Source organism: Triticum aestivum, chromosome 2B (genome assembly GCF_018294505.1).
Source record: "Triticum aestivum cultivar Chinese Spring chromosome 2B, IWGSC CS RefSeq v2.1, whole genome shotgun sequence".
Taxonomy (NCBI): domain Eukaryota; kingdom Viridiplantae; phylum Streptophyta; class Magnoliopsida; order Poales; family Poaceae; genus Triticum; species Triticum aestivum.
The window spans coordinates 122,347,948-122,420,036 of NC_057798.1; the positions used below are offsets into that span (position 1 = coordinate 122,347,948).

The 72,089-nt window shown below is 47.9% G+C and overlaps 1 protein-coding gene across 1 annotated transcript; it reads right to left on the minus strand.

Annotated features, from left to right (window-relative positions):
• Positions 1-40,114: 40,114 nt before the first annotated feature.
• LOC123040769 (cysteine proteinase inhibitor 8) lies at positions 40,115-40,809 on the minus strand. The gene has a single exon (XM_044463529.1). The coding sequence runs from the start codon at positions 40,710-40,712 to the stop codon at positions 40,347-40,349; it is 366 nt and encodes a 121-aa protein (XP_044319464.1). The 5' UTR covers positions 40,713-40,809; the 3' UTR covers positions 40,115-40,346.
• Positions 40,810-72,089: the final 31,280 nt, after the last annotated feature.

Here is a 72,089-nt window from a genome sequence, read left to right on the forward strand (position 1 = left end):
CCGCCCCTCAGGCTGTTGGTCTTCGACTGTCGCAACCTGCCGACTGCTGGAAGTCGGGTGCGGGGCCTTGCGCTTGTGATCATTCTGCTGCTGTCACCGACTGGTATCTCCAGCCGGAGTTCTGGGAGATTGAGGGGCCACTTTGCTAGTCGCACTAACTTGGATCTCTGTCTTCATGGAGGAGTCGGCTGTAGCATACTTGTCTGCTATGACCAGCAACTCGTCGAGGGTCTCTGGCTCGTCGCAGAGGAGCCTGTGCTTGAAGAGGGTGCCTTCTCTGCACCCGGCGGTGAAGTACTCGATAGCCTGCACCTCGTGCACGCCCTCGCAGGAGTTCCGAAGCTCGCCCCATCGCGTGAGGTAGTCGCGAGTCGACTCGTCTTGGCCTTGCATGCACAAGGAGAGCTGGCGCGGCTTGGGGGGTCGCTTGTACGTGCTTGTGGAGTTGTGGATGAAAGCTTCGGTGAAGTCGACCCAACTGTTGATGCTGCGAGGCTTCAAACTATTCAACCATGTCCGGGCCGTGCCCTGGAGCATGAGCAGAACGTACTTCACGGTGACGCTCTTGTTGCCGTTCGCTATGTTGACGGCCGTGGAGTAGTCAACTAGCCAATCTTCCGGCTTCACGGAGCCGGTGTATTTGGGCGTGTCTTGGGGGAGTGTGAACCCTTTGGGAAAGGGCTCGTCTTGAATGCGGGGCCCGAAGCAGGGCGGGCCCAGCTCATCTTCTTCTTCCAGTGCCAGAGATCGGTGGAGTCGGTCGATCCGGAGGCGGGCGTCGTTCTCTCCGACTCCCTCTCGATGGCCGAGGCGGTCGCCGAGAGTTGGATGCTCAACAGGCGGCGGGGAGACTCGTTTTTCTCTTCGTGGTGGGGGAGGCAGGTAGTCACCCTGTCGTTCCACTGCTCTTGGGCAGCCGTCTTGGTCGCGCTCGATGGTGATGTGAGTCCGACTGTGGCTGACAGCCGGATCCTTCTCTCTTCTTCCGCGGACTCCGCCAGTCGGCATCCGAGACGTCGCGCCTTGATCTCGGCGGGGAGGTAGGTCGTCATTTTGTCGTTGCGGCGCCTCCGTGCGGCAGCCGGCTTCGTTCTGTGCGGCGGCCGCTTTGAGGAGTCGCTGGACTCGCTCGGTCATCAAGCGGTGCTCTTCGCCTTCGAAGTTGTCTAGTTCGTCTGCGGCCACCTGGGTGGCGCGGATGTTCTCCGCGGGCGTGGCATATACGGGGCGATCGGCCCCGAATAGGTTGGCGATGGCCGCGCCGCGTTGTCGGACCGCGCCTAGGCGGCTAGGCCCAGTCGGCGCTGGCGAGCCACCCACAGTGCGATCCATCTCACGTTGGTAGGCCTCCGACAAGCGTCTCATGCTTGCCTGCTTCTTCGCGCCTTCGACGAGCTGAAGGCGGCGTGCCTCTAGCGTCTCAGCGTCGGCGTCCTCCAGAATGGGCGCCGTCAGGTCTCGCAGAGCCGCGTCGAGTGGGTCATGAGCTCCTTCACCGGAGTGCTCGCCATGGCTAATGACGAGCACTTCCGTGATGGCGCTTCCGCCGCTCTCCTCGCGAGGGAGCGGCTCGTCATAGATCACCACATTGGAGGGGAACGTGTCGAGCGACACGCTGTCGGAGTCGACCAGCATCGGGTCGGTGGAGCCTACGGACTCCAAGTCCACGGCAGGCTCGCCGACGACGTGGAGATGGTCGAGGAGGCCCGCGAGGAGGCTTTTGGGGCCGCCCGTGCCCGCATCGGATGCAGGCTCGTCGGAGATGCTAACCTCGCCGAGAAGGTCAGCGAGGCAGCTCGCTGCGCAGGCGTCGTTGGCGCTTTGCAGCGCGTCGGGGCAAGCGCCATCGGGCGTGCCGGGCTGGCTACGTTCACGGGGAAGGTAAAGGGTTCCCATCCAAAGCAGGTCTCCGGACGACGGTGCACCTCGCCCCATGGTGGGCGCCAAATGTCGGGGGTTGGGTGCGACATATGCCAAAGGATGGCTTATCATGGTGGGAGCGAGTAGAACATCGCCGGTGCCAGGAAGCGGGATTAGGCAAAGGCATGCACGCCGGCGAATCTTACCCAGCTTCGGGGCTTTCCGGGGAGATAACACCCCTACTGCTGCTCTGCGGGGTCTCCGCATGATCACTAAGGCGTAGTGACTACAAGGTTGCTCCTAGAGCTGTATTCAGGAGGTAGAAGGGGGCAAGGCTAGCTTTCTTCCTCCTATGTGATCTGGTCTAAGGCTAATGGATGCGAACCCTTTGCATGGGTGCCCCGGAGGGTTTATATAGGCCTACCCCCCGGGGGTACAATGGTAATCCGGCTGGGCGCGGGTCCCAGCCGTCTGTCTCACAGGTCGCCGTCTTCTCCGCCGACTGCTGGGGCCCGCCGACTTGCGGGCCCCGCCGGCGAGTCCGGCACTGTAGCCGTGCTTCTGATGACGCAGGCTTGGTCATTGGGTCGTGGCAACAGTGCCGCCGTCTATCGGGCGATCACTGTCGTTACTCCCCGTCTTGTCTGGTTAATGGCGCGTGGGACCCGTGGGAGAGGCTGGCCGACTCTGGGGAGCCGACTCCCACGGGGCCGCCTTCGGGGCGTATCCGCCGTCTTCTATGCTCTCACTGACTGGCGGGTCCGCCGTCTCTGAGCCGTACAGGTAGGCCATCATGGCCACAGTGCGCCGCGCACTGTGGCTGAGGTCAGGGCTGGCATGGCAACAGTGCCGGGCCACGCCGGAGATCTCCGGCGGTACGGCTCACTGTAGCCATGCTGGCCCTTCGCAAGTAGGAGGTGACGGCCACGCCGTGGTCGTACCCGCCTCGCCTATCGCAACGAGTGCGGAGTCGTGGGCCGACTCTCCATAGCCGGCTCCTCTGGGAGTCATCATCTGAGACTCGGCTCATCTGGGAGTCGTCATCTAAGACTCGGCTCATCTGGGAGTCGTCATCTGAGACTCGGCTCATCTGAGAGTTGCCATCTGAGACTCGGCTCATCTGAGAGTCACTATCTGAGTCACGGCTCATCTGGGAGTCGCCATCTGAGACTCGGCTTGTCTGGGAGTCGCTATCTGAGACTCGGCTTTGAGGGGCGCGGCCTGCCCCGATGTTTTGAAAGGTTCTGGGGCTCGGGTTAGCCTACCTGTGGCCCATTACTTCGACATGGAGCCAGTGCGCCCGCGGACCAGAGGTAGAAGTGAGGCTAGGCCTTTCAACACACCCAAAAAACCCTGAGCTCAAATCATCAGCAGGAAAAAACCCATAGCGAGAATGTTCTCTGTATCCGCCGAAACTGACACTTGCATTTCATCAGTAGTCAATTGAGTTGAAGCAGAATGTTTGTGGACGTAAATATTCAGGAACCTCCACATCAGCAGCAATTTAACTTAAGCACTTAGAAACTTCCTGGCATCATTAAACTGATGAAGTTGTTTCTCCAGCATGTACATCCTTCCGTTTCTTAAAATATCAGATTTCATTGTGGAAAAGAGCATCTTTTGGCCCTTCGGCTTGTTGCAGTTTATCTTCAGTTTGCCGCAATAGAAAAGGTGACTCGCAGGCGCAGACGACTCCGCAAGGGCAGGGGTACTCAGGAAGAGTCCCAACACGGACGGACGTGGAAGAGGCCGGCGAGGTCTGATGGCAACCCGGACGGGAGGCGACTCCAGGCCGGTTGGCGCGGCGGCTTGCAATAGCGGCTCTAGGCTGGTCGGCGCTGGTCGGCTCTCCGCAAGGGTGAGACGGCGGCGGAGGCGCGAAGCGCCGTGCAGCTCGACAAAGTGGCTCGGGGCAGCGGCGGGGTTGGCCTGGCGCAGTCGAGGGCTCAATGCCGTGGACTAGAACCACGGGCGCGAGCTCGCGCATGGCCGAGAAAACCCGCAGTGATATGACTCAAGACCAGAACAAAATGCAAAAATGGCGGCTTATAGTGGACGGCTCAACGGCAACGGTGACTCGCCGGTGGTTCCGCAGAAGTGGAGCGAAGCAGCGGCGTCCACTTGGCGCGCCGGTGGAGGTTTAGAATAGAGGTGACCCAGCGCTCTGGAAGAGATGCGTTGGCGACTTGGAGCGTGGCAGCTCGACGCAGAGACGATGGTCACCTGGAGTCGGCGGGGAGGTACCTCGGCGAGGCAAGGCCGAGGCCAGAACGGCTCACGGCGCGGGTCTGCAGCGCCGCGGGCGCACGGCTTTGGGCGCGCGAGGGCGGCGACTCGATGTGGCACGGCAAGGGCCGCGGTGATAGCGGTGGCGGCTCAGGCAGGTTGCCCGGCGGAGGCGACTCGACGGCTGGCGCGTCGAGGTCGCCCCGAAGATGAAGCGCCGGGTCACCAGCGGTAGAGGCTGAAGCGGAGGGACGAGCCAGCAGCGGCCTTCGGTCAACGGCGGCTGATGGAGCGAGGCGGACGACGACAGCGGAGCGGGTCTGGTCACCGCGAGATTGGAAACGGCTTGGAGTTGTCGTGCGTCCATGATCAAATCTTCCTCCGAATCTGATGGATCAATGGATGGATCACCTTTGCCTTCACGTCTGGAACCAGCAGTACTAGTTTTCCTTCATGTGGGTACTAAATCAGCCATTAATATGAAGTACGCTGATCTAATTTGATGTTTTGGCGCAGTGCGTAGCCGCAATACCAAGGTAGCATGCAATCTCGAGACTAGAAGCTAATCTGCGACGATGCAATTTTTCTTCACACGCGCCGGCTCTCTAGTATAAAGCGGCAATAGAACAGCCAAGAACTCTGAGTCGGTCTCGGTTTCGCCGGATCACATGGCCACTGTTCCAGCGGAAATCAACTTCAATCGGACCGACGAATCAATAGTCACATGCGGTGGCGCGCACGGAACCCTAGCTTCTTTCGATCTAAAAACTCCTACTGGCTGCTCCAAAATTAATCACGGTCATAAAACAATGAATTTGGCGGCTCTTTCCTCATCTAATGAAGTCGCGAGCTTCTTGATTCCTGTGAGAGATCCCTTCAAGAACTCAACACCACCGTGCGCAGGCTCCACGGTGGGCGCCAACTCTCGTGGAATTGTCACGGCAGATGTCCTTAGTGTGAGGACTTAGTCGCGAGGCCAACGCATTTATGAGGTAGCTTGAGAAGGGTTGGGCGGAATCGAGAGACGCAACACAAGACAAGGATTTAGATAGCTTCGGGCCCCGGGAAATATCATCCGGTAATAACCCTACATGCTGTTTGTGGCTAGGTCTCATTATGATCACAAGGGAGTCGCCGGTAAGCCGGATCTCTTTAGTTAGGTCTAGCCCTAGAGATTGTTTCTTGCCTCCCCCCTCTTGGGGAGCCCTGCCCCTCCTTATATAAGTTAGAGGGGCGGGTTACATGTGGAGTCCTAGTAGGACTAGGACTAGTCTATCTTTTCTTACAAGTTGAATACAAGTTCGGGTCTTGCTTCCTTGTAAAGGAAATATTCATCATCCCTTTCCTCTTAAGACGGGCCAACATAACATGAGCCGGCCTTCTAGGCCTTGGGCCTAGTCTTCTATCTGACTCGCCGTTAGGGCCATCCGTGAGTCGCCAGCTCGTGAGTCGTCTGATCGATGAGCCGCCAGACCCGTGAGTCGCCAGTCTTCCAGCGGGTCATCGGTGAAGCGCCAAGTCTGGCCGGGTCATACTTCCGGCCGGGTCATACCGCGGGGTATATCCCCGACAAAGAAGATGAAAGATATTCTACGTGTGCAAGCTTGTTCCCGGGTAGAGTGGTGTTATTTGCTGGGTGCTAGGGTGGAATGCTAGTTGGGGATGGATTTGGATTCAGGAGCTGTGATTCGACAAAGACAGATATATGGCTCCCTCTCAGAACCGGAACCAGCGTGCAAGCCTCCTGGCTGGTGGTATATATGTAGGACGCGACCTGGCCATCGAGTCAAGCCCTCCCAAAATACACGACGGTGGCGCGCCAGTCGGAACTCAGAATATGGTACGCTACTCGGCGGGAAAGCGAGATGGCTGAGCCGGAGGCGTACAGGACGGAGACAGAGTCTCTGACGGACACCGACACAACGACGGCAGAGATGGAGTCTCACACGACGACGACGGACACAGACACCTCGGAGGCAGGGACGGAGTCAGACACGACGGACACGGACAGCAGCGTGCCGGAGCTGACACGGGAGGAGATGCTGCGGCTGTGTCACGCCCAATATGCGACCCTATCCAAAAGGAACTCAAAGGTCCCACCAAGGATAGACCCGCATATTGAAACGCTTTTTCAAGGTGGATATCATTACATCAACATTACATAATAGATAGGGATACATACAAAAGGCATACAATGCCACATGGATACAATATCACAATACATAAGAGCATCATCCGACTACGGATGGAACATAAACAGAAACTCAAACGACATCCACCCTGCTATCCCAGGCTGCCGACCTGGAACCTATCCCCTGATCGAAGAAGCAGGAGAAGAACTCCAATACAAGCAAACATCGCTCTCACGTCAAGATCATCGTGAAACCTGTACCTGCAACTGTTGTTGTAGTAATCTGTGAGCTACGAGGACTCAGCAATCCCATTACCATGGGTATCAAGACTAGCAAAGCTTAAAGGGAAAGGAAGGGGTAAAGTGGTGAGGCTGCAGCAGCGACTAAGCATATATGGTGGCTAACATACACAAATAAGAGCGAGAAGAGAGCAAAATGAACGGTCGTGAAGCTAGCAATGATCAAGAAGTGATCCTGAACTCCTACTTACGTCAAACATAACCCAGAAACCGTGTTCACTTCCCGGACTCCGCCAAAAAGAGACCATCACGGCTACACACACGGTTGATGCGTTTTAATTCAGATCTGGTGTCAAGTTATCTACAACCGGACATTAACCGCAGGTACGGCTTTCGAAAGATTATACCCTGCATGGGTGTCCCAACTTAGCCCATGATAAGCTCTCGCGATCAATGAAGGATATACCTTCTCCCAGGAAGACCCGATCAGACTCGGAATCCCGGTTTACAAGACATTTCGATAATGGTAAAACAAGACCAGCAAAGCCGCCCGATGCGCCGACAATCCTGATAGGAGCTGCACATATCTCGTTCTCAGGGCAACACCGGATGAGACAGGCTACGAGTAAAACCAGACCTCGAGTTGCCTCGAGGGGGCCCCGCAGGCGGCTCGGTTCGGACCAACACTTAGACTAGCACTGGCCCGGGGGGGCTAAAATAAAGATGACCCTCGGGTTGGCCGACCCAAGGGAAGGGTATAGGTGGTGGTGAGGCAAATGGTAAAACCAAGGTTGGGCCTTGCTGGAGGAGTTTTGTTCAAAGCGAACTATCAAGGGGGTCCCATAAATCACCCGACCGCGTAAGGAACGCAAAATCCGGGAACATAATACCGGTATGATGGAAACTAGGGCGGCAAGAGTGGAACAAAACACCAGGCAAAAGGCCGAGTCTTCCACCCTTTACCAAGTATATATATAGATGCATTAATGATATAAGAGATATTGTGATATCCCAACCAAAATCCTATCCGCCATGGAGCAATCTTCAACTTCACCTGCAACTAGGAACGCTATAAGAGGGCTGAGCAAAAGCGGTAACATAGCCAAACAACAGTTTGCATAGGAAAGGTATCAAAGGTTAGAGGTTCATGGCAATTTGGGATGGCTTGAAGAGTAAATGATAGGTAACGCAACATAGCGATAGAACGAAGCAACTAGCATAGCAATGATAGTAGTGAGATCCAGGGTAGCGGTCATCTTGCCTGAAATCCCGCAAGGAAGAAGAACGAGTCCATGAAGAAGACGAACGGATGAAGCCGAACCAAGCGTAGACGAACTAGTCCTCACGATCGCAACGAAACGGGAACTATCGAGAAGAAGCACACAACATAGTAAACACACCACACATGAACAAGACATGATGCACAAACAAGCATGATGCAAGACAAGACTACATGAAGCTACTCATGGCAAGAGATGACGCAAACAAGAGCAACACATCAAGGCAAGTTTAAATGAGGCCGGGAACAACATATAACAATTCCGGTAAGTCCTCGTATGCAAATTTCGAAGATGGTCCAGATCTGAATAAACCTTATGTTCAAGTTGTTAAACAGCAAGTTAAGATGCACAAAGATGATCTACACGAGATTCTAGTCAAGTTACATATAAAGTTCATTAGATTTGGAGCTACGGCCTAGAAGATATGAGCAAAACAAGGTAAACATGGCATTGATGCAAAATGCATACAAACATCAAGCAAACACCTTAAAACAAGGATGCAACATGATAATATGAAACTATATGCAAAAACAAGCAAGTTTCATATAGAGCACACTCAAAACGGAGCAACGGTTCAACACACACACATGAAACAAGTTTAAAGGACAAGCTGTCCGAAACAGCAACTAGGCATATTGCAAGCACCAAAACAACATGCTACAGGACCTCAACATGAAAACAAAAGGCATGGGCATGATGTACAGGTAAAGCATAACAAAACATGAACACTGAGCTATCTCCAGAAATCACTAGAACATGCTCAAACACACATGGCAAGATTGCATATAATAACAGTTTCAGCCTTTGCAGAAATTAACATCAGGTTGCAATGTTTAGAGCTATCAAACAACATGTTACGGGAACATATTATGGCAAACAAAGGCATGGCATGAACCTACTAAATGCATAGAACAAGAGTCCCTTACTTACCATGAGCCGAAAAGGATCAGAAGATATGATGGCACCCATGTAAACATGACAAATTATATTACAGATTCGAACATGGCAGAAACAGAATTATGAAGGCATGTTGGTGAGCTTGTACCACTCACCACAGAGCAATACATGGCATGGCAAGGAAACCAACAGTAAGAAGGAATGTTTATGAAGCTAAGCATGGCAAGAGAAAGTTCATAGCATGTAAGGATCAACTACAACAACCTTGGCAAAGTTGAATAACATGTAAACAATCTGCGAGGATACATTTTGAAGCAAAAGTAGAATACGAAAATGACATGCTAGACTACTCCATAATTGCAACCAGGGGCACGGATGGATAGAGAACAACCATATGTTCAAAACACCCTTACTGAAGTATCTCAAATTATGCATGGATAACTCTGTAGCATCAAGTTTACATGGCATCAAAATAACAGCAGAACAGGGACTAAAATCAGCAACATCACGATGCCTAGTTTGCATGCTTCTGCTAGTCACCACATTGATCACAAAAATACATGGGAAGAACCTCTGTAAATAAGACATGGCATAGTTGAAATCACATGTAGACATCAACCTCATAGGATGCACACATCAATCATGGAAAAAATGACAAATGAGCTCGTTCTGTTAAGAAACAGCAGAAAACATTATGAAGCACTCTTGCAATGATGATTCCGGCATCAAGATGAGCTCAAATGAACATGATGCAATGGAATGAAATGAAGTACTCGTTGAGGCGAACAATTTGACATATTACACGCACAAAACGTGACTACAGATGCAGAGATACGATGCGATGAACATGGCATGAAAATTACACAGATCTGGGACATGGGCAAATTTCGGGGAGGGGAAAGTCAACCTCATCTTTTCAGATCTGGATCAATGGCGCGGATGACGAGGACGGCCGGGGTTCGCCGGAGCAGAGGACGAGGAGGCGGCCGGCGGGGCGGAGAGGAGCTGGCCCGGCCGGATCCGGCACGGCGCGGCGGAGGGCGGCCGGGCGGCACGACGAGGCGCTGCGGGGCGGTGCAGCTCCGGCGGAGCTCGCCTGAGTCGCAGGGCGGACGGGACCGCGCCGGAGGTTGAGGGCGCGGAGGCGGGGCGACAGGGGCGCGAGGCCGCGGAGCTCCTGGCGGAGGAGGCGACGACGGCTGGGGGCGGCGGCCGGCCGGGGCGGTGACCGACGGCGGCGGAGATCCGCGGTGGCGGTCGGGTCCGGCCACCGGCGATGGACGGCGGCGCAGGGAGCGGGAGGCGGAGGCCGCGGGCGAGCGGGCGCGGTACGGGCCGGGCGGCGGTGGCGCACGAGCCCTGCGGGCCTGCAGCGGGCCGCGCGGGCCGGCGACGGGGTCAGGCGCGGGAGTTGACGTGGCGCGCACGGGTTGGCTGCGGGCGGCGGTGGCGGACATGTCGGTGGGGCGCGGACATGTCCGGCGGACGAGAGGAGCGGGGCTAGGGTTTCGGGGGGATTTGATCCGCGAATTTCGGGGGGAGGGCATATTTATAGTTTCTGGGAGTTAGGAGAGTCCAAATGAGGAGCGGTTTTCGGCCACGCGATCGTGATCGAACGACCGAGACATGGAGGGGAATTTGCTGGGTTTTGGGCCACTTTGGAAGGGGTGTTGGGCTGCACACAAAAGAGGCCTTTGCGGTTACCCGGTTAACCGTTGGAGTATCAAACGACCTCCAAATGGCACGAAACTTGACATGCGGTCTACCGGTGCTATACCAAGGCCGCTTGGCAAGACTCGGTCCATTCCGAGAAAGTTTAACACCCGCTCACAACGAGAGACTAAAGGGGGACGCCGGAGGACATAGGAGTGCCGGATTGCAAAACGGACAACGGGGAAAATGCTCGGATGCATGAGACGAACACGTATGCAAAAAGAAATGCACATGATGACATGATAAAATGCAACACGCAAGCAAATGACATGGCAACTACGGCGAATAACTGGCAGACACCTGGCGCATCGAATCCGGGGCGTTACAACACTCCTCCACTAACAAGAGATCTTAGGACCGAGACGGGAGAGAAAACGGAAGAGGTGAAACAAGAACTCAAGAGAAGAAGCAAAGAATCGAGAGCACTCGAGAAGAAGAGAGGAACAACGAGAATGACGAGAATCGAAAGCTCACGAAATCAGATAGACTATGAAAGCACTCCGGTTAGAACGAGATAAGAAACGAATAAGACTGAAAGGATTTAGGCAGCACTCCGGCTGAACAAGGAAATAATAGAACAGGAGCTTCACAAGATGGGATGACACTTGATGAGTTTAACAACGCAATGCCTCCGGAAGAATTGAAAGAGATGAACGAAAAGAACGGAGAAGAAAACGGAGAATTAATTACACTTCGAGGCTCGAGAAGAAAGATACTTGAACTCCACCAACAAAATCTTGATGAACTCTTGACGAATGAATTAACTCATGACGAACCACCATGAAGAACTCCGGTGACAAAAGATGATGAGATAGAATGAAGGATATAAGAATAAGATGAGCCTTGCGATGATTCCGATGGGGGTTCCGACGAGATGGCCAAGGAAACTTTGAACTCCGGGAAAGAAAACATGAAAACACTTGGAACTAGAATTTATTCATTAAGAACAAACTCTGAAGGAAGGGATTACTCGCTTGGATGAAATAAGAATAAGATTTATTGTATGCTTCTCCTTCATCAAATTAAATTGATGACAAGCAATGGATTTTGCATACTACTTATTCTCGTTGAAAAAGGATTAAGGGGAAACATAGCACAAAACTTGAGAAAGTCTTCATGAACCACCGGTAGGATTGAAAGAACGAATGGATTGAAATGATAACCAAAGGAAAGAAATCTGAATGAACCGCCGTAAGAATTCGAAAATGACTGACGAACGAGAATGAATCACCGGGAAGAATTAGAAGGAACAAATATGTTAGAGGGGATTTAGATGCAAAAGAACAAAGAGATAACAAGATGATTAAAGAACATTTGAGCGAAGCACTGGGATATTTCGATAACGGTAGCTGAAATGATGGCCTTCGGTGAAAAGAAATGGGAAAAAAACTTCTGACATACTCCGGATGGGTAAGAAAAGAAATATCTGACAAATGGAATAATTTGAGAGGATAATATGAAGCTAGAACCACGAAACTTCGGGAGAATGGACAAGATTTAGAGGAAAAACTCTTCTTCGGTCTTCGAATGACAACGAGAAACACCACCAAAATTACCGAGATACTCCGGTAGAATGAAAAGCGAAGAGGTTGAGCCAACAATGAAAAGAAATAGAAAGCGAACTTGGGGAAGGCATGTGAGTGATGGGATCCATTCTTACGTCACACTTAAAAGGAATTTGAGAATAACTCCGGGGGAATTAGAAGAGTCAGGTAAGATCCTGGAAAAAGACCTGTGGGTTAGGGCCCACTGAAGAGATAACACCGTTGGAAACGATTGTTGAACAGATAAATGATGCACCGGAACAGTTGAAATATTTGGATGAGGTGACAACCTCGAATTAATTGGAACACAGACGAATATAATGAGATGTCTTGAACACTCCGGAAGGATAAATTGGCGAGAGGCGAACAAGCAGGGACGTCACTTGAGCTGAGGGAAAGAATATAATCACTATCTAAAATGGAATTGAATCCACTGGAGAAGAAAAAGAGATGAAGAATGACGAATGAGACGAGAATTCACCAGTTGAAATGATTGAGGGAAGACTGAAGAGGCTCCACACGAATGAAAATTGATGGACGAGAGAGAGTCAGACTCCGGGAAGAAAAGGGTGGGAGGGCGGGAAAACAAAATCAACTTGGAAGGAGAAACAACGAATATCTTGAAGAGAAAACACCAGTTGAAATCATTGAGGAAAGAAAGCAGAGACTTCGCACGAGTAGGATGGATACTCGATTACGGGCTCCGGTTCCGAGAAGAATAAGGGTGGGCGGGTGGGAAAGAAAACAACTGAGGATTGAACTCAAGGATGAAGAGGCTCGAGTCGACTTGACGAGAAATGCACCGTATGAAAAGAGATGAGAACCAACGATCGGAAAACCAACTGCGTGATCCTAAAGAAAAATTTGAACGGGAAGAGGAGTAATTCAAAACACCTACGTCAAGATTCCTTACCAGAGCGACGAAGGGGTTGAGGAGTAAAAAGAATTCCTACTCTCCGATATAACTAGCCTCCGAAAACAGTTTTCTTCTAGACTCAACAATGGCCAAACTACACGATCAATCAAGGGGGCTCCTAGGGTCGGTCAAGGCTCTGATACCAACTTGTCACGCCCAATATGCGACCCTATCCAAAAGGAACTCGAAGGTCCCACCAAGGATAGACCCGCATATTGAAACGCTTTTTCAAGGTGGATATCATTACATCAACATTACATAATAGATAGGGATACATACAAAAGGCATACAATGCCACACGAATACAATATCACAATACATAAGAGCATCATCCGACTACGAATGGAACATAAACAGAAACTCAAACGACATCCACCCTGCTATCCCAGGCTGCCGACCTGCAACCTATCCCCTGATCGAAGAAGCAGGAGAAGAACTCCAATACAAGCAAACATCGCTCTCGCGTCAAGATCATCGTCAAACCTGTACCTGCAACTGTTGTTGTAGTAATCTGTGAGCCACGAGGACTCAGCAATCCCATTACCATGGGTATCAAGACTAGCAAAGCTTAAAGGGAAAGGAAGGGGAAAAGTGGTGAGGCTGCAACAGCGACTAAGCATATATGGTGGCTAACATACGCAAATAAGAGCGAGAAGAGAGCAAAAGGAACGGTCGTGAAGCTAGCAATGATCAAGAAGTGATCCTGAACTCCTACTTACGTCAAACATAACCCAGAAACCGTGTTCACTTCCCGGACTCCGCCGAAAAGAGACCATCACGGCTACACACACGGTTGATGCGTTTTAATTCGGATCTGGTGTCAAGTTATCTACAACCGGACATTAACAAATTCCCATCTGCCTATAACCGCAGGCACGGCTTTCGAAAGATTATACCCTGCAGGGGTGTCCCAACTTAGCCCATGATAAGCTCTTGCGATCAATGAAGGATATACCTTCTCCCAGGAAGACCCGATCAGACTCGGAATCCTGGTTTACAAGACATTTCGACAATGGTAAAACAAGACCAGCAAAGCCGCTCGATGCGCCGACAATCCCGATAGGAGCTGCACATATCTCGTTCTCAGGGCAACACCGGATGAGACAGGCTACGAGTAAAATCAGACCTCGAGTTGCCCCGAGGGGGCCCCGCAGGCGGCTCGGTTCGGACCAACACTTAGACAAGCACTGGCCCGGGGGGGCTAAAATAAAGATGACCCTCGGGTTGGCCGACCCAAGGGAAGGGCATAGGTGGTGGTGAGGCAAATGGTAAAACCAAGATTGGGCCTTGCTGGAGGAGTTTTATTCAAAGCAAACTGTCAAGGGGGTCCCATAAATCACCCGACCGCGTAAGGAACGCAAAATCCAGGAACATAACACTGGTATGACGGAAACTAGGGCGGCAAGAGTGGAGCAAAACACCAGGCAAAAGGCCGAGTCTTCCACCCTCTACCAAGTATATATATAGATGCATTAATGATATAAGAGATATTGTGATATCCCAACCAAAATCCTGTCCGACATGGAGCAATCTTCAACTTCACCTGCAACTAGCAACGCTATAAGAGGGCTGAGCAAAAGCGGTAACATAGCCAAACAACGGTTTGCATAGGAAAGGTATCAAAGGTTAGAGGTTCATGGCAATTTAGGATGGCTTGAAGAGTAAATGATAGGTAACGCAGCATAGCGATAGAACGAAGCAACTAGCATAGCAATGATAGTAGTGAGATCCAGGGTAGCGGTCATCTTGCCTGAAATCCCGCAAGGAAGAAGAACGAGTCCATGAAGAAGACGAACGGATGAAGCCGAACCAAGCGTAGACGAACTAGTCCTCACGATCGCAACGAAACGGGAACTATCGAGAAGAAGCACACAACATAGTAAACACACCACACATGAACAAGACATGATGCACAAATAAGCATGATGCAAGACAAGACTACATGAAGCTACTCATGGCAAGAGATGACGCAAACAAGAGCAATACATCAAGGCAAGTTTAAATGAGGCCGGGAACAACATATAACAATTCCGGTAAGTCCTCGTATGCAAATTTCGAAGATGGTCCAGATCTGAATAAATCTTATGTTCAAGTTGTTAAACAGCAACTTAAGATGCACAAAGATGATCTACACGAGATTCTAGTCAAGTTACATATAAAGTTCATTAGATTTGGAGCTACGACCTAGAAGATATGAGCAAAACAAGTTAAACATGGCATTCATGCAAAATGCATACAAACATCAAGCAAACACCTTAAAACAAGGATGCAACATGATAATATGAAACTATATGCAAAAACAAGCAAGTTTCATATAGAGCACACTCAAAACGGAGCAACGGTTCAACACACACACATGAAACAAGTTTAAAGGACAAGCTGTCCAAAACAGCAACTAGGCATATTGCAAGCACCAAAACAATATGCTACAGGACCTCAATATGAAAACAAAAGGCATGGGCATGATGTACAGGTAAAGCATAACAAAACATGAACACTAAGCTATCTCCAGAAATCACTAGAACATGCTCAAACACACATGGCAAGATTGCATATAATAACAGTTTCAGCCTTTGCAGAAATTAACATCAGGTTGCAATGTTTAGAGCTATCAAACAACATGTTACAGGAACATATTATGGAAAAAAAAGGCATGGCATGAACCTACTAAATGCATAGAACAAGAGTCCCTTACTGACCATGAGCCAAAAAGGATCAGAAGATATGATGGCACCCATGTAAACATGGCAAGTTATATTACAGATTCGAACATGGCAGAAACAGAATTATGAAGGCATGTTGGTGAGCTTGTACCACTCACCACAGAGCAATGCATGGCATGGAAAGGCAACCAACAGTAAGAAGGAATATTTATGAAGCTAAGCATGGCAAGAGCAAGTTCATAGCATGCAAGGATCAACTACAACAACCTTGGCAAAATTGAATAACATGTAAACAATCTGCCAGGATACATTTTGAAGCAAAAGTAGAGCACGAAAATGACATGCTAGACTAGTCCATAATTGCAACTAGGGGCATGGATGGATAGAGAACAACCATATGTCCAAAACACCCTTACTGAAGTATCTCAAATTATGCATGCATAACTCTGTAGCATCAAGTTTACATGGCATCAAAATAACAGCAGAACAGGGACTAAAATCAGCAATATCACGATGCCTAGTTTGCATGCTTGTGCTAGTCACCACATTGCTCACAAAAATACATGGGAAGCACCTCTGTAAAGAAGACATGGCATAGTTCAAAACACATGTAGACATCAACCTCATAGGATGCACACATCAATCATGGCAAAATTGACAAATGAGCACGTTCTGTTAAGAAACAGCAGAAAACATTATGAAGCACTCGTGCAACAATGATTCAGGCATCAAGATGAGCTCAAATGAACATGACGCAATAGAGTGAAATGAAGTACTCGTTGAGGCGAACAATTTGACATATTACACGCACAAAACGTGACTACAGATGCAGAGATACGATGCGATGAACATGGCATGAAAATTACACAATCTGGAACATGGGCAAATTTCAGGGAGGGGAAAGTCAACCTCAATTCTTTCAGATCTGGATCGATGGCTGCGGATGACGAGGACGGCCGGGGTTCGCCAGAGCAGGGACGGGGATGCGGCCGCGCGGGCGGGGACGGGGAGGCGGTGTGATGAGGCGCTGCGAGGCGGCGCAGCGCCGGCAGAGCTCGCCTGAGTTCGCAGGGGGACGGGGACCGGCGCCGGAGGTAGAGGGCGCGGGGAGGCGGTGGCGACAGGGGCAGCGAGGCCGCGGAGCTCTGGCGGAGAGGCGACGGCGGGGAGATCCGCGGCGGCGGTCGGGTTCGGCCACCGGCGGCGGACGGCGCGCAGGAGCGGAGCAGAGGCCGCGGGGGCTGGCGGGCGTCGGTGGGGCCGGGCGGCGGCGGCGCACGAGCCCGCGGGCTGCCAGCGGGGCGCGGGCCGGAGGCAGAGGGGGGGGAAAGGTCGGGCGCGGAGGTGATGTGGCGCGCACGGGTTGGCTACGGGGCGGCGGTGGCGGACATGTCCGGCGGACGAGAGGAGCGGGGCTAGGGTTTCGGGGGGATTTGATCCGCGAATTTCGGGGGAAGGGCATATTTATAGTTTCTGGAAGCTAGGAGAGTCCAAATGAGGAGCGGTTTTCGGCCACGCGATCGTGATCGAACGACCGAGAGCATGGAGGGGAGTTTGCTGGGTTTTGGGCCACTTTGGAAGGGGTGTTGGGCTGCACACAAAAGAGGCCTTTGCGGTTACCCGGTTAACCGTTGGAGTATCAAACGACCTCCAAATGGCACGAAACTTGACAGGCGGTCTACCGGTGCTATACCAAGGCCGCTTGGCAAGACTCGGTCCATTCCGAGAAAGTTTAACACCCGCTCACAACGAGAGACTAAAGGGGGACGCCGGAGGACATAGGAGTGCCGGATTGCAAAACGGACAACGGGGAAAAGGCTCGGATGCATGAGACGAACACGTATGCAAAAAGAAATGCACATGATGATATGATAAAATGCAACACGCAAGTAAATGACATGGCAACTACGGCGAATAACTGGCAGACACCTGGTGCATCGAATCCGGGGCGTTACAGGCTGCTGGAGCCGGACCCGGAGCTCACGGACGAGGAGAAGGCGCTGCGGGCGCTCCACCTCGTCTGCTGCTGAGAGCTCACCGAGCACGACCCCAAGTCCAACGCCGACGTCTGCACCCGCTTCTCCAGCTTCAATATAGCCTTCTTCGACCTCGACCAAGAGTGTCAGTACACCACCGTTCTCGTACTAACTAACTTTTTTACGAAAAGGGGTGTTACCCCAGCCTCTGCATCAGAAAGATGCATACGGCTCATATTATTAAAAAAACGAAACCAGTCTCAAAGTCTCCAGTATCTGAAAGTACGAAAGGAAAACATGATGCTCAAGCGAGCCTAATCAAGAAGCCACAACCGGCTGGCAAATAAAATAGGAGCACTACATGCCTATCCTATTACATGACCGCCATCCAAACCGGTTGAAAATAACCCGAGCTACCATCTCCCATCGGGTAGACGCAGTAGCCAAACGCCCCCTGGCCTCCGTCGCACTAACTAACTAACAATCTCGTTTAGCTGATTGGCTGACATGAACGAATCCTTTTACAGCCGAGGCTATCCATGGGTCGTGGCTTCAAGACCTCGCCTCTTCTCAGCAGAGCTCAGCCGTGCAATCATCGGTCAATGTCATTTCCCTGAAGGTAGCCGACTCCGACGTGGACTACCCGATCAGTGTGTTTGGCACCGTGCTCGCGAGGGACGATGCCGACTACAGATGTGTCTACTTGTTCCGCCGCGACAGGGATAATCCCCAGTGCATTGAGTCGCCGGTATCTATCTGCTCCTCCATAAACCCTACTAAAGATATCCACGTTAACCTTGCGTATCGGAAATTTTGAACTAAAACCACGACAAGTATTTTAGAACGGAGGGAGTACTTTTAATTAAGGGTCCCGATAACTGCCACACGTGTGGTGTATCGGGTGGTTGTGTCGCACGTCCTGTGTGGCACGGAGACAACCCCGCCCACACGACCGCGTCCGGGCGCGCGCAGCCACAGCCCGCACGTCTGGTGCAGCGCGATCGCCCCGCACAAGCACGTCCGAGCGAGCGAGCACGCGGCCCGCATGACCCGTCTCGGCCGTCGCCCCTCCCCGCTTGCGAGCGACACGCCCCGCGTGTCAGTAACCATGCGTCCCGCCGCGATTGCCATGGTCCGGACCCTCTTCAGTTGCCATGTTGCTGAACTGCAGTTGCCATGTTGCTGAACTACAGTTGCCATGTTGGACAACTACAATTGCCATGGTTGCTCAACTGCAGTTGCCATCTTAGGTCAAGTGCCGGATGCCATTTTTGGGCAACTACAGCTTTTGCCATGTCAGACAACTACAGTTATCATGATTTGGAAAACTTTAAGAGTTGCCACCTACTAACACTGGACAGTTGCCATGTAGCACTAAAACACATGGCAAAAACATGTTGCGGGTAAAAACAGAGTTGCCATGTATCCTGCAAAAACACATGGTAACTGATGGCTTTTGGTGTGTGGAAGAGGAGACGGGCATGTGGGTGACGGTGGTATCTTTAGGAGTTGCCACCTACTAACACTAGACAGTTACCATGTAACGCTACAAAATAGACGTGGCAACAATAACATGTTCAGGTAAAAAGAGAGTTGCCATATGCTTACAATCACAAATAGGGCAGTTGCCATGTACCCTTCAAAAACATGGCAAATGACAGTTTGGGTGTGGGAGAGTGGGAGAATGGCAGTCGTGGAAGATGGGGAACAGGAGTGGTGCGTGGCGTGCGAGCGCGACAGCAGTTCCATCGCACGCCCCGACTGGCGAACGTTGGCCGCGGAGAGAAAACAGGCATGTGGACGAACCCCCCCACATGCCACACACACGATTTGTTCTATGTGGCATATAAAATCAGCCTTTTTATGCCAAGATTCGTGCAAAAGGCGCTGGACGGTGATGGAGACGTGTGGGCGAGTTGGCTAACGCCCACATGTGTGGGCGTTAACATTTCCGTTAATTAACTATTTGAAGACATTTTGACGTTGGTTACCTTTCCTAAACCCTTGTGCAGGACATGCTAACTTTGACAGGCCCAAACCGAGGGCTCGTCGTGCCACACACCATCTTCTTCGAGATCAACCTGAAGATCAATGGCGACGGAGCCACCGGCGACAGGGATTTCAGCAAAGGTGTGATAGAACACTACCCTGTTCCCTTGGAGAAGGGCCCCAAGGCTGAGCTGCTATCTAGCTGGCTGAGCACCGTAGAACTGGTAGCAGCGCCCGTTCCATATTCCGTGGCAGCCACCGTCAAGATCGGTATTCTGAATGGACCCTGCGACGCCCCTTTCAGTGGCAAGATAACCGCCTGGACCGCCGGAGACACCGAGAGCCACATCATTCTATACGAACACGAAAACAGAGCGATGGGCGACCGTAGATTGATCGGAGATGGCGGTTCGATCGCGTTGAGCCGTAGTTTGGTGGCCGTCCATGTCCCCAATCCCTTGTTTGATGAGTATGAAGAAATCGCACTCAGTGTTTGTTTTACATCCGGTGATGGTGAGGGTGAGTGCACCTGTGTCACTCTGAAGTACCCTTAAGAGGAGAAGGTTTGCATTCATGGTGCCTATGAGCTTCAGGTGGAGGTTACCTGGACAGCCATTCTGGAAGGGCCGTTTGGCACAGATGTTGACAAAAGATGGAGCTCTGTTCCTCTGAAACCATTGATTTTCTGATGATCTATGCCTCAAAACAGGTGAAGGATGCTTGGTAGGATACTGACAGCCGGAGCGAAGGCACCGTGACTCCCCTCCCCGTCACCGGCCATCGGGACAGCAAGCAGCGAGGAGGCGAATCCACGGGCTCGCTAGCGAAGCGGGGAAGGGAGAGGAGAAAACGCTTGGAGAAAAAGTTACATCACCAAGAAAGTCCAAATCAAATTTTCTCTTGAACTGAACAATCAAATTACAAACCGTTTTCATTGTTGTATTTTTCGTGTCGAGGTGTTCAAAACTAGATCTCATGATGATAAATTTGTATTTTTTGTGCCAACGCCCATGACATCCAAGGCCGCAGTTGCCAAGATCCGATGTCAGTTTGATCGCCATCGATGCGCCCCAACGTCCCGCAACCGCTAACCAGATCTAGCCACAGGAGCGCCACACCGCGCGGCTTCGCCGGCCGACCCTCCGGCGGTGGCGACGCGGGGTTGAGCGGGAGGGGGGATTCTCGCGGCGGCGGCGGTTAGGGTTCCCCCGTGTCGCCAGCAGCGGCGACTATTGTTGTTTCTTTTCAGTGCCAGCAAGTGTTGAGAATCTGAAACGATTTGGGAATCCTATACTGCTGAAGGCCGGAGGAGGGAGTACGTTTTCCTGTGGAAAACAAAGACCGCCCACCGGTTCGTCGATAGAGACCTGCCCTCACGTGAGCCAGCGACCAAAGTCCAGACATTCTCACAAACTCAGATTTTATCCGCGCGACCACGTACGAGCAGAGTTGCAGAAAAAGAAGCGAGCGAATCCCACCTTTTATCCCTCCAACAATTGTGACTGTATTTTTACCCTACGACGCAGAGACATATTGTCCGCTCAAAACAACTACGTAGCGCTCAAAACTAATCTTTGCGGCTGCAACTAGCATTGCCGACATGCATTGCATTTGCATGATGACTTTACACAAGCCTCCAAAAGCAGATCCCCACGGGGTTTTGGCGCAGCATTTGCTTCCAGATACTTCACAGATAAGATGGACGCAGCGAGACTTAAGCGAAGCAGGGCACGTGAGCGTGCAGTGATACCGCCCATCTTCCTTCGGAATCAAGCAATGGACGCAGATGAGACACGAATGAACCACCCACCACACCAATGTTAGAGAAGTCACAATTTTATTTGCCAAATATACTAGTACTGCTCAGGATGATGAACTGCAGGCGTGACGACCAAACCACACGACCCATAGACGATAGTGATTGAAATTCAGACATTCTCTCCCCTCGAGAAAATTTTTTCAGACGTTCTTTCTTTTTTACACTCATCACAACTTTATTTAACCCTCCCACTCAGGGATCTCGTCTGAGACAATATGCAAAATGAAATCTGGGGGCACATGCAGCCACACCTTACATAACTTATTAGACACTGCTTCTTTAGCTAAGCAATGAGCCGCATTATTGGCCTCGCGGCGCGCCCAAGAGATTTTCCAACTTACCCTCGAGGCCAATATTTGCTTGACGTCCTCTACGATCGGCCTCATCTCTGAGAGATCCTTCTCTGTATTTTGAAGTTTGTCTACAATCGCTTTGCAATCCATCTTGATGTGGATCCTAGCAATGTTCAGTTCATTCGCAAACTGGGCTGCTCTTCTGCATGCGAGGAGCTCAACCCTCGCTGGGTCATTCCCCAGTGGGATGACATGGCAAGCTCCACCCAAGTAAGCACCTTCATGGTTTCTACAAATCATCCCAGCTCCCCCGTCGTTGCCCCCCTTCGCCGTAGCGCCGTCGACATTAATTTTCACTCAGCCTTCCTCCGAGGGCTTCCACCTTGCCTTCACCACCGGCTGGGTCTGCTTGCTTGTACGACCATGTATGCCCTGCCACTCGCCCATGAGATGAAACACCCTTCGCGCGATCTCTTCCGCTTCTTCAATTCGCTTGCCGTCCCGTGCATTATTTCTCGCCAGCCAAAGCGCATACCTCCCTTGTACCATGACCGCTCTCTCATCATCTGACGCCTTCTCGAACCATGTGAGTAACCACCGCGACAACGCACTCTGAGGGCAGACTGACTCCGGCGGGATCGCCACCGGTACCCCCAACTCCGAATGCATTATCTTCCAGAACTTAGCCGAGTGATAGCAGCCCCAGAACCGATGGTAGATCGTTTCCTCCCTACCACACGTGACGCAGAAGACGCCCTGCTTAATCTTCCTTCTCAACAGTTCAGCTCCCACTGCCAACCCGTTTCTAATCAGCCGCCACATATGGATCTTGACTTTGCCCGGCGCCACCGTGTCCCAAAGATTCATCCACGCCCTATGATCCGCCACCGAGGACGAAGACTCCGGCCGTCCGGAGCTCACCCTCTTCTGGCTCATCCGTAGGTGGTACGCCGAGCGGACAGAGAAAACGCCGTTTTTTTTTGTGTAGTTCCAAGCCAAGTAGTCATGTACACCTTGCCCTCCCACCGGGATTTGTAATATCTCATACGCATCATCCGGAGCAAACATCTCCAACAGTTTGTTTCTGTCCCATGATATACCATCATCCTCGAGTAGGTCCCCCACCCGGGTGATGCTGTTGATGTACACTTGACCCAGTGGCCTCAGGCTGCCTTTCCTCGAAATCCAGTTGTCATGGTGAATAGATATTTTAGAGCCATCACCGATCCGGCATATCAACCCGTCATTGAGCAGATCTCGGCCATGTAAAATGCTTCGAAAGGTGTACGAACCCCCAGTGGGGCACGTAGCATTCAGAATTGATCCGTCCGGGTAATACCGTGCCTTCAGTACCCTTCCACACAACGAGTCCGGCGTCCGTAGCAGGCACCAGGCTGTCTTGGCCAGCATTGCTTGGTTGAAAGCCTCCGGATCCCGGAAGCCTAGGCCCCCTCATGCTTGCGGGTACACATTTTTTCCCATCCAATCCAATGTACCTTCTTACGACCACCCGCTTCACCCCACCAGAAGTTTGAAGAGATAGATGACAGATTCCCGCACATTTTCTTCGTGAGTTGAAAGCAGCTCATGGTGAAAGTCGGTGTGGATTGGAGTCCAGATTTTACCAACACTTCCCTAGCCTTTTTAGATAAGCATTGTCCCTTCCATCCGGAAACTTTTCCTTTGGCACTATCCTTGACATATTTGAAAGACCCATCTTTTGATCTCCCCACCACTGTAGGGAGTCCCAAATAATGCTCACTTAGTGCTTCCTCCGTTATGCCAATCACTTGCTTGAGCTCGTCCTTCACATCATCCTGAGTGTCCTTTCCGAAAAAATTGCTGATTTCTGTAAGTTCACCTTTTGGCCCGATGCAACTTCGTATTCCTGCAAAATTGAGCGAAGTGTCTCAAAGCTGTCTCTTGAGCCCTCCAGGAAGACCACGCTGTCATCGGCAAAGAGAAGGTGGGTAACCGTAGGGCCTCCCCCTCCAAAAGACACCCCCTTGATATTGTTTTCCTCCTGAGCATGCTTTAGCAAGGCAGAGAAACCCTCCACACAGAATAAAAATAGATATGGGGAGAGAGGATCCCCCTGTCGCAGTCCTCGTGAGGGAAAAAACCGTTCAGACAGGTCTCCATTAAGCTTAACCGAAAACGTTACAGATTTCACACATCTCATAACCATCTTCGTCCAGTGATCAGAGAAGCCAAATTTGTGCAACATTTGTTCAAGGAATTCCCACTCAACTCTGTCGTATGCCTTCATCATATCCAACTTAACCGCACAGATGGGCTTCCTTCGCTTTCTCTTCCTTATAGCATGCACACACTCATACGCCACCAGAACATTATCAGTGATGAGCCTTCCCGGTACAAACGAGCTTTGCTCCTCAGAGATCATAAGCGGAAGAACCACTTTGAGACGATTGGCCAGTGCCTTTGCCACAATCTTATATAGTACGTTACATAAACTGATGGGTCTGAACTGTGACATTAGCTCTGGTGACTTCACTTTCGGGATCATAACTAACACCGTATCATTAAAACCATTAGGGGTGGCTGTCCCTGACAGGAATTCCCGCACCGCACCACAAACCTCGTCCTTAACCAGCGCCCAGTGGCGTTGGTAGAACATGGCAGGGAGCCCATCCGGACCTGGCGCCTTTGACGGCCCCATTTGGAACAGGGCCACCTCGATCTCTTTGTCTGTGAATGGCGCGCATAGTTTTGCATTCATCTCCTCGGTCACCATTGCATCAATGTGTTGTAGCACCCTTTCCACACTCCGTGATCCCTCCGAAGCAAATAAATTTGCATAAAACTGGGCTGCCATCGCTCTCATCCCCACGTCATCTGTACACTTCATCCCATCTTCTCGTCGTAGCGACTTGACGGTGTTCTTCCTCTTCCGGTGCGAGGCCCGGTTTTGGAAGTATTTAGTATTCTGATCTCCATCCTGAAGCCAATCCACACGAGAGCGCTGTTTGTAGTACAACTCCTCCCTCTCGTAGAGCTCGTGAAGCTGGTCCTCTATATCCTTGATCTCCTATCGATAACCCGTCCTAGCAGACCGCTCCTTTGCTTCCACCAGCTAAGCTTTAAGATGCGAAATTTGCCTTTTGATCGATCCAAAAGCTCTTCGGCTCCATTCCTGCATTGCCGACGTTGTAGCTTTTAGGGTGCTACATGCTGTCGCGAGTCGGCCCCCTCTCTGATTGGCTGCATGCGCCTTCCCCCATGCATTGGTGACCATGGCCTTGTAGCCATCATGTCGCGTCCACGCTGCCTCGTAAATAAATCGGCGCTAGCCTCTCGCTCGGGCGCCCCCCAGTCATTAGTGCTTTGATAATTAACGCTTGGTGATCTGACTCTTCTGTCATCACATGTAGCACTTCCGTTTCTGGGAAAGTTTGGGCAAAGTCTGCATTGCATGTTGCCCTGTCTAGCCGCACTTGTATATTATCATCCGCATCCCACTTGTTATCCCATGTGAACGGATACCCCGAGAAACCAAGATCTGCCAGACCGCAGTCGGTGAGGCATTATTCAAACATTTCCATTTGCGCCCTACTCCTCGGGTTACCTCCTTGCTGCTCATCATGGCGTAGTGCTTCGTTGAAATCACCCGCACAGATCCATGGGAGGTTGTCTTGAGCACAGATATAACGCATGACCTCCCAGGTCTTTGATCTTTTCTCAACGCACGGTTCTCCATAGATTCCAGTGAACCTAAAGGAGACACCATCACAGACCATGGCCGCATCGATGTAATATTGACACCATGGCCTAACAGTAACCTCGACATGGTCTCTCCACCATAGAGCAAGACCACCACTCTTTCCCTTACAGTCCACCGCTACACCTTTGCTAAACCCCAAACTCCACTTGAGTCTATCCATCGCTCCCGCCCTCTTTTTGGTTTCCGATAAGAACACCACCGCTGGGTTGTATGACCTAATCAGGTCCCTGAGTTCGCCAACTGCCGAGTCCAACCCCAATCCCCGGCAGTTCCAGGCCATGATGATCATTGCTCTCGGCGGCCCCGCTCATTAGCAGGGTCCGCCGTTACCTTCTCATGCTCCTCAATACGGTCGAACACGGAGGAGGTCTTCTGTCGAGTGTCCCGGATAAAGTATTCTTCCCCCTTCCTCTTATTCCCATCTCCTTTTGGCATCCATACTTGTCTCGGTCTCCTCTTCCTAGAGTTTGGTGTGTTGTGGGGGCTGACTCCCCTCTCCCTTCTGTCTTCATGATCCTGTCTAGGCTTACGTACATAGTAGCCTCTCCTCCTTTCAGATGGGTAGGATGGGTTGTAACCATGTCTGTCCTCACCCCCTCTGCTTGTGGATCCTCTTTCCCACTGATCCCTCGCCACAAAATGACCATGATCCTGCTCTCTCTGTCTGTAACGCCCCGGATCCGATGCGCCAGATGTCTGCTAGTTATTCGCCGGCGTTGCCATGTCTTTTGCTTGCGTGTTGCATTTTATCATGTCATCATGTGCATTTCATTTTGCGTACGTGTTCGTCTCATGCATCCGAGCCTTTTCCCCGTTGTCCATTTTGCAATTCGGCGCTCATATGCCCTCCGGCGTTCCCCTTTTCGTCTCCTGTTGTGAGTGGGTGTTAAACATTCTCGGAATGGCCCGAGCCTTGCCAAGTGGCCTTGGTATAGCACCGGTAGACCGCCTGTCAAGTTTCGTGCCATTTGGAGGTCGTTTGATACTCCAACGGTTGACCGCGTAGCCCGAAACCCCCCTTTCTTTTTGCAGCCCAACACCCCTTCCAAACTGGCCCAAAACCCATCTATCTCCCCTCCATGCTATCGGCCGTTTGATCATGATCGTGCGGGCGAAAACCGCTCCTCATTTGGACTCTCCTAGCTCCCTCTACCTATAAATAGGTCCTCCCCCTCCTTTTTCGCGGATCATTTTCCCCCCGAAACCCTAGCCCCGCTCCTCTCGCCCGCCGGACACGTCCGATCTAGACCGGACATGTCCGCGCCGCCGGCCCGCGGAGCCCATTCGGGGCCCGCGCGGGCCCAGATCCCGCCACCGCCATGGCCTTCGTCGCCGCCCGAGGCTCCCTTGCCGCTGCCGCCTCCGGGAACGGACTCCCCGGGGCCAGATCTGTCCGGATCCGGCCGGGACCGCCGCCCCATGGCCTCCTCCTCGCTGGCTCCGGCGAGCTCCAGCCTGATTGAGCCGCCGCCGCCGCCATGTCCTCGGGAGCGAGCAGCTCCCCGTGCGCCTCAGCGCCCCCCTCATGGGCCCGACCTCCCTAGGGCCCAGCGCCCCGGCCCAGCTCCAGCCGGCCTGCCAGGCCGCCTCCCCCACCGTCCTGGGCTGAAGCCCATGGTGAGCAGTGCCTAATCTCCGCCCCGTGCGTCTAATAGCTATTTTGCGCTCGATCCATTTTTTTTCCAGAAAAATGAGCAAGTCCTTTTTTTCCTGTCATATTTTCATGCCATGTTCGTTGCATCGTATCTCTGTATCCGTAGCTCCGTTTCATGCGTGTAATATGTCAAATTGTTTGGCTCGACGAGTACATCATTTCATTCCATTGCATCATTTTCATTTGAGGTCATCTAGATGCCTGAATCATCGTTGTAAGAGTGCTTCATAATGTTTTCTGCTGTCTGTTATCAGAACAAGCTCATTTGTCATTTTTGTCATGATTGATGTGTGCATCCTATGATGTTGATGTCTACATGTGTTTTGAACTATGCCATGTCTTCTTTACAGAGGTGCTTACTATGTATTTTTGTGATCAATGTGGTGACTAGCACAAGCATGCAAACTAGGCATCGTGATGTTGCTGATTTTAGTCCCTGTTTTGCTGTTATTTTTATGTCATGTAAACTTGATGCTACAGATAGATCCATGCATATTTTGAGATACTTCAGTAAGGGTGTTTTGAACATATGGTTATTGTCTATCCATTCATGCCCTTTATTGCAATTATGGAGTAGTCTAGCATGTCATTTTCGTGCTCTACTTTTGCTTCAAAATGTTTCCAGGCAGATTGTTTACATGTTATTCAACTTGGCCAAGCTTGCTATAGTTGATCTGTGCATGCTATGGACTTGTTCTTGACTTGGTTTGTTTCACAAACATGTCTTCTTGATGATGCTATGCTTATCTTGTCATGCAATGACTTGTGGTGAGTGAATCGAGCTTGTTAAGTAGGGTACATGATGTTGCTGTTTCGCTAGGCTGAATCTGTTATTTCCTGATGCTATATAAACATGTTGCCACTAATCATTCTATGCATAATCTGGAGATGTTCTATAAATATGTTTTGATATACATGTCATCCTCTAACCATACATGCCCCTGGTTGCATTTATAGGTTGCTGTCGATTGTTCATATCTTGCTCCAAAGTTACTTTATAATGTTGTTGTCAGCCTGTTAACATTAAGTTCAGTTGTTGCCATGTGTTTTGCTAGTGTTCCATGCATCCTATGACCTTGCTATTTCCATGACTAGCTTCACAAATATGCCTTATTACTGTTGGGTGCCTTGCCATGCTATATATTGCTCTGTAGTGAGTGGTACAAGCTCATCTACATGCCTTCATAATTCTGTTTCTGCCATGTTTGAATCTGTAATATAACTTGCTATGTTTACGTGGGTGCCATCATATTTTCTGGAGCTTTTTGGCTTATGGTTGGTAAGGGACTTTTGATCTATGCATTTAGTAGATTCATGCCATGCCTTTGCTTGCCATGATAAGTTCATGTAACATGTTGTTTGATAGCTCTAAACATTGCAACCTGATGTTAATTTCTGCAAAGTCTGAATTGTTATTACTTGCAATCTTACCATGTGTGTTTGAGCATGTTCTAGTTATTTCTGGAGATAGCTTAGTGTTCATGTTTTGTAATGCTTTACCTGTACATCATGTCCATGTCTTTTGTTTTTATGTTGAGATGCTGTAGCATATTGTTTTGGGTGCTTGCAATATGCCTAGTTGCTGTTTTTGGCAGATTATTGTTATAACTTGTATAGCGTGTGTGTGTTGAACCGTTGCTCCGTTTTGAGTGTGCTCTATATGAAACTTGCTTAATTTTGCATGTAGCTTCATATTATCATGTTGCATCCTTGTTTTGAGGTGTTTGCTTGATGTTTGGGTGCATTTTGCATCAATGCCATGTTTAACTTGTTTTGCTCATATCTTCTAGGCCGTAGCTCCGAATTAAATGAACTTTATATGTAACTTGAATAGAATCTCGTGTAGATCATCCTTGTGCATCTTAACTTGCTGTTTAACAACTCGAACATAAGGTTTATTCAGATCTGGACCAATTTCGAAATATGCATATGAGAACTTACCGGAATTGTTATATGTTGTTCCCGGCCTCATTTAAACTTGCCTTGATGTGTTGCTCTTGTTTGCATCATCTCTTGCCATGAGTAGCTTCATGTAGTCTTGTCATGCATCATGTTTGTTGTGCATCATGCCTTGTTCATGGTTGGTGTGTTTACTATGTTGTGTGCTTCTTTTCGATAGTTCCTGTTTCGTTGCGATCATGAGGATTCGTTCGTCTACGCTTGGTTCGTCTTCGTGGCTTCATCCATTCGTCTTCTTCATGGACTCGTTCTTCTTCCTAGCGGGATTTCAGGCAAGATGACCGCTACCCTGGATCTCACTACTATCATTGCTATGCTAGTTGCTTCGTTCTATCGCTTTGCTGCGCTACCTATCACCTGTTTATCAAGCCATCCCAAATTGCCATGAACCTCTAACCTTTGACACCTTTCCTATGCAAACCGTTGTTTGACTATGTTACCACTTTTGCTCAGCCCCTCTTATAGCGTTGCTAGTTGCATGTGAAGTTGAAGATTTCTCCATGGTGGATAGGATTATGTTTGGGATATCACAATATCTCTTATATTATTAATGCATCTATATACTTGGTAAAGGGTGGAAGACTTGGCCTTTTGCCTGGTGTTTTGTTCCACTCTTGCCGCCCTAGTTTCTGTCATACCAGTGTTATGTTCCCGGATTTTGCGTTCCTTACGCGGTCGGGTGATTTATGGGACCCCCTTGACAGTTCGCTTTGAATAAAACTCCTCCAGTAAGACCCAACCTTGGTTTTACATTTGCCTCACCTAGCCCTTTTTCCCTTGGGAGTCGCGCTCTCGAGGGTCATCTTTATTATAGCCCCCCCCCCCCCCCGGGCCAGTGCTTGTCTAAGTGTTGGTCCGAACTAGAGCCCTTTGCAGCACCCCCTCAGGGAAACTTGAGGTCTGGTTTTAGTTGTACGGATTGCTCATCCGGTGTTGCCCTGAGAATGAGATATGTGCAGCTCCTATCGGGATTGTCGGCGCATCGGGCGGTCTTGCTGGTCTTGTTTTACCATTGTCAAAATGTCTTGTAAACCGGGATTCCGAGTCTGATCGGGTCTTCCTGGGAGAAGGTCTATTCCTTCGTTGATCGCGAGAGCTTGTCATGGGCTACGTTGGGACACCCCTGCAGGGTATAATCTTTCGAAAGCCGTGCCTGCGGTTATAGGCAGATGGGAATTTGTTAATGTCCGGTTGTAGATAACTTGACACCAGATCTGAATTAAAACGCATCAACCGCGTGTGTTGCCGTGATGGTCTCTTCTCGGTGGAGTCCGGGAAGTGAACACGGTTTCTGGGTTATGTTTGATGTAAGTAGGAGTTCAGGATCACTTCTTGATCATTGCTAGCTTCACGACCATTCTGCTTGCTCTCTTCTCGCTCTTATTTGCATATGTTAGCCACCATATCATGCTTAGTCGCTGCTGCAGCCTCACCACTTTACCCCTTCCTTTTCCTTTTAAGCTTTGCTAGTCTTGACACCCATGGTAATGGGATTGCTGAGTCCTCGTGGCTCATAGATTACTACAACAACAGTTGCAGGTACAGGTTATGCGATGGTCATGACGCGAGAGCGATGCTTGCTTGCGTTGAGTTCTTCTTCTGCTTCTTCGATCAGGGGATAGGTTCCAGGTCAGTAGCCTGGGCTAGCAGGGTGGATGTCGTTTGAGTTTCTGTTTGTGTTTCATCCGTAGTCGGATGATGCTCTCATGTATTGTGATGTTGTATTCGTGTGGCATTGTATGCCTTATGTATGTATCCCCATCTATTATGTAATGTTGATGTAATGATATCCACCTTGCAAAAGCGTTTCAATATGCGGGTCTATCCTTGGTGGGACCTTCGAGTTCCTTTTGGATAGGGTCGCATATTGGGCCTGACAAGTTGGTATCAGAGCCTCGACCGACCTTAGGAGCCCCCTTGTTTGATCGTGTAGTTTGGCCATTATTGAGTCTAGAAGAAAACTATTTTCGGAGTCTAGTTATATCGGAGAGTAGGAATTCTTTTTACTCCTCTACCCCTTCGTCGCTCTGGTCAGGAATCTTGACGTAGGTGTTTTGAATTACTTCTCTTCCCCTTCAAATTTTTCTTTAGGATCACGCAGTTGGTTTTCCGATCGTTGTTCCTCAGCTCTTTTCATCTGGTGCATTTCTCGTCAAGTTGACTCGAGCCTCTTCATCTTTGAGTTCAATCCTCAGTTGTTTTCTTTTCCCACCCGCCCTCCCTGTTCTTCTTCTCGGAACCAGAGTCCGTAATCGAGTATCCATCCTACTCGTGTGAAGTCTTTGCCTTCTTTCCTCAATGATTTCAACCGGTGTTTTCTCTTCAAGTTATTCGTTGTTTCCCCTTCCAAGTTGTCTTTGTTTTTCCCGCCCTCCCACCCTCTTCTTCCCGGAGCTTGAGTCTGTATCGACAATCAATTTCATTCGTGTGGAGCCTCTTCAGTCTTTTGTAAATTAATTCAACCGGTGAATTCTCGTCTTGTTCATCATTTTTCATCCCTTTCTTTTTCCGGTGGAACAAATTCAAGTATTCGCTTTTGATCATATTCTTTCCCTCGGCTCAAGTGTTTTCCCTGCTCGTTCGCCTCTCGTCAGTTTATCATTCCGGTGTGTTCAAGACATCTCAGGAGATTCGTCTGTGTTTGAATTAATTCGAGGTTGTCACCTCATTCAAATATTTCAATTGTTCCGGTGCATCATCTATCTGCTCAACATCCCTTTCCAACGGTGTTTTCTCTTTAGTGGGCCCTAACCCACAGGTCTTTTTCCAGGATCTTACCTGACTCTTCTAATTTTTCCTGAGCTATTCCAAATTCTTTCAAGTGTGACGTAAGAATGGATTCCATCAGTCAGATGCCTTTCCAAGATCGATTTCAAATCATTTTCATTGTTGGCTCAACCTCTTCGCTTGTCATTCTACCGGAGTATCTCAGTAATTCTGGTGGTGTTTCTCGTCGTCATTTGAGGATCGAAGAAGAGTTTTTCCTCTAAATCTTGTCTGTTCTCTTGAAGTTTCATGGTTCTAGCTTTATGTTATCCTCTCGATTTATTCCCTTTATCAGATATTCTTTCTTACCCATCCGGAATATGTCAGGAATTCTTTTCCATTTATTTTCATCGGAGGCCATCATTCCAGTTTTCGTTCTCTATTTATCCCGGTGCTTCGTTCAAGTGTTCTTTAATCAGCTCATGATCTATTTGTTCTTTTGCATCTAAATCCCCCTCAAACATATTGTTTCTTCCCGGCGATTCATTCTCTCTCATCAGTCATTTTTGAATTCTTACGGTGGTTCTTTCAGATTCTATTTCCTTGATTATCATTCAATCCTTTTCTTCGGAGTTTGTTCATGAGGAAAAAATTCTAGTTCCAAGTGTTTTCATCTTTTCTTTTCCGGAGTTCAAATTTCCTAGGCCATTTCGTCGAAACCTCCATCTAAATCATCGCAAGCCTCATCTTATTCTTTCATACTTCATTCTATCTCATCATATTTTTGTCACCGGAGTTCTTCATGGTGGTTCTTCATGATTTAATTCATTCTTCAACAGTTCATCAAGATTTTGTTGCTGGAGTTCAAGTATCTTTTCTTCTCGCATCTCAAAGTGCAATTAAATCTCTGTATTCTTTTGAAGTGGAGTTTTGCATTTCTTTGCTATTCCCAGACAGTCAAGCATTTGGTTGTGGCATAATTTCACCTCAAGTTTTTGAGTTGTTTTTGAATAAGTCCACAACAAGCCTATTCTTTTCGTTGTTGATTTTCTCAACAACTCCATTCAATCCTCCTAAATTCTTTTCATTCAATATTCTTTCATTTCTTCTGGAGGCATTGTGTTGTTCATCTCGTCAAGTATCATTCCATCCTCTCAAGTTCTTGTTCTTTTCCTTCCATGTTTAGCCGGAGTGCTGCCTAAATCCTTTCAGTCTTATTCGTTCCTTATCTTGTTCTAACCGGAGTGGTCTCATAGTCTATCTGATTCAGTGGCTTTCGATTCTCGTCGTTCTCGTCGTTCCTCTCTTCTTCTCGAGTGCTCTCGATTCTTTGCTTATTCTCTTGCGCTCTTGTTTCTCCTCATCCTTTTTCCCTGCCGTCTCGGTCCTAAGATCTCGGAACGAGATCTCTTGTTAGTGGAGGAGTGTTGTAACGCCCCGGATCCGATGCGCCAGATGTATGCTAGTTATTCGCCATCGTTGCCATGTCTTTTGCTTACGTGTTGCATTTTATCATGTCATCGTGTGCATTTCATTTTGCGTACGTGTTCGTCTCATGCATCCGAGCCTTTTCCCCGTTGTCCGTTTTGCAATTCGGCGCTCCTATGCCCTCCGGCGTTCCCCTTTTCGTCTCCTATTGTGAGTGGGTGTTAAACATTCTCGGAATGGCCCGAGCCTTGCCAAGTGGCCTTGGTATAGCACCGGTAGACCGCCTGTCAAGTTTCGTGCCATTTGGAGGTCGTTTGATACTCCAACGGTTGACCGCGTAGCCCGAAACCCCCCTTTCTCTTTGCAGCCCAACACCCCTTCCAAACTGGCCCAAAACACATCTAACTCCCCTCCATGCTCTCGGTCGTTCGATCACGATCGTGTGGGCGAAAACCGCTCCTCATTTGGACTCTCCTAGCTCCATCTACCTATAAATAGGTCCTCCCCCTCCTTTTTCGCGGATCATTTTCCTCCCGAAACCCTAGCCCCGCTCCTCTCGCCCGTCGGACACGTCCGATCTAGACCGGACACGTCCGCGCCGCCGGCCCACGGAGCCCATCCTGGGCCCGCGCGGGCCCAGATCCCGCCGCCGCCATGGCCTTCGTCGCCGCCCGAGGCTCCCCTGCCGCCGCCGCCGCCTCCAGGAACGGACTCCCCGGGGCCAGATCCGTCCGGATCCGGCCGGGACCGCCGCCCCATGGCCTCCTCCTCGCTGGCTCCGGCGAGCTCCGGCCGGATCGAGCCGCCGCCGCCGCCATGTCCTCGGGAGCGAGCAGCTCCCCGTGCGCCTCAGCGCCCCCCCTCATGGGCCCGGCCTCCCTAGGACCCAGCGCCCCGGCCCAGCTCCAGCCGGCCTGCCAGGCCGCCTCCCCCACCGTCCTGGGCTGAAGCCCATGGTGAGCAGTGCCTAATCTCCGCCCCGTGCGTCTAATAGCTATTTTGCGCTCGATCCGTTTTTTTTCCAGAAAAATGACTGTCCTTTTTTTCCTGTCATATTTTCATGCCATGTTCATTGCATCGTATCTCTGCATCCGTAGCTTCGTTTCGTGCGTGTAATATGTCAAATTGTTCGCCTCAATGAGTACATCATTTCATTCCATTGAATCATTTTCATTTGGGCTCATCTAGATGTCTGAATCATCGTTGTAAGAGTGCTTCATAATGTTTTCTGCTGTCTGTTACCAGAACGAGCTCATTTGTCATTTTTGCCATGATTGATGTGTGCATCCTATGAGGTTGATGTCTACATGTGTTTTGAACTATGCCTTGTCTTCTTTACAGAGGTGCTTACTATGTATTTTTGTGATCAATGTGGTGACTAGCACAAGCATGCAAACTAAGCATCGTGATGTTGCTGATTTTAGTCCCTGTTCTGCTGTTATTTTCATGCCATGTAAACTTGATGCTACAGATACATCCATGTATATTTTGAGATACTTCAGTAAGGGTGTTTTAAACATATGGTTATTGTCTATCCATTCATGTCCTTTGTTGCAATTATGGAGTAGTCTAGCATGTCATTTTCGTGCTCTACTTTTGCTTCAAAATGTTTCCTGGCAGATTGTTTACATGTTATTCAACTTGGCCAAGCTTGCTATAGTTGATCCGTGCATGCTATGGACTTGTTCTTGACTTGGTTTGTTTCACAAACATGTCTTCTTGATGATGCTATGCTTATCTTGTCATGCAATGACTTGTGGTGAGTGAATCGAGCTTGTTAAGTAGGGTACATGATGTTGCTGTTTCGCTAGGCTGAATCTGTTATTTCCTGATGCTATATAAACATGTTGCCACTAATCATTCTATGCATAATCTGGAGATGTTCTATAAATATGTTTTGATATACATGTCATCCTCTAACCATACATGCCCCTGGTTGCATTTATAGGTTGCTGTAGATTGTTCATATCTTGCTCCAAAGTTGCTTCATAATGTTGTTGACAGCCTGTTAACATTAAGTTCAGTTGTTGCCATGTGTTTTGCTAGTGTTCCATGCATCCTATGACCTTTCTATTGCCATGCTTAGCTTCACAAATATGCCTTTTTACTGTTGGGTGCCTTGCCATGCTATATATTGCTCTGTAGTGAGTGGTACAAGCTCATCTACATGCCTTCATAATTCTGTTTCTGCCATGTTTGAATCTGTAATATAACTTGCTATGTTTACGTGGGTGCCATCATATTTTCTGGACCTTTTTGGCTTATGGTCAGTAAGGGACTTTTGATCTATGCATTTAGTAGATTCATACCATGCCTTTGTTTGCCATGATAAGTTCTTGTAACATGTTGTTTGATAGCTCTAAACATTGCAACCTGATGTTAATTTCTGCAAAGTCTGAATTGTTATTACTTGCAATCTTACCATGTGTGTTTGAGCATGTTCTAGTTATTTCTGGAGATAGCTTAGTGTTCATGTTTTGTAATGCTTTACCTGTACATCATGTCCATATCTTTTTTTATGTTGAGATGATGTAGCATATTGTTTTGGGTGCTTGCAATATGCCTAGTTGCTGTTTTTGGCAGATTATTGTTATAACTTGTATAGCGTGTGTGTGTTGAACCGTTGCTTCGTTTTGAGTGTGCTCTATATGAAACTTGCTTAATTTTGCATGTAGCTTCATATTATCATGTTGCATCCTTGTTTTGAGGTGTTTGCTTGATGTTTGGGTGCATTTTGCATCAATGCCGTGTTTAACTTGTTTTGCTCATATCTTCTAGGCCGTAGCTCCGAAATAAATGAACTTTATATGTAACTTGACTAGAATCTCGTGTAGATCATCCTTGTGCATCTTAATTTGCTGTTTAGCAACTCGAACATAAGGTTTATTCAGATCTGGACCAATTTCGAAATATGCATATGAGGACTTACCGGAATTGTTATATGTTGTTCCCGGCCTCATTTAAACTTGCCTTGATGTGTTGCTCTTGTTTGCATCATCTCTTGCCATGAGTAGCTTCATGTAGTCTTGTCATGCATCATGTTTGTTATGCATCATGCCTTGTTCATGTTTGGTGTGTTTACTATGTTGTGTGCTTCTTTTCGATAGTTCCTGTTTCGTTGCGACCGTGAGGATTCGTTCGTCTACGCTTGGTTCGTCTTCGTGGCTTCATCCGTTCGTCTTATTCATGGACTCGTTCTTCTTCCTAGCGGGATTTCAGGCAAGATGACCGCTACCCTGGATCTCACTACTATCATTGCTATGCTAGTTGCTTCGTTCTATCGTTTTGCTGCGCTACCTATCACCTGTTTATCAAGCCGTCCCAAATTGCCATGAACCTCTAACCTTTGACACCTTTCCTATGCAAACCGTTGTTTGGCTATGTTACCGCTTTTGCTCAGCCCCTCTTATAGCATTGCTAGTTGCAGGTGAAGTTGAAGATTTCTCCATGGTGGACAGGATTATGTTTGGGATATCACAATATCTCTTATATTATTAATGCATCTATATACTTGATAAAGGGTGGAAGACTCGGCCTTTTGCCTGGTGTTTTGTTCCACTCTTGCCGCCCTAATTTCCGTCATACCGGTGTTATGTTCCCGGATTTTGCGTTCCTTACGCGGTCGGGTGATTTATGGGACCCCCTTGACAGTTCGCTTTGAATAAAACTCCTCCAGCAAGGCCCAACCTTGGTTTTACATTTGCCTCACCTAGCCCTTTTTCCCTTGGGAGTCGCGCTCTCGAGGGTCATCTTTATTATAGCCCCCCCGGGCCAGTGCTTGTCTAAGTGTTGGTCCGAACTAGAGCCCTTTGCAGCGCCCCCTCAGGGAAACTTGAGGTCTGGTTTTAGTTGTACGGATTGCTCATCCGGTGTTGCCCTGAGAATGAGATATGTGCAGCTCCTATCGGGATTGTCGGCGCATCGGGCGGTCTTGCTGGTCTTGTTTTACCATTGTCGAAATGTCTTGTAAACCGGGATTCCGAGTCTGATCGGGTCTTCCTGGGAGAAGGTCTATTACTTCGTTGATCACGAGAGCTTGTCATGGGCTAAGTTGGGACACCCCTGCAGGGTATAATCTTTCGAAAGCCGTGCCTGCGGTTATAGGCAGATGGGAATTTGTTAATGTCCGGTTGTAGATAACTTGACACCAGATCCGAATTAAAATGCATCAACCGCGTGTGTAGCCGTGATGGTCTCTTCTCGGTGGAGTCCGGGAAGTGAACACAGTTTCTGGGTTATGTTTGACGTAAGTAGGAGTTCAGGATCACTTCTTGATCATTGCTATCTTCACGACCGTTCTGCTTGCTCTCTTCTCGCTCTTATTTGCGTATGTTAGCCACCATATCATGCTTAGTCGCTGCTGCAACCTCACCACTTTACCCCTTCCTTTTCCCTTTAAGCTTTGCTAGTCTTGATACCCATGGTAATGGGATTGCTGAGTCCTCGTGGCTCATAGATTACTACAACAACAGTTGCAGGTACAGGTTATGCGATGGTCATGACGCGAGAGCGATGCTTGCTTGCGTTGAGTTCTTCTTCTGCTTCTTCGATCAGGGGATAGGTTCCAGGTCGGTAGCCTGGGCTAGTAGAGTGGATGTCGTTTGAGTTTCTGTTTGTGTTTCATCCATAGTCGGATGATGCTCTCATGTATTGTGATGTTGTATTCGTGTGGCATTGTATGCCTTATGTATGTATCCCCATCTATTATGTAATGTTGATGTAATGATATCCACCTTGCAAAAGCGTTTCAATATGCGGGTCTATCCTTGGTGGGACCTTCGAGTTCCTTTTGGATAGGGTCGCATATTGGGCGTGACACTGTCTCTGTTGTGACTTGAGCTGCTCCCTGAGGTCCCTCTCTTTCTTTCTCTCCAGTTCATGTCTCAAGTCTCTTTCTTCTAGCCAGTCTCGCCTCAGCCTCCCTTTAGTGGGAGAGATAACTACCCCTTTATCCGTCCGTGCTTGCCCACCAGTGTGGGAGTTGGCCGGACAATCAAAATCTGTCTGCAGGTTGCGTTTTGCTGGAATGTCTCGACCACGAGCATGGATGTTCTGCTCTCTAGTATTGCTATCAGATTGGGTGCTCATGAAACTACTACTGTTTGCATTATTGTTCCGCGCTCCATTCGCCTCAGTTTTGGAGCCAGTGCTCCTCCCTGGTGAGGCTCTTAACCAGCCGCCCCACTGCGCCGATTTGTCCACAGGCGGAACACATTTCCCGTCTACATGCACCAATCATCCGCACTCGAAGCAAAAATGCGGGATTTTTTCATAATGAAAGTCGAACCACGTGCCCACTTTATCTTCTAGAGAAGTTTTAAGAACAAAACCACGAACCAGCGGCTCAAAAAGAGGGATCCTTGCTCTAACACGTAGGTGATTACCTCTGGCCATGCCTTCTTTGTCAACATCCACTCTAACGACTTCTCCCAACCAATTCCCTAGTGCTCGTCCAAACGCATCCGTCCTCTTACCAGGTGGAAGATCCTTAACTTTAACCCACACATCAATACTGTCGAAAATCATCTCCGAAGGTCTAACGTTGCTCTCATACTCCTTCAAAGCCAAAACACTGAAATCATATTGCCAGGGGCCACTGTTCATAGCGTGTCTCCAATCCCCCTCGCTCCCAAAGTGGACAACGAAGATGTTGTCGCCCATGTCCCTGAACCTTGCCTCGTGGTGAAGTCCCCAAGCCCTCTGCATAGTCTTCTCCAGCACTATCCTGTTTAGCGGTCTCTGGGAGAACGATTTCCCCACCGCCGACCACTTCATACTCTTGGGCAAGATCTGATCTGGTTCTTCATAGACGAAGCCCTCCGCCTCCTTATCCAACAGCACCATCCCTCCCAATCTTGCTGAGAGGCTCGCAGTGGGATCCAGCGTTTTGCACGTGATCGGGGATTTTGAGGATCCCGCACCGTTTGATTTTCCCGGGGTCGCCGTCGCCGCCGGGATCGCCTTCTTCGCCGGGGTCACCACTGGAGTCGCCTTCGCCTTCTCCGCCATAGCACCGAACCGTGGAGGAAAGACTGCACCAGTCCGTGTCAAGGGAGACGCCGTCGCCGCCGGGGTCACCTTCTTCGCCGGGGTCACCACTGGAGTCGCCTTCGCCTTCTCCGCCATAGCACCGAACCGTGGAGGAAAGACTGCACCAGTCCGTGTCAAGGGAGACGCCGTCGCCGCCCTAGGCACCACCGTAATCACACCACCCCCGCCGCCCTAGGCACCACCGTAATCACACCACCCCCGCCGCCAAAACCCTAACCCTAGCGCCAGTAGGAGATCGCCAAGCAATCGCCCTCCCGGTCGCCCCTTAGCGTTTCAAATTCAGACGTTCTCAGAGACAGATTTTATCCACGCGACCACGTGCGAGCAGAGTTGCAGAAAAAAAAGAAGTGAACTCCACCTTTTACCCTCTCACATTTCTGACAGTGTTTACTACCCAACGACGTAGAGAGATATTCTCCGCCCAAAAGAAGTTGCTTAAAACTAAAGATTTGCAGCTGCATAGCATCGCCGACTTGCATGACCGTGACTTTGTCACACAAGCCTCCAAAAGCAAATCTTCACGGGGTTTTGGCACAACCTAACCTGTGCGTTCCAGAAACTTCACGGGATGTTGAGAGAAGACGGTGATGCGGACTGGAAAACATTGAGCGCGTACCAGTTCATTGACAAAGACATGCCCTCACATGAGCCGATAGTGATCTAGTAACTGAAATTCAGACACTATGAGAAAGCCAGAGTTTATCCACGTGGAAGAGAAAAACGATGTGTTGAAGATCGATACTATCTGTCTGCTCGGAAGAACTACACGATCGAAACTAATCTTTGCAGTGGCATCGCAGGCTTGCATGACTTTACACAAGCCTCCGGAATCTCAAAAATAAAATAAAGCACGCAAAGCTTCCAGAGCAGAGCAAATCTCCTCACGGGGTTTTGGCACCTTATTTGGTTCCAGAAACTTCACAGATAAGACAATCATCGCCAGAAGGAAAGCAGTGCACGTGAGCGTGCAGTGAAACCGCCCCTCTTCCTTCGGAATCAAGCATTAGCAATGGATGACAGCCAGGGATCACGACAATCTCAGAGTACTCACAATTTTATTTGCCAGTATTAGTAGAAATATACTACTAGTAGTAGTCAGGATGATGAACTGCAGCGCGTGACGATCGACCAAACCGCGCGACTCATTTATTATTGGCAGCACTAGTGGTAGTACAAACTACGAAGGACGGGCAGATGAGATTAACCAGAGCGGACGCGGTCGCCGGCCGCGGATCGGCATGCGCCGGAGGGGGAGCGGATCAGTTGGCCGCCGGCTTGAAGGAGGTGAGCTGGCGGGTCTTGGTCCAATACTGCTCGTACACCTCGGCGACGTAGGGCGCGCTCTTGCCGGAGCCGTCGGCCGCGTCGACGAAGAGGCGGTAGTTCATGCCGGAGACGACCTGCTGCTCGCCGCGCGTGACCCGGCGGAACCGCAGCCCGTCGCTGGTCAGCCTCGCGTGCTGCTCCACCGCCCATCCGCCGAGTTCTTGGATGTGCGCGTCCGTCACGTCCGGGATGGGGCCCCACCCGCCGACCCGCGCGCCGCGGCCGCCCAGCGCCGCCGCCGGGGCGGCCGCGAGGGCCGCGGCGAAGAGGGCGAGGAGGAGGACGGGTACCCGCGCCATGAAGATGGACTGGTGTTGGGGCCTGGGGAGTTGTGGGTTGGGGACGGTGGATCTGCTCGCTAGAAGGAAGTGATTGCGCGAAGGCGGTTTGGTTTGGGCGCACATGGGTTGTGATGGCCATTTATTGGAGGTCTCGGTGCCAAAGGGCCCATGGGAAGTGGCGACAAGAGAACGAATGACTTTTTGGACATACTAGTAAGTGTGCACGTGCAACGCACGTCTATTTGGATTAACACATTATACTAAACTTAATACAAGACAATTTTTTCATAAATTTGAAATTTTCTTATAAAGTACACAATCTCTTATTCTCAACTTGTACAAATAATTTGAAATATCATTTCTCTTTAATCAATATCGTTTATTCTTAATCAACATGTCTCCTGTATTAAAAGACCATCCACTTTTTCCAAGGTATAAAACTCAAAATTATTTAGAAGATTCATCATGATTCTTCATATGCACACATTTATGCAAGTATAATCACACATGAAAATGTCACTTAGGACAAGTTAAGGAACCGTTTCAGTGCCAACAAACTCCAGTCAAGAATTATTATTACAATTGAGCGTCAACAACAATAGTGGGAAGATACCTCTATGGTTTGTTGAAAAAAGGAAGCCATTGTCAGATAGAGAAGTGCAGAGATGTCTTGACTGCATAAAATCAGCTGTAAAACAAGACAAAAAAATGCTAGTTGGACCATCCGATTCTATTATTGCACCACAAGTATTGTAATGTCTGGAAGCAAGAAAAGTGACTTATTTTATTATGAAAATAGAACATGTAAACCAAATAAAAATTACAATGATAAATTGCACAATTATACTTGTTATTCACTGGACAAAAGCATTAATATGACAACTTGGAACAGTTACTTGAGTACTACACATTTCTTTAAGGGCTCAGCATTCTAAAATTTTGACAATAGAACAAATATCCTCTTAGTTTGTAGTAATAATGATACGAAGATAAATAATTTGGACATGGTCTTCAACATGCGTAGGCTACCACTTGTAAGAATAACAGTGGCAAAAAAAGGCCAACAAATACCGGTTTAGAAAGAAAAAAACTGCAGACATGCTTCCAATGCAACTCTAGTGGATAAAACATACCTTACCTCTCAAGTCAGGAAATAGTCAAATAAAAAAATGTACTTCTTATAAGTAGTAGAGATGAAGTCATAGGGATCATGATTCAAGATATTCGGAGAAACATGGTTGGTCTCTGATGCGAACTCGTCACCTCTACCAAAGTGATCGTGCATAATATGTAATGTAGAGTGCAATAATGAAATAAAATAAATGATATGAGAATTTACCATGACCACAAAATATCCTACATTCGTCATCATCATAATCAACATGCATTTTTTGCTTCTCTTATATGTGGTCCAAGTTTTCTATCAGGAAAACATGTTAACTCAACTGTAGATAAAGACTGTATAAAATTACCATGTATCTGCTGGACAAACAGATACACTTATGCAAACTTCAGGTTTTTCAGTAAAACTTATGCGAACTTTATTTTTTTCCACTAAAACTTATGCAAACTTCTTGCTTTTTTTTCAGTGAAAGTAAGGTATTGGTTCAGCCAATTTGTCTGTGAGTTCACTGTGTAGTCGTGAGTTGGCCATGTAATAACCAGTAGTCAGTACTTAAAAAAGTAAGGATGTCTGTTGCAGGTACGCGAAAATCAGTGAAAAAATAAATAAAGAAAGAAAGCAATGTTTGCCTGAAACCCAACTATGCGTGCTCCAGCGCTCCTCTGTTTCTCATTGCCTCATCTCTAGTTCTTATACTTCTAGATGTGTCACCATCGGCGAGGTAGCGATGACAGTAAAAAAACAACACTCGGTACTTACCTGATTAGTGCGTGCGTGCGGCGCGTTCGTGTGAAGGCGAGCGTCTCCGTCGTTCAGGCCTGCGAGCTTCCGTGGCGATCGTGTCCTCTCACCAGCCGGGCGGCATTGTCGACGCAGGTGAGTCAGTCGTCCAGCTTTGAGGCGGCGGCCTCCACGCACCGGGGCATGGGGAGTTCCAGCGTCCTACGAAGGTAAGATGTCTTTGGACGACGTCGTCCACACGTGAGTACTGGACAAGCGTGTCCAACGGAGCAGCACGCGTCAGAGCTAAGGGAGTTGGCGGTGGCTTCGGGCGAGTGAGATGGGGCCGTGATTCCCGGAGAGCATGCCCAGGACGTGGACGAAGTCGTTGCAGTCAGTAGAAGAGTGACCTGGCCTCCAGGTAGAAGACGAAGGCGGCGATGGCACGTGTGTGTGTGTTCAGAGGAAGCCGCAGCTCCTCCTCGCCTGTCTCCCATTGTGGCTCTCGTGGGTGGTGGGCTGGTGACGACAGGCGACTCGCGATCGCGATTCCCTGATAGGAGACAATAGGATGCGTCCGTGATTAGTTTCCTAATAGTTAAATGTGTCTGTGATTACTTTCCTAATAGGATGCGTCTGTGATTAGTTTCCTAATAATTAGATGTGTCCGTGATTAGTTTCCTAATAATTAGATGCGTCCGTGATTAATTTCCTAATAGGATGCGCTCGTGATTATTTTCCTAATAATAGGATGGGCCCGTGATTAGTTTTCTAATAATAGGATGTGTTTGTGATTAGTTTCCTAATAACTAGATGTGCTCCTGATTAATTTTTTAATAGGATGTATCGTGATTATGGTTTCCTAATTGATCAGGCGTGGACTTTCATATTTTCCTTCATGGTGGAGTACGGTCAGTCAATGTAAATTGCTAAGTGCACATGGAGAACAGATTAGGATAAGGCTAGCCGTTAGATTGAGTTTAGTGGGACTAATCATGCGGTGGTAATGTAACCGTGTACGTTTTACGGGGTGTACTTAGGGAAGATAATGTTTGCTCTTTTATAAGTAGTATAGAAACAATACACGTGAACGTGAAGGCTGTGTCTGGATCACCGTGTGCGGTGAGGACTTCCTTTTTTTAGAGAATCTCGCCACTTTATTGAATAGCAATGTTATAGGTACATTTTTTTCACATAAACTTTCGACCTATTCATCTTTGATCATGGCAGTACAACAAACAGAAAAATAATAAAAATTACATTCATATCTGTAGACCACCTAGCGACGACTACAAGCACTGAAGCGAGCCGAAGACGCACCGCTGTCATCGTCCCTCCCTCACCGGAGACGAGCAAACCTTGTTGTAGTAGATAGTCGGGAAGTCGTCATGCTAAGGCCCCATAGAATCAACGCACCAGAAAAGCAACCAGCACTGATGAAGAGTGTAGATAAGAAGGATCCAACCTGAAGACACACGAACAAAGACGAACGACGAATAGATCCGAGCAAATCCACCAAAGGTAGATCCACTGGAGACACACCTCCAGACGCCCACCGACAATGCTAGACGCATCACCGGAACGGGGGGCTATGCGGGGAGACTTTTATTCCATCTTCATGGAGTCGCCGCCGTCTCGTCTTCCTGAGTAGGACACAAACCCTAACAAATCTCAGAAAAAAAAAATCTAAAAACGGAGCCCTCCCACCGGCAAGGACCAGGATCCACTCCGTCCCAATGGCCCTAAGGCCACGGGAGACGTGGCGGACCGGCGCCGGCACCGGCGGGAGGCAGAGTAACCCTAGCTCTTTGCTTTTTGGGTATGCAGCGGCTGGCTAGGGCTCCTAGGTGAGGCGTGCGTGAGTTGTAATGTTATAGGTACATGACTTGGGTCATGGGACTGCCCAGCCAAACATGTCGACCTAAACATGGCGAGATTATGAGTTTCAAAGTTATGATTCCTAGACTCATGCACAAAAATACATAAAATGAAATTGTCTCTACGATCTTGTATTTCATGGATGATTGCCGAGTGGTGGCCTCCTGTACCAAAATTGATATCGTTAACAACACTCTAGTAGTCCGACGCCAGCATCATCCTCTGGATATTCAGATCATCTGCTAGGGCCAGTTCTTCCCTGCATGCAAAAGTTTCTAGCATCACTGGATCAATAACTCCCCGGTACACCATGACCGAGGATCCCATGTACGCCCCAGTATGGTCTCGGCAAACTGCTGCCGCTGCTCCACCTCGCCTGTGTCGTTCCACAGCACCATCGATGTTGATCTTCAACAAGTTGCGGGATAAGGTAGCCAGGTGTTTTGAGCAGGCGCGGTCCACAATGCGGATGAGCCTCTAGTCACCATCTGTGGTAATTGCTCCAACTCATTGAGATAAGAATTGGCAAAAGAGAAGATGTGGTGCGGGCTCTGGAAAATAGCTTCACGTATAGCTTTTCTCCTAGCATACCATATGGACCAGAGTGTTACCACCATCCTAGTGAAGTTCTTTTGATCCAACCTATCATGCATCTCAAATAACCAACTCCTTGCGCTAGCTTCTGTAATCTCTGCCATACTAGCAACAAGTGACTCCTTGGTGAGTGATACGTCTCTAATGTATCTATAATTTTTGATTGTTCCATGCTGTTATATTATCATTCTTGGATGTTTTATAATCATTTTATAGTCATTTTATATCATTTTTTGGTACTAACCTATTGACATAGTGCCAAGTGCCAGTTGCTGTTTTTTGCATGTTTTTTACATTGCAGGAAATCAATACCAAACGGAGTCCAAACGCAGCGAAACTTTTTATGGATTTTTTTGGACCAGAAGACATCCAGTGGGCCGAAGAAGCACCTCGGGGCTGCTCCGAGGGGAGCACAAAACACCAGGGCGCGCCTGGAGGCCCAGGCGCGCCCTGGTGGGTTGTGCCCACCTCGGTGCTCCTCAGACCGCCTCTTTACTCTATAAATAGCCCAATATTCCAGAAACCCTAGGCGAGTCGACGAAAATCAATTCCAGCCACCGCAAATTCCAGAATCACCAGATCCAATCTAGATACCATCACGGAGGGGTTCATCATGTCCATTGGTGCCTCTCTGATGATGCATGAGTAGTCTTTTGTAGACCTATGGGTCCGTAGTTAATAGCTAGATGGCTTGCTCTCTCTCTCTCTCTCTCTCTCTCTCTCTCTCTCTCTCTCTTGATTCTCAATACAATGGTCTCTTGGAGATCCATATGATGTAACTCTTTTTGCGGTGTGTTTGTTGGGATCAGATGAACTTTGAGTTTATGATCAGATCTATCTTTTTATCCATGAAAGTTATTTGAGTCTTCTATTGATCTCTTATATGCATGATTGCTTATAGCCTCGTATTTCTTCTCCGATATTTGGGTTTTGTTTAGCCAACTTGATCTATTTATCTTGCAATGGAAAGAGGTGCTTTGTAATGGGTTCGATCTTACGGTGTTTGATCCCAGTGACAGAAGGTGAACTGACACGTATATATCGTTGCTATTAAGGACAACAAGATGGGGTCTATTTCTACATAAATAGATCTTACATCATGTCATCGTTCTTATTGCATTACTCCGTTTCTCCATGAACTTAATACACTAGGTGCATGCTGGATAGCGATCGATTTGTAGAGTAATAGTAGTTGATGCAGGCAGGAGTCGGTCTACTAATCTTGGACGTGATGCCTATATAATGATCATTGCCTTGATATCGTCATGATAATTTGAAATTCTATCAATGGCCCAACAGTAATTCGTTTACCCACCATTTGCTATTTTTCTCGAGAGAAGCCACTAGTGAAATCTACGGCTCCTGGGTCTCTTTCTCATTATATTTGCCTTTGCGATCTATTTTATTTGCTTTTATTTTCAGATCTATTAAACCAAAAATACAAAAATACCTTGCTGCAATTTATTTCATCTCGCGTTCCCGCGAGATCTATCTATCAAATTATTACAACTTTCTCACGTCCGCTTGCCAAATTCTGGCGCCGTTACCAGAAAGGGATTGACAACCCCTTTAACACATCGGGTTGCGAGTATTTGTTATTTGTGTGCAGGTGCTGTTTACGTTGTGTTGCTTGGTTCTCCTACTGGTTCAATAACCTTGGTCTCATCACTGAGGGAAATACCTACCGTCGTTGTGCTGCATCATCCCTTCCTCTTTGGGGAAATACCGATGTAGTCTAGCAGACATCAGTGAGCGCCCAGGTACACCTCGCCATAGTGCAAGATAATAAAGCATGGCGCCATGAATCATCGTAGCCACAAAGTGGACAAGCATCTCGGGTCGACATATTACGGCGCTTAAGAAGATCAGTGGTTGGCAGGGAATGACATGCTAGCCTCCAAATGAACACTTTGACCTTCGAAGGGACTGTCAAATTCCATATTGAGGTCCAAGATTTTTCTTCCCGCTCCCTACTGGATGAGCCACTTCGACCCTCCAACCAGTTCTCCATCTGGATTTTTGTTGTTATCAAGAACTTATATGCTGAGCTAACAGTGAAACGGCCCTTACTATCCGGGTGCCAAGCCCAGAAGTCGTTGACATTTCTTGTGCATACCGGAAGCTTCAGAATAGACTCAACATCGATTGGAAGTAAGGTAGCTCGGATCAGAGGTTTATTCCATGTCACCATAGCTGGCAGCAAGAGTTCTGACACCAAAGTAGGTGGGTCAAAAACTAGTGAGACTATAGGGCGAAGTGAAGCCTCCTTCGGGATCCAATTGTCATCCCAGATATGAGTTGTCTGGCCATTGCCAATACGCCTTATAATTCCTTGTTTCATAATATATCTTCCTTCCAGAATCACCCACCAAATCTGGGATGGACGAGTGCCCAGTTCCGCATGAAGGAACGAAGTATCCGGGAAGTAGGAAGCCTTTAAAATACGTGCACTCAAAGAGAACGGTTCTTGCAGAATCTGCCACGCCTGACGTGCTATGATGTCTACTACGCAACTTGTTCTTGTAGACTTGTGTTGGGCCTCCAAGCGCAGAGTTTTGTAAGACAGTAGCAATTTTCCCTCAAGTGGATGACCTAAGGTTTATCAATCCGTGGGAGGTGTAGGATGAAGATGGTCTCTCTCAAACAACCCTGCAACCAAATAATAAAAAGTCTCTTGTGTCCCCAACACACCGAATACAATGGTAATTTGTATAGGTGCACTAGTTCAGCGAAGAGATGGTGATACAAGTGTGGTAATGATAGTGGATATTGATTTTTGTAATAGGAAAAACAAAAAATAGCAAGGTAGCAATTGATAAAACGGAGCACAAATGGTATTCAATGCTTGAAAATGATCCTAGGGTCCGTACTTTCGCTAGTGCAAAATCTCAACAGTGCTAATATAATTGGATCATATAACCACCCCTCAAAGTGCTATGAAGAATCACTCCAAAGTTCCTGTCTAGCGGAGAACATAAGAAGAAATCGTTTGTAGGGTACGAAACCACCTCGAAGCTATTCTTTCCGATCGATCTATCCAAGAGTTCGTACTAATATAACACCAAATAATTTCAGATTCATAACACTCAATCCAACACAAAGAACCTCAAAGAGTGCCCCAAGATTTCTACCGGAGAAACAAAGACAAGAACATGCATCAACCCCTATGCGTAGATTACCCCAATGTCACCTCGGGAATCCGCGAGTTGAGTGCCAAAATATATATCAAGTGAATCAATATGATACTCCATTGCCACCATGAGTATTCATATGCAAGACATATATCAAGTGATCTCAAATCCATACAAGTATTCAATCCGATAAAACGAAATCTCAAAGGGAAAACTCAATTCATCACAACAAGATAGAGAGGGGAAAACACCATATGATCCGACTATATTAACAAAGCCCGCAATACATCAAGACCGTGACATCTCAAGAACACGAGAGAGAGAGAGAGAGAGAGAGAGAGAGAGATTAAACACATAGCTATTGGTACAAACCCTCAGCCCGAGGGTGGACTACTGCCGCCGGGATGATTTCCCCCTAGAGGCAATAATAAAGTTATTATTTATTTCCTCATATCATGATAAATGTTTATTATTCATGCTATAATTGTATCAACCAAAAACATGATACATGTGTGAATACATAGACAAACTTAATGTCACTAGTATGCCTCTACTTGACTAGCTCATTAATCAAAGATGGTTATGTTTCCTAACCATAGACATGTGTTGTCATTTGATTAACGGGATCACATCATTAGGAGAATGATGTGATTGACTTGACCCATTCCGTTAGCTTAGCACTTGATCATTTAGTATGTTGCTAATGCTTTCTTCATGACTTATACAAGTTCCTATAACTATGAGATTATGCAACTCCCGTTTATCGGAGGAGCACTTTGTGTGCTACCAAACGTCACAACGTAACTGGGTGATTATAAAGGAGCTCTATAGGTGTCTCCAAAGGTACATGTTGAGTTGGCGTATTTCGAGATTAGGTTTTGTCACTTCGATCGTCGGAGAGGTATCTCTAGGCCCTCTCGGTAATGCACATCACTATAAGCCTTGCAAGCAATGTAGCTAATGAGTTAGTTACGGAATGATGCATTACGTAACGAGTAAAGAGACTTGCCGGTAACGAGATTGAACTAGGTATTGGATACCGACGATCAAATCTCGGGAAAGTAACATACCGATGACAAAGGGAACAAGATATGTTGTTATGCGGTTTGACCGATAAAGATCTTTGAAGAATATGTAGGAACCAATATGAGCATCCAGGTTCCGCTATTGGTTATTGACCGGAAAAAGTTCTAGGTCATGTCTACATAGTTCTCGAACCCGTAGGGTCCGCACGCTTAAGGTTTCGATGACAGTTATATTATGAGTTTATGAGTTTTGATGTACCGAAGTTTGTTCGGAGTCCCGGATGAGATTACGGACATGACGAGGAGTCTCGAAATGGTCGAGACGTGAGTATTGATATATTGGAAGCCTATATTTGGATATCGGAAGTGTTCCGGGAGAAATCTGGATTTTACCGGAGTACCGGGAGGTTACCGGAACCCTCCCGGGGGCTTAATGGGCCTACATGGGCCCTAGTGGAGAGGACAAGAGGAGGCAAGGGCTGGGCCGCGCGCCCCTCCCCCCTAGTCCGAATAGGATGGGGGGCGGCGCCCCCCTTTCCTTCCTCTCTCCCTCCTCCTCCCCCCCTCTCCTACTCCAACTAGGAAAGAAGGGAGTCCTACTCCCGGTGGGAGTAGGACTCCCCCTTGGCGCGCCCTCCTTGGCCGGCCGCCCCCTCCCCTTGGCTCCTTTATATACGGGGCAGGTGGGCATCTCTAGACACAACAATTGATCTCTTGATCTCTTAGCCGTGTGTGGTGCCCCCCTCCACCATAGTCCTCGATAATATTGTAGCGGTGCTTAGGCGAAGCCCTGCGGCAGTAGAACATCAAGATCGTCACCACGCCATCGTGCTGACGGAACTCTTCCCCGACATTCTGCTGGATCGGAGTCCGGGGATCGTCATTGAGCTGAACGTGTGCTAGAACTCAGAGGTGCCGTAGTTTCGGTGCGTGATCGGTCGGGCCGTGAAGACGTACGACTACATCAACCGCGTTGTTCTAACGCTTCCGCTTTTGGTCTACGAGGGTACATGGACAACACTCTCCCCTCTCGTTGCTATGCATCACCATGATCTTGCGTGTGCGTAGGAATTTGTTTGAAATTACTACGTTCCCCAACAGTGGCATCCGAGCCAGGTTTTATGCGTAGATGTCATATGCACGAGTAGAACAAAGTGAGTTGTGGGCGATACAATTCATACTGCTTACCAGCATGTCATACTTTAGTTCAGCAGCATTGTGAGATGAAGCGGCCCGGACCGACATTACGCGTACGCTTACGCGAGACTGGTTTCACCGTTACACGCACTCGTTGCTTAAAGGTGACTGACGGGTGTCTGTCTCTCTCACTTTAGTTGAACCGAGTGTAGCTACGCCCGGTCCTTGCGAAGGTTAAAACATCACTAACTTGACAAACTATCGTTGTGGTTTTGATGCGTAGGTAAGAACGGTTCTTGCTCAGCCCGTAGCAGCCACGTAAAATTTGAAACAACAAAGTAGAGGACGTCTAACTTGTTTTTGCAGGGCATGTTGTGATGTGATATGGTCAAGACGTGATGCTATGTTTTATTTGTATGAGATGATCATGTTTTGTAACCGAGTTATCGACAACTGGCAAGAGCCATATGGTTGTCGCTTTATTGTATGAAATGCAAACGCCCTGTAATTGCTTTACTTTATCACTAAGCGGTAGCGATAGTCGTAGAAGCAATAGATGGCGTAACGAGAACGATGCTACGATGGAGATCAAGGTGTCACGCCGGTCACGATGGTGATCACGACGGTGCTTCGGAGATGGAGATCACAAGCACAAGATGATGATGGCCATATCATATCACTTATATTGATTGCATGTGATGTTTATCCTTTATGCATCTTATCTTGCTTTGATTGACGGTAGCATTTTAAGATGATATCTCACTAAATTATCAAGAAGTGTTCTCCCTAAGTATGCACCGTTGCGAAAGTTCTTCGTGCTGAGAGACCACGTGATGATCGGGTGTGATAGGCTCTACGTTCAAATACAACGGGTGCAAAACAGTTGCACGCGTAGAATACTCAGGTTAAACTTGACGAGCCTAGCATATACAGATATGGCCTCGGAACACGGAGACCGAAAGGTCGAACGTGAATCATATAGTAGATACGATCAACATAGTGATGTTCACCATTGAAACTACTCCATCTCACGTGATGATCGGACATGGTTTAGTTGATTTGGATCACGTGATCACTTAGATGACTAGAGAGATGTCTGTCTAAGTGGGAGTTCTTAAGTAGTATGATTAATTGAACTTAAATTTATCATGAACTTAGTACCTGATAGTATTTTTCTTGTCTATGTTCGTTGTAGATAGATGGCTCGTGCTGTTGTTCCGTTGAATTTTAATGCGTTGCTTGAGAAAGCTAAGTTGAAAGATGATGGTAGCAATTACACGGACTGGGTCCGTAACCTGAGAATTATCCTCATTGTTGCACAGAAGAATTATGTCCTGGAAGCACCATTGGGTGCCAGGCCTGCTGCAGATGCAACTGACAATGTTAAGAATGTCTGTCAGAGCAAAGCTGATGACTACTCGATAGTTCAGTGTGCCATGCTTTACGGCTTGGAACCGGGTCTTAAACAACGTTTTGAACGTCATGGAGCATATGAGATGTTCCAGGAGTTGAAGTTAATATTTCAAGCAAATGCCCGGATTGAGAGATATGAAGTCTCCAATAAGTTCTATAGCTGTAAAATGGAGGAGAATAGTTTTGTCAGTGAACATATACTCAAATGTCTGGGTATAATAATCACTTGATTCAACTGGGAGTTAATCTTCCTGATGATAGTGTCATTGACAGAATTCTTCAATCACTGCCACCAAGCTACAAGAGCTTCGTGATGAACTATAATATGCAAGGGATGGACAAGACTATTCCTGAGCTCTTCGCAATGCTAAAAGCTGCGGAGGTAGAAATCAAGAAGGAGCATCAAGTGTTGATGGTCAATGAGGGAGTTCCGGACTAGGGGGTGTCCCGATAGCCGAACTATCATGATCGGCCAGACTCCAAGACTATGAAGATACAAGATTAAAGACTTCGTCCCGTGTCCGGATGGGACATTCCTTGGCGTGGAAGGCAAGCTTGGCGATACGGATATGTAGATCTGCTACCATTGTAACTGACTTTGTGTAACCCTAGCCATCTCCGGTGTCTATATAAACCGGATGGCTTTAGTCCATAGGACGAACAACAATCATACCATAGGCTAGCTTCTAGGGTTTAGCCTCCTTGATCTCATGGTAGATCCACTCTTGTAACACACATCATCAATATTAATCAAGCAGGACGTAGGGTTTTACCTCCATCAAGAGGGCCCGAACCTGGGTAAAACATCGTGTCCCTTGTCTCCTGTTACCATCCGCCTAGACGCACAGTTCGGGACCCCCTACCCGAGATCCGCCGGTTTTGACACTGACATTGGTGCTTTCATTGAGAGTTCCTCTGTGTCGTCACAGATAGGCTCGATGGCTTCTTCGACCATCATCAACGACGCAGTCCCGGGTGAGACCTTTCTCCCCGGACAGATCTTCGTATTCGGCGGCTTTTCACTGCGGGCCAATTCGCTTGGCCGTCTGGAGCAGATCGAAAGCTACGCCCCTGGCCGTCAGGTCAGATTTGGAAGTTTGAACTTCACGGCTGACATCCGCGGGGACTTGATCCTCGATGGATTCGAGCCACAGTCGAGCATGCCGCACTGCCACGGCGAGCATGATTTAGCTCTGCAGCCGGACAGTACCCTGGAGGCTGCACTCGAACCCTCTCTGATCTTCAATTCGGATCCGGCTGTGCAGATCGAGGACAGATGGCTAGACACCGCGTCGGGGGATGCAACCTCTACGGCGATAGAGCCAAACACTGACCTTGTCCCTCATAAAGCTTGTGACTCCGAGGTGCCGGACTCCTCGCCGGACTCCGAACCTCCCGCGCCCCCTCCGATCGAATCCGATTGGGCGCCGATCATGGAGTTCACCGTAGCGGACATCTTTCAACACTCACCTTTCGGCGACATCTTGAGCTCGCTAAAGTATCTCTCGTTATCAGGAGAGCCCTGGCCGGACTGCGGTCAGGACGGTTGGGATGCGGACGACGAAGAAATTCAAAGCCCACCCACCACCCACTTGGTAGCCGCTGTCGACGATCTAACCGACATGATAGACTATGACTCCGAAGACATCGACGGTATGGACGACGATGCCGGAGACGACCAAGAACCAGCGCCTACTGGGCACTGGAAAGCCACCTCATCATATGATATATACATGGTAGATATCCCAAAAGATGGGAATGGTGAAGGAACAGCGGAGGATGACCCCTCCAAGAAGCAGCCCAAGCGCCGGCGTCAGTGGCGCCGCTCTAAAGCCCGCCACAGCAAGAATGAAGACTCCAGCACCGGAGATAATAATACACCGGACAGTGCTGAAGACAACCCACTCCAGCAAGATGCAGTGTAGGAGGACGGAGACGCCAGCCCTTATGAGAGAGCGGCAGAAGAAGAGGTAGAGGATTATATGCCTCCCTCCGGAGACGAGGCAAGCCTCGACGACGACGAATTCGTCGTGCCTGAGGATCCCGTTGAACAAGAGCGTTTTAAACGCAGGCTTATGGCCACGGCAAACAGCCTTAAGAAAAAGCAGCAACAGCTGAGAGCTGAGCAAGATCTGCTAGCCGACAGATGGACTGAAGTCCTCGCGGCCGAAGAGCATGAGCTCGAACGCCCCTCCAAAAGCTACCCTAAACGCAAGCTGCTCCCCCGATTAGAGGAGGAGGCGTATGAACCCGCATTACCAGGAGACAATACGGTTGACCGACCACCCCGTGGTCGCGACAGAGAGGCCTCTAGGCCCTTCACTAGACCCATACCCCGGCATCGCTCTAAAAGCACAAGGCCACAGGGGAACGCTCCGGACTTGCGAGATATATTGGAGGATAGGGCAAGACAATCAAGATCGATCTATGGATCGCGTGGGCGCCCCACGACACATGACGACAACCGTCGCGCCGGACACAGTAAGTCCGGCCGGGCCGAACAAAATAAACAAAGCTCCCTTGAGCTCTGTCGTGATATCGCCCAGTACAGAGGCGCCGCACACCCACTATGCTTCACAGATGAAGTAATGGATCATCAAATCCCCGAAGGGTTTAAACCCGTCAATATTGAATCCTATGATGGCACAACAGACCCCGCGGTTTGGATCGAAGACTACCTCCTTCACATCCACATGGCCCGCGGCGACGATCTTCACGCCATCAAATATCTCCCCCTCAAGCTTAAAGGACCAGCCCGGCATTGGCTTAACAGCTTGCCAGCAAAGTCAATTGGGAGTTGGGAGGACCTAGAAGCCGCATTCCTCGATAACTTCCAAGGCACGTATGTGCGACCACCAGACGCTGATGACCTAAGCCACATAATTCAGCAGCCAGACGAATCGGCCAGACAATTCTGGACACGGTTCTTAACCAAGAAAAACCAAATCATCGACTGTTCGGATGCGGAGGCCCTCGCGGCCTTCAAGCATAATATCCGCGACGAGTGGCTTGCCTGGCACCTGGGACAGGAAAAGCCGAAATCCATGGCAGCCCTCACATCACTCATGACCCGCTTCTGCGCGGGTGAGGACAGCTGGCTAGCACGCAGCAACAACCTCAGTAAAAATTCTGGCAGTCCGGATATCAAGGACCGTAATGGCAGGTCGCGTCGTCACAAAAACAAACGCCGCATTAACGACGACAATAGTGAGGATACGACAGTCAATGCCGGATTCAGAGGCTCTAAACCCGGTCAGCGGAAAAAGCCATTCAAAAGAACTACTCCGGGTCCGTCCAATTTGGATCGAATACTCGACCGCTTGTGCCAGTTACACGGCACCCCCGAAAAGCCAGCTAACCACACCAATAGGGACCGTTCGGTATTCAAGAAGGCAGGCAAGTTAATTGCCTAAAACAATGACAAGGGGCTGCATAGAGATGACGAGGAAGAGACCCGACCGCCGAACAATAGAGGACAGAAGGGTTTCCCCCCACAGGTGCGGACGGTGAACATGATATATGCAACGCACATACCCAAAAGGGAGCGGAAGCGTGCACTAAGGGATGTATACGCGATGGAGCCAGTTGCCCCGAAGTTCAATCCATGGTCCTCCTGCCCGATCACTTTTGACCGAAGGGACCACCCTACCAGCATCCGCCACGGCGGATTCGCCGCATTGGTTTTAGACCCAATCGTCGACGGGTTTCACCTCACCAGAGTCCTAATGGACAGCGGCAGCAGCCTGAACCTGCTTTATCAGGATACAGTGCGCACAATGGGCATAGACCTCTCAAGGATTAAACCTACCAAGACGACCTTTAAAGGCATCATACCAGGTGTAGAAGCCAATTGTATAGGCTCAATTACACTGGAAGTGGTCTTCGGATCCCCGGATAACTTCCGAAGTGAGGAGTTAATCTTCGACATAGTTCCGTTCCGCAGCGGCTATCATGCCCTGCTCGGACGTACCGCGTTTGGAAAGTTCAACACGGTGCCGCACTACGCATACCTCAAGCTCAAGATGCCAGGCCCTCGAGGAGTCATCACGGTCAACGGAAACACTGAACGTTCTCTCCGCATGGAGGAACATACAGCGGCTCTCGCGGCGGAAGTACAATGCAGCCTCTTAAGGCAATTCTCGAGTCCGGCCGTTAAGCGGCTGGACACAGCTAAGCGCGCCCGAAGTAACATACAACAAGACCACCTGGCACGTTCCGAGCACGTGTAGCAGTGCGGCCCCAACCCCAACTCCTGTAAAACGTCAAGACAGGTCCTTTGCGTACACCATTACGCTCTAAAGATACCATGGGCATGGCGAGAGGGGCACGACCAAGATAGGCCCAGACTGCGGCTCGACCACACCAGGGGCTCTCAATTGTGTCGTTCTTTTTTCTTTTCTTTTTTCCTTTTTCACCCACAGGACTCCATTCGTCACAGGTCCTGTCCGGCAGCAGACTTGCCGAACTCACGATGCAACAGCCAGGGAAGGATAAAGGCTACAACGAATATCCAGGTGGTCTCCATTACGAGCATTAAATCTGTTTTACGCACCATTCGGCAGCCTACTCCTGGAGGGGGACATGTTTAACAGTCCCATCCCTTGCTTATCGCACTATTTGTATCGTTCTGCACTTACAACAGTCTTTCTTGAATAAACAATGCATCACCTTTTTGCTTATAATTGCATTTCCTTTTTATACATATGTTCATTTACGACATGTTGCATCCGTACACTTTGGTACGGCTAAAATACACCAGGGGCTTATGTTTCCCGCATCATGGTGTGATAAGTCCGAACACTTTCACAGTGCGGCACCCCGAACTTATAACACTATATGCATCGGCTCCGAATCATGTCTTGGGTCAATAGTTGGGTTTGCCCGGCTCCCATGTTTTGGTACCTTACGTTCCATTGTATTGGCTAAGGTAGCACTGGGAGAACCACTGAGATTGCGCCCCAGTTGAGCTGGGTTAACGCCTCAGTGGAGAAAGCTAAAACTGACCGTCATGATGAGGCGAGAGTCGGTCGCTGTTCAAGAGGTTTTTTGCGAGTCCTTAAAGACTTATGCCGCTTAGAGCGAGGAGCCGGATCTTGTCCGGCCCAGGCGTGGATAGCGCCCCAAATTCGGCCTTCCGAAGACTAGGGGCTTCACCGAAATTTAAAATTATAGAATTCTATGGCTAAGTGAGAGTGTTCAAGCATTATAAGTCCAGTTGCCTTGTTCGCTGTGTTGAGCGCCTCCCTAGATGGACCCAAAAATGGGAACAAGAGTGCTCAAGTTTATCCTGAACACCCCAGCACTCGTGGCATGGGGGCTGAAGCCGATGATTTGCCATCTCTCAGATTTGATAAACAGCCGCACAGAAGGTAATATTTTAAATTAACAAGCGTTGCTTAGCACATATGAACTAAGTTTTCAGCGCATAGGATAACAAAATGCGAGTCTACTAAAAAAATACATCTTTGGAGCACTCACTCGCAATAGTGCGGGCGCCCTTCACCACACTCTTATAATACATCTCGGGCGTGCGATGCTCCTTGCCCTCCGGTGGCGGGTCCGTCACGAGCTTCTGGGCATCCATCTTGCCCCAGTGCACCTTTGCGCGGGCAAGGGCCCGACGGGCACCTTCAATACAGGCGTTGTGCATGATGACTTCAACCCATGGGCACGCATCCACCAGCCGCCGCACCAGGCCGAAGTAGCTCCCAGGCATGGCCTCCTTAGGCCACAGCCGAACTATGAGGCCCTTCATGGCCTGTTCGGTCGCCTTGTGGAGCTCGACCAGCTGCTTCAGATGGTCGCTAAGGGGCACCGGATGTCCGGCCTCAGCATACTGAGACCAGAAGACCTTCTCCGTCGAGCTCCCCTCCTCGGCCCGGTAGAATGCAGCAGCATCAGACACGCTGCGAGGAAGATCTGCGAACGCTCCTGGAGAGCTTCGAATTCGGGTAAGCAACAGGTAATTAACACTCACATGCTTACTTTGCATGAAAAATGCCTTACCCGCTGCTATCTTCTTCACCGCCTCGATCTCCTGGAGGGCCTTGTAGGCTTCGGCCTTAGCGACTTTGGCACTCTCAAGAGCCGTTGCAAGCTCAGACTCTCGAGTCTTCGAGTCACGCTCCAGGCTCTCATGTTTTTTCACGAGATCCTGGAGCTCTTGATGTACCTCCGCCACCCGCGCCTCCTGCTTCTCTCGCTCGGTGCGCTCCGCGGCCGCATTGCGTTCGGCCGTGGCCACCGCCTCTTTCAGGGTCGCCACCTCGTTAGTGGCCCCTGCAATACCCACGTTATCCTTGTCATTCTTTTTGCAACCAAAATCCTTTTCTGTAAGGTACAATTTTAATAAGGTGTTACTCACCTTCCTTGTCCTCAAGCTGCTTCTTGGCACGGACGAGCTTGTTCTCGGACTGCTCGAGGCTTTCCTTCAAAGTATTGACCTCCGCAGTCAGTGCGGCAGAGGTCAGCAGCGCAACCTGCAATCCCATATTGACATATTTTTTATGACTCCTGCGTATATCTTCTTAAGATCCTCAGTACGGCTTTTCTTTCCGAACACCGAACCAAGCATCCAGGGCTACTGTCTATGCGGTACTATTTTACATATATCAAAATTCTTACCTCAAAGCCTATTAGAAGGCTGCTGCAGGCTTCGGTCAGCCCGCTCTTGGCGAGCTGAACCTTCTGAATCACCGCGCTCATAACAATGCGGTGTTCCTCTTCAGTGGAGGCGCCATTGAGCGCCTCCAGCAAGTTATCCGGCGCCTCCGATTGGATGGAGGCTGCCGGCGTCACGGTCTTGCCCTTCTTACGAAGGGGTCGCCCACCGGACTCTGGAGCCACTGTGGGTTCCGGAGCCGAGTCCGGTGCAAAGTCCGGGAGGTTGTCCTGCGACACCTCCGGGGCCTCCTCCTCCTGGTGGGTCCCTTCCTGGGATCCCACCTCGGCATCGTCCGCGTCACGGGGAGTGGAGGCAGTCGGAAGAGAATCCATATCCGACACACCCAAGGACCCACTCGACGAAGCGGGAAGATCGTCCTTGGGCGGACTACAGGGTTGTATGCGGCATTAGAAAGACATTATGTGGTGAAAAGGAAAAACCTTGAAGTTATTCGGGAGTCCGGATACTTACGATCTCGCCAGGGGCTTGGCCCTTGGAGGCCAGTCCTCGTCGTCGTCACTGGCATTGGCAGAGCAGTCCGGGGGAAGAGTTTTTCCCTTCTTGGACCCTTCGGCCTCCCTTGTTGGGGAGGTCTTCCTTTTCTTCCCTCCCCCCGTTGGGGGAGAGGCTTTTTTCTTCTCCTCCTCGCCTTGGTGGGAGGAGTCGGCCTCGGATTCATCATCCGATAGCACCTGAAAACGGGAACTCTTCCGAGTCCCCGTGGCCTTCTTCTTGGCCTTCTTCTCTGGCACCACGTGGGGTGCCGGAGCCAGCAGCCCCATTAGGCGGGCGTCAGCTGGGTCCTCTGGCAATGGGGCCGGACAGATCGTCCGTTTGGCCTTCGCCAGCCAGTCCTGTCAAAGGTAAAGGGAGTTTAGATCCCGCATAGAGTCAAACTATGGAAAGCAAGTGGCAAAATCACTTACCTCGTCAGCTGGACGCTGCGAGCGGAATCTGCGATCTTCGGTAGCGGATGCGGGAGCCTCGGCGCCCTTGAACAGCACCTTCCAGACATCTTCATACATTGTGTCGAAGAGCCCGCTCAGGGTCTGGTGCTGCGCCAGATCGAACTCCCACATGTTGAAACCCCGTCGTTGGCAGGGGAGAATCCGGCGGATGAGCATGACCTGGACTACGTTGACAAGCTTGAGCTTCTTGTTCACCAGCTTTTGGATACAGGCTTGGAGTCCGGTCAGCTCCTCTGAATCACCCCAGATCTGGCCAATCTCTTTCCAGGAGGTGAGCCGTGTAGGGATGCTGGATCTGAATTCGGGGGCCGCTGCCCAATCAGGGTCACGCGGCTCGGTGATGTAGAACCACCCCGATTGCCACCCCTTAATGGTTTCCACGAAAGCGCCCTCCAGCCACGTAACGTGGGACATCCTGCCCGCCATGGCGCCTCCGCACTCCGCTTGGCTGCCCTTCACAACCTTCGGCTTGACACTGAAGGTCTTGAGCCACAAGCCGAAGTAGGACTGGATGCAAAGGAAGGCCTCGCACACGACGATAAACGCCGAGATGTTGAGGATGAAATTCGGGGCCAGATCATGGAAATCCAGGCCGTAGTAGAACATGAGTCCCCGGACGAAGGGATGAAGTGGGAAGCCCAGTCCGCGGAGGAAATGGGGAAGAAATACTACCCTCTCATGGGGCCTGGGGTGGGGATGAGCTCTCCCTCGTCGGGGAGCCGGTGCGCAATGTTGCTGGACAAATATCCGGCGTTGCGCAGCTTCTGGATCTGCTCCTCTGTGACGGAGGATGCCATCCACTTGCCTCCCGCTCCGGACATAGTTGGAGAAGGTTGAGGTGAGAAGTGCGGACTTGGGCGCTGGAGCTCGAGTTCGCGGAGATGGATAAGCCAAGGAGGAAGAAGGCGCAGGTAAAAGGGTTGGATCTTTATCCCCTTATATGGGCGGACAAAAACATGTGTCCCCACCGGCATGGTAAAACTCGCTTATCTCCCAAGCGTCACAATCAATGGCGCGGTTGGGTTACCCACGTCCGTATTGATGGGAATCCCAGAATAAGGGGAACACGATCTCTGCTTCGACAAGACGTGCCAAGGAAACCGCTTCGCTAAACGCGCTGAGGTGGAACAATAAAAACAATCTGAGTAAAGGCTTGGTAGTGGTGTGACGTCACGCCACAAAATACGTCAGCAGATTGAACTTGTGTAATATTATTCTCTCTACGGTGGTACGTGGAATTTACTTTTGCAGAGCCGGACACTATCTTGGTGTTCACAATCTTCTATAAATTATTCGGAGGAAGAACCCGCCTTGCAATGCCGAAGACAACATGCGTGCCGGACTCGTCGTCATTGAATCCTGGTTCAGGGGCTACTGAGGGAGTTCCGGACTAGGGGGTGTCCGGATAGCCGAACTATCATGATCGGCCGGACTCCAAGACTATGAAGATACAAGATTAAAGACTTCGTCACGTGTCCGGATGGGACTTTCCTTGGCGTGGAAGGCAAGCTTGGCGATACGGATATGTAGATCTCCTACCATTGTAACCGACTTTGTGTAACCCTAGCCCTCTCCGGTGTCTATATAAACCGGATGGCTTTAGTCCATAGAACGAACAACAATCATACCATAGGCTAGCTTCTAGGGTTTAGCCTCCTTGATCTCATGGTAGATCCACTCTTGTAACACACATCATCAATATTAATCAAGCAGGACATAGGGTTTTACCTCCATCAAGAGGGCCCGAACCTGGGTAAAACATTGTGTCCCTTGTCTCCTGTTACCATCCACCTAGACGCACAATTTGGGATCCCCTACCCGAGATCCGCCGGTTTTGACACCGACAGTCAATAAGACCACCAGTTTCAAGAAAAAGGGCAAAGGGAAGAAGAAGGGGAACTTCAAGAAGAACAGAAAGCAAGTTGCTGCTCAAGAGAAGAAACCCAAGTCTGGACCTAAGCCTAAGACTGAGTGCTTCTACTGCAAGTAGAATGGACACTGGAAGCGGAACTGCCCCAAGTATTTGGCGGATAAGGATGGCAAAGTGAACAAAGGTATATGTGATATACATGTTATTGATGTGTACCTTACTAATGCTCGCAGTAGCACGTGGGTATTTGATACTGGTTCTGTTGCTAATATTTGCAACTCAAAACAGGGACTACGGATTAAGCGAAGATTGGCTAAGGACAAGGTGACGATGCGCGTGGGAAATGGTTCCAAAGTCGATGTGATCGCGGTCGGCACGCTACCTCTACATCTACCATCGGTATTAGTTTTAGACCTAAATAATTGTTATTTGGTGCCAGCGTTAAGCATGAACATTATATCTGGATCTTGTTTGATGCGAGACGGTTATTCATTTAAATCATAGAATAATGGTTGTTCTATTTATGAGTAATATCTTTTATAGTCATGCACCCTTGAAGAGTGGTCTATTTTTATTGAATCTCGATAGTAGTGATACACATATTCATAATGTTGAAACCAAAAGATGCAGAGTCGATAATGATAGTGCAGCTTATTTGTGGCACTGCCATTTGGGTCATATTGGTGTAAAGCACATGAAGAAACTCCATACTGATGGACTTCTGAAATCACTTGATTATGAATCACTTGGTATTTGCGAACCGTGCCTCATGGGCAAGATGACTAAAACGCCGTTCTCCGGAACTATGGAGCGAGCAACTGATTTGTTGGAAATCTTACATACTGATGTATGTGGTCCAATGAATATTGAGGCTCGCGGCGGGTGTCGTTATTTTCTCACCCTCATAGATGATTTGAGCAGATATGGGTATATCTACTTGATGAAACACAAGTCTGAAACATTTGAAAAGTTCAAAGAATTTCTGAGTGAAGTGGAAAATCATCGTAACAAGAAAATAAAATTTCTACAATCTGATCGTGGAGGAGAATATTTGAGTTACGAGTTTGGTTTACATTTGAAGGATGCGGAATAGTTCTGCAACTCACGCCACCCGGAACACCATAACGAAATGGTGTGTCCGAACGTCGTAATCGTACTTTACTAGATATGGTGCGACCTATGATGTCTCTTACTGATTTACCGCTATCGTTTTGGGGTTATGCTTTAGAGACGGCCGCATTCACGTTAAATAGGGCACCATCAAAATCTGTTGAGACGACGCCTTATGAACTATGGTTTGGCAAACCAAAGTTGTCGTTTCTTAAAGTTTGGGGCTGCGATGCTTATGTGGAGAAACTTCAACCAGATAAGCTCGAACCCAAATCGGAGAAATGTTTCTTCATAGGATACCCAAAAGAGACTTTTGGGTACACCTTCTATCACAGATCTAAGGGCAAGATTTTTTTTCTAAATTGGGATCCTTTCTAGAGAAGGAGTTTCTCTCGAAATAAGTGAGTGGGAGGAAAGTAGAACTTGATGAGATAACTGTACCTGCTCCCTTATTGGAAAGTAGTTCATCACAAGAACCGGTTCCTGTGACAACTACACCAATCAGTGAGGAAGCTAATGATATTGATCATGAAACTTCAGATCATGTTACTATCGAACCTCGTAGGTCTACCAGAGTAAGATCCGCACCAGAGTGGTACGGTAATCCTATTTTGGAAGTCATGTTACTTGACCATGGCGAACCTACGAACTATGAGGAAGCGATGATGAGCCCAGATTCCGCAAAATGGCTTGAGGCCATGAAATCTGAGATGGGATCCATGTATGAGAACAAAGTATGGACTTTGGTTGACTTGCCCGATGATCGGCAAGCCATCGAAAATAAATGGATCTTCAAGAAGAAGACTGACGCTGATGGTAACGTAACTGTCTACAAAGCTCGACTTGTTGCGAAAGGTTTTCGACAAGTTCAAGGGGTTGACTACGATGAGACTTTCTCACCCGTAGCGATGCTTAAGTCTGTCTGAATCATGTTAGCAATTGCCGCATTTTATGATTATGAAATTTGGCAAATGGATGTCAAAACTGCATTCCTGAATGGATTTCTGGAAGAAGAGTTGTATATGATGCAGCCGGAAGGTTTTGTCGATCCAAAAGGTGCTAACAAAGTATGCAAGCTCTAGCGATCCATTTATGGACTGGTGCAAGCATCTCGGAGTTGGAATAAACGCTTTGATAGTGTGATCAAAGCATAGGTTTTATACAGACTTTTGGAGAAGCCTGTATTTACAAGAAAGTGAGTGGGAGCTCTGTAGCATTTCTGATATTATATGTAGATGACATATTATTAATTGGAAATGATATAGAATTTCTGGATAGCATAAAGGGATACTTGAATAAAAGTTTTTCAATGAAAGACCTCGGTGAAGCTGCTTACATATTGGGCATCAAGATCTATAGAGATAGATCAAGACGCTTAATTGGACTTTCACAAAGCACATACCTTGGTAAAGTTTTGAAAAAGTTAAATATGGATTAGGCAAAGAAAGGGTTCTTACCTGTATTACAAGGTGTGAAGTTGAGTCAGACTCAATGCCCGACCACAGCAGAAGATAGAGAGAAAATGAAAGATGTTCCCTATGCTTCAGCCATTGGCTCTATCATGTATGCAATGTTGTGTACCAGACCTGATGTATGCTTAGCAATAAGCTTGGCAGGGAGGTACCAAAGTAATCCAGGAGTGGATCACTGGACAACGGTCAAGAATATCTTGAAATGCCTGAAAAGGACTAAGGATATGTTTCTTGTTTATGGAGGTGACAAAGAGCTAGTTGTAAATGGTTACATCGATGCAAGCTTTGACACTGATCCGGATGATTCTAAATCGCAAACCGGATTCATGTTTATATTGAACGATGGAGCTGTTAGTTGGTGCAGTTCTAAACAAAGCGTCGTGGCGGGATCTACATGCGAAGCGGAGTACATAGCTGCTTCGGAAGCAGCAAATGAAGGAGTCTGGATGAAAGAGTTCATTTCCAATCTAGGTGTCATACCTAGTGCATCAGGACCAATGAAGATCTTCTGTGACAATACTGGTGCAATTGCCTTGGCAGAGGAATCCAGATTTCACAACAGGACCAAGCACATCAAGAGACGCTTCAATTCCATCTAGGACCAAGTCCAGGTGGGAGACATAGAGATTTACAAGATACATACGGATCTGAATGTTGCAGACCCGTTGACTAAGCCTCTTCCACGAGCAAAACATGATCAGCACCAAGACCCCATGGGTGTTAGAATCATTACTGTGTAATCTAGATTATTGACTCTAGTGCAAGTGGGAGACTGAAGGAAATATGCCCTAGAGGCAATAATAAAGTTATTATTTATTTCCTCATATCATGATAAATGTTTATTATTCATGCTATAATTTTATTAACCGGAAACATGATACATGTGTGAATATAAAGATAAACTTAATGTCACTAGTATGCCTCTACTTGACTAGCTCATTAATCAAAGATGGTTATGTTTCCTAACCATAGACATGTGTTGTCATTTGATTAACGGGATCACATCATTAGGAGAATGATGTGATTGACTTGACCCATTCCGTTAGCTTAGCAGTTGATTGTTTAGTATGTTGCTAATGCTTTCTTCATGACTTATGCAAGTTCCTATAACTATGAGATTATGCAACTCTGATCATCGGAGAGGTATCTCTGGGCCCTATCAGTAATGCACATCACTATAAGCCTTGCAAGCAATGTAGCTAATGAGTTAGTTACAGAATGATGCATTACGTAACGAGTAAAGAGACTTGCCGGTAACGAGATTGAACTAGGTATTGGATACCGATGATCAAATCTCGGGCAAGTAACATACCGATGACAAAGGGAACAACGTATGTTGTTATGCGGTTTGACCGATAAAGATCTTCGAAGAATATGTAGGACCCAATATGAGCATCCAGGTTCCGCTATTGGTTATTGACCGGAAACAGTTCTAGGTCATGTCTACATAGTTCTCGAACCTGTAGGGTCCGCACGCTTAAGGTTTCGATGACAGTTATATGAGTTTATGAGTTTTGATGTACCGAAGTTTGTTCAGAGTCCCGGATGAGATTACGAACATGACGAGGAGTCTCGAAATGGTTGAGACATGAAGATTGATATATTGGAAGCCTATATTTGGATATCGGAAGTGTTCCGGGTGAAATCGGGATTTTACCGGAGTACCAAGAGGTTACCGGAACCCCCCCGGGGGCTTAATGGGCCTACATGGGCCCTAGTGGAGAGGAGGAGAGGAGGCAAGGGCTGGGCCATGCGCCCCTCCCCCCTAGTCCGAATAGGACAAGGAGAGGGGGGCGGCGCCCCCCCTTTCCTTCCTCTCTCCCTCCTCCTTCCCCCCTCTCCTACTCCAACTAGGAAAGAAGGGAGTCCTACTCCCGGTGGGAGTAGGACTCCCCCTTGGCGCGCCCTCCTTGGCCGGCTGCCCCCTCCCCCTTGGCTCCTTTATATACGGGGGCAGGGGGCACCTCTAGACACAACAATTGATCTCTTGATCTCTTAGCCGTGTGCGGAGCCCCCCTCCACCATAGTCCTCGATAATATTGTAGCGGTGCTTAGGCGAAGCCTTGCGACAGTAGAACATCAAGATCGTCACCACGCCGTCGTGCTGACGGAACTCTTCCCCGACCCTCTGCTAGATCGGAGTCCGGGGATCGTCATCAAGTTGAACGTGTGCTAGAACTCGGAGGCGCCGTAGTTTCGGTGCTTGATCGGTCAGGCCGTGAAGATGTACGACTACATCAACCACATTATTCTAACGCTTCCTCTTTCGGTCTACGAGGGTACGTGGACAACACTCTCCCCTCTCATTGCTATGCATCACCATGATCTTGCGTGTGCGTAGGATTTTTTTTTGAAATTACTACGTTCCCCAACAGCTAGTCCCGCACAACCCCAGCTGCATTCCGCCTCCCCCGCATGCACATCGGAATAAAGTAGTGCTTCATCCTGTTTACCTCGTGAAGAGGGTCAATCAAGTAGTACTCCCTGTTGTACTTCAGGCATTGTACTGTTTCAGGATAAAGTATCAAATATACGTCGGTGCTATTGATACTTCTCCAACGTATCTATAATTTTTGATTGTTCCATGCTATTATATTACCCCTTTTGGATGTTTATGGGCTTTATTTTACACATTTATATCATTTTTGGGACTAACCTACTAACCAGAGGCCCAACCCATATTGCTGTTTTTTTTGCCTATTTCAGTATTTCGAAGAAAAGGAATATCAAACGGAGTCCAAACGGAATGAAACCTTCAGGAGCGTGATTTTTGGAACGAACGTGATCCAGAGGACCTGGAGTGCAAGTCAAGAAGCAGCCGAGGCTCCCACGAGATAGGAGGGCGCGCCCCCTGTCTCGTGGGCCCCTCGGGCGGCCACCGACGTACTTCTTCCTCCTATATATACCTACGTACCCCGAAAACATCCAGGAGGCAGACGAAACACAATTTCCACCACCGTAACCTTCTGTATCCGCGAGATCCCATCTTGGAGACTTCGACGGTGTTCTGTCGGAGGGGGAATCGACCATGGAGGGCTTCTACATCAACATCCTTGCCCCTCCGATGAGTTGTGAGTAGTTTACCATAGACCTACGGGTCCATAGTTATTAGCTAGATGGCTTCTTCTCTCTTTTTGGATCTCAATACAATATTCGCCCCCTCTCTTGTGGAGATCTATTCGATGTAAACTCTTTTTGCGGTGTGTTTGTCGAGATCCGACGAATTGTGGGTTTATGCTCAAGTTTATCTATGAATAATATTTGAATCTTCTCTGAATTCTTTTATGTATGATTGAGTTATCTTTGCAAGTCTCTTCGAGTTATCAGTTTGGTTTGGCCTACTAGATTGATCTTTCTTGCCATGGGAGAAGTGCTTAGCTTTGGGTTCAATCTTGAGGTGTCCTTACCCAGTGACAAAAAGGGTTGCAAGGCACGTATTGTATTGTTGCCATCGAGGATAACAAGATGGGGTTTATATCATATTGCTTGAGTTTATCCCTCTGCATCATGTCATCTTGCTTAATGCGTTACTCTGTTCTTATGAACTTAATACTCTAGATGCAGGCAGGAGTCGGTCGATGTGTGGAGTAATAGTAGTAGATGCAGGCAGGAGTCAGTCTACTTGTTATGGACGTGATGCCTATATACATGATCATGCCTAGATAATCTCATAATTATTCGCTTTTCTATCAATTGCTCGACAGTAATTTGTTCACCCACCGTAATACTTATGCTATCTTGAGAGAAGCCACTAGTGAAACCTATGGCCCCCGGGTCTATCTCTTATCATATTTGCTTCCAATTTACTTTTATTTGCATCTTTACTTTTTGCATCTATATTATAAAATACCAAAAATATATTTATCTTATCTTACTATCTTTATTAGATCTCACTTTCGCAAGTGGCCGCGAAGGGATTGACAACCCCTTTATCACGTTGGTTGCGAGTTCTCAGTTTGTTTGTGTAGGTGCGTGGGACTTTTGAGGAGCCTCCTACTGGATTTATACCTTGGTTCTCAAAAACGGAGGGAAATACTTACGCTACTATTGCTGCATCACCCTCTCCTCTTCGAGGAAAACCAACGCAAGCTCAAGACGTAGCAAGAAGGATTTCTGGCGCCGTTGCCGGGGAGGTCTTTGCTCAAGTCAAGACATACCAAGTACCCATCACAAACCTATCTCCCTCGCATTTACATTATTTGCCATTTGCCTCTCGTTTTCCTCTCCCCCACTTCACCCTTGCCGTTTTATTCGCCCTCTCTTTCCCAATCTCCTCCTCTCTTTCGCTCGCTTTCTTCCCCATTGTTTTTGTTTGCCGTTATGTCTAAAATTGGGGAGATTATCGTCGATATGGACAACCATGATAACATGGAAAATTCTGATGCTCCGGCTGAAGAACCCCCTATCTTGCATACTAAAAAGTTTCGAATCGGTAGTGGTAATATCATTGGAAAGGGTGTTATTCAAGATTTCTTTACTTGTTCCGGTGCTTTACCTTCCATGGGTGGTTCTATTCTACATAGAACTAGTAGTCTTGTGGATGCCATCGCTATGCTTGTAGTTGAGCTTGAAAGACAATTTATGCATATGCATCCTTGCATACAAAGATTTTTTCTGGAATTTTCCAATATTGAGCATTCTTCTGTTGAACGTGTTGTTACTATCTTTTTGGCTCATGAGTTTAGATTTATCATAAGAGAAGCCAAAGAAATCTTTGCCCACTATAGGGTGGACGTCGGTCGTCCTCCCATAGAGGCGATCCTCTATGATCAAGAGGAATTTAGGCGTTTTCAATCTTCGGACTATGTTGCTTTCAATGAAAACCTTAGAAAAAAGGTCCCTACCAATGTCTTGGTTGATAGCATTAACGAGCTTAATAATGATTTTGCCCTTCGAAACAATGAGCTAGGATACTCTCTTGAGTATAGGCTCACAAGATTTTGCCAAAAGAATGCTTTTAGTGATGAAATAGTTGTGCACTATGAAGGGCCAAAGGAGGAACCCGTTCCTCCTGTGATTGATCTTGGGGACCTTTGTCCCACTAAATTTAGCCCTTTTGATTACTTTTGCTTGCCTCAAAGAAAGCTTGCTGCCGAACATAGAGAATATGAGATGAGCTTTCAAGATCTATCTTATTATTATGGTACTACTTAGATCTATCTTTGCTTTTATGCCTAGCTAGGGGCGTTAAACGATAGTGCTAGTTGGGAGGCAACCCAATTTTCTTGATGTTTTCTTTGTTTTTGCTCCTGTTTAGTAATAAATCTTGCATCTACCTTATGTTTAGATGTGTTTTTTTATCTTTTAATTAGTGTTTGTGCCAAGTAGAACCTATAGGATAACCTATGATGATAGTTGATTTGATTCTGCTGAAAAACAGAAACTTTGGGCGCACGAATATAATTTTGTTAAATCACAGGAACGTGCTTTTGCGTTGATTCTTTTTGATTCTGATCAATAAACAAAGTTTCCAGGACTTCCTATTTTGGTAGGATTTTTAGAGTTCCATAAGTTTGCGTTAGTTGCAGATTTCTACAGACTGTTCTGTTTTTGACAGATTCTGTTTTTCGTGTGTTGTTTGCTTATTTCAATGCATCTATGGCTAGTAAAATAGTTTATAAACCATAGAGAAGTTGGAGTACAGTAGGTTTAACACCAAAATAAATAAATAATGAGTTCATTACAGTACCTTATGTGGTGGTTTTGTTTTCTTTCACTAATGGAGCTTATAAGATTTCCTGTTGAGTTTTGTGTTGTGAAGTTTTCAAGTTTTGGGTAAAGCTTTTATGGACTACGGAATAAAGGGTGGCAAGAACCTAAGCTTGGGGATGCCCAAGGCACCCCAAGATATTCAAGGATAGCCAAAAGCCTAAGCTTGGGGATGCCCTGGGAAGGCATCCCCTCTTTCGTCTTCGTTCATTGGTAACTTTACTTGGAGCTATATCATTATTCGCCACATGATATGTGTTTTGCTTGGAGCGTCGTGTATTATATTAGTATTTTCTTTTTAGTTTACCACAATCATCCTTGCTATACACACCTTTTGGGAGAAGCCTATTTGATTAGAATTTGCTAGAATACTCTATGTGCTTCACTTATATCTTTTGAGCTTGATAGTTTTTGCTCTAGTGCTTCACTTATATCTTTTAGAGCACGGTGGTGCCTTAATTTTGAAGAAATTATTAGTCTCTCATGCTTCACTTATATTATTTTGAGAGTCTTTTATAACAGCATGGTATTTGCTATGGTTACAAATTTGGTCCTAGAATGATGAGCATCCAAGTTGGGTATAATAAAAACTATCATAGAAAGTGAATTGGATGCTATGATCAATTTGATGCTTGATAATTGTTTTGAGATAAGGTAGTGATATTAAAGTTATGCTAGTTGGGTTATTATGAATTTAAAGAATGCTTGTGTTGAAGTTTGTGATTCCTGTAGCATGCACGTATGGTGAACCGCTTTGTGATGAAGTTGGAGCACAATTTTATTTATTGAGTGTCTTCCTTATGAGTGGCGGTCGGGGACGAGCGATGGTCTTTTCCTACCAATCTATCCCCCTAGGAGCATGCGCGTAGTGCTTTGGTTTTTGATGACTTCTAATTTTTTTGCAACAAGTACATGAGTTCTTTTTACTAATGTTGAGTCCATGGATTATACGCACCTCACCCTTCCACTATTGCTAGCCTCTCTTGTGCCGTGCAACTTTCGCCGGTACCATACACCCACCATATACCTTCCTCAAAACAGCCACCATACCTACCTATTATGGCATTTCCATAGCCATTCCGAGTTATATTGCCATGCAACTTTCCACCGTTCCGTTCATATGACACACATTACTTTTGTCATATTGCTCTTTGCATGATCATGTAGTTGACATTGTATTTATGGAAAGGACACCTTCATAATTTTCATACATGTTACTCTTGATTCATTTCATATCCCGGTACACCTTCGGAGGCATTCATATAGAGCCATATCTTGTTCTAGCTTTGAGTTGTAATTCTTGAGTTGTAAATCCATAAAAGTGTGATGATCTTCATTATTAGAGCATTGTCCTAGTGAGGAAAGAATGATGAAGACTATGATGCCCCAATAAGTTGGGATGAAACTTCGGACTTTACAAAAAGAAAAAAAAGAGGAAAAAAAGAGAAAGGCCAAAAAGAAAAAAAAGGCCAAAGAAAAAAATAAAAAAATAAAAAAATAAAATGAGAGAAAAAGAGAGAAGGGACAATGCTACTATCTCTTTTTCCACACTTGTGCTTCAAAGTAGCACCATGATCTTCACGATAGAGAGTCTCATATGTTGTCACTTTCATATACTAGTGGGAATTTTTCATTATAGAACTTGGCTTGTATATTCCGATGATGGGCTTCCTCAAAATTCCCTAGGTCTTCGTGAGCAAGCAAGTTGGATGCACAGCCACTTAGTTTCTTTTGTTGAGCTTTCATATATTTATAGCTCTAGTGCATCTGTTGCATGGCAATCCCTACTCACTCACATTGATATCTATTAATGGGCATCTCCATAGCCCGTTGATACGCCTAGTTGATGTGAGACTATCTTCTCCTTTTTTGTCTTCTCCACAACCACCATTCTATTCCACATATAGTGCTATGTCCATGGCTCACGCTCATGTATTGTGTGAAAGTTGAAAGAGTTTGAGATTATTAAAGTATGAAACAATTGCTTGGCTTGTCATCGGAGTTGTGCATGATTAAATACTTTGTGTGATGAAGATAGAGGAACAGCCAGACTATATGATTTTATAAGGATAACTTTCTTTGGCCATGTTAATTTGAGAAGACATGATTACTTTGATTAGTATGCTTGAAGTATCACCGTTTTCATGTTAATATGAACTTTTATTTTGTATCATTTGGATCTGAACATTCATGCCACAATAAAGAAAATTACTTTGAGAATTATGCTAGGTAGCATTCCACATCAAAAATTTCTTTTTTATCATTTACCTACTCAAGGACGAGCAGGAATTATGCTTGGGGATGCTTGATACGTCTCCAACGTATCTATAATTTTTGATTGTTCCATGCTATTATATTACCCCTTTTGGATGTTTATGGGCTTTATTTTACACATTTATATCATTTCTGGGACTAACCTGCTAACCAGAGGCCCAACCCATCTTGCTGTTTTTTTGCCTATTTCAGTATTTCGAAGAAAAGGAATATCAAACGGAGTCCAAACGGAATGAAACCTTCGGGAGTGTGATTTTTGGAACGAACATGATCCAGAGGACTTGGAGTGCAAGTGAAGAAGCAGCCA

Bases quoted from the DNA above. Each gene is read 5' to 3' on its own strand.
- LOC123040769 (XM_044463529.1), bottom strand. From the start codon at position 40,712: ATGGCGCGGGTACCCGTCCTCCTCCTCGCCCTCTTCGCCGCGGCCCTC.